The sequence below is a fragment of the Triturus cristatus genome, chromosome 2_2 (genome assembly GCF_964204655.1).
Source record: "Triturus cristatus chromosome 2_2, aTriCri1.1, whole genome shotgun sequence".
Classification (NCBI taxonomy): Eukaryota; Metazoa; Chordata; class Amphibia; order Caudata; family Salamandridae; genus Triturus; species Triturus cristatus.
In genome coordinates this window covers 1200445751-1200517839 of record NC_140582.1, presented here as the reverse complement: position 1 = coordinate 1200517839, position 72089 = coordinate 1200445751, and the positions used below count along the sequence as shown (strand labels likewise).

At 47.0% G+C, this 72089-nt stretch overlaps 1 non-coding gene and 1 pseudogene across 1 annotated transcript; both read right to left on the bottom strand.

The window, feature by feature from the left end:
• Positions 1–18554: 18554 nt before the first annotated feature.
• Positions 18555–18672, bottom strand: LOC146863391 (U4atac minor spliceosomal RNA; annotated as a pseudogene).
• A 9048-nt stretch (positions 18673–27720) lies between these two features.
• On the bottom strand, positions 27721–27841 carry LOC146863390 (U4atac minor spliceosomal RNA). Its single transcript, XR_014978706.1, has one exon. It is a non-coding gene; the product is annotated as a U4atac minor spliceosomal RNA (small nuclear RNA).
• Positions 27842–72089: the final 44248 nt, after the last annotated feature.

Below are 72089 nucleotides of genomic sequence, written 5' to 3'. Positions count from 1 at the left end.
ATAGTTTGTGCCGGTCAAGACGGATTTGGGTACACAAATCCGGTCTGCACTGTTTAGCAGTGTATATGTACTGTTTAGCAGTATATCAAGTATTCCGAAGTATTCAGTTATTGTCAAGAATTCAGCGTGGTGATTAGTTAGGCAGACTGTCATCATTGTCGATCATTGTTATAATGTTTAATGTTTAATGTTTAAAGTATTCAGAAATGTCTTGCATATTGTGGTATGAATGATCGTTCATTGTTCACTGTTCATTATTGTGTTTCTCGTATCAAGCAAGTTCAAGAGTAAGTATCAGGTCAGTTGTCAGTATGCCGCTCTTCTCGAAGTTAAGACAGATTACTACCAGAAAAGGGGTGCTTGAAGAAGCAGTTCCTATTCCTCCTAGAGACACTCCAGGACATTTCATGTACCATAAACATGGCTTAGATGCCATATTGTTTCTTGATCTATGGGTAGATTATACCAAAGGATTACCGGAAAGTCAAAGGTGGCCCATAGCGGGAACCTGGGATGCAGAGTGCATCATGAAAGTGGAGGAAGAGTTATGGAAAAGAAAGGTCAGACAGTCGCAGAAAGACGCTGTTGAGTTATGGCGTAAAGAATCTCATAGACGAACAGAAAAAGCACGTAGACAAGAAGAGAGGAGTAAAGAAAGTTCAAATAAAGTTCAAGAAAATCTATTAATTGAGGAAGGTATCCGAGTGAAATCAGAACAAGTAAATAGGCAAAGAAATGCTCTTATGAATGGTATGTATCCCCTTCTAGCCGAAGGACTACCTAAGGCTGTTACGGAGGTGCCAAAAGACTTGCCACCCCCATTATTTCCAATTAAGGTACATCCAAAGGGGCATCCCAGAACCGCAGAAGATGTTTTTCTTTCCTCATATCTAGATGACGCAGCCCCCGAGTATGCTAACGCCACACCACATAGACCGTCTGGCGGAGGGGTTCGACGTCAGGATCAGGTATCTGTCCCCGTGCAACAGCAAGTTCCGACACAAGCATCGGCAAGCACATCTGTTTCCGCATCTGTCTCCGCAGTCGACTCTACAGAGGTATCGACACCCATAGTTGCGGTGTCACGTTCGACGAACCCTTTCACACCCGACGCCCCAGATGGGGCCACGGGAGGTGCTAGCAGTACTTTTACACCACCTAGAATAAATAAACTTGTTTTTCAAGAGTCAGCACATTCACGTACACCAAAATTCGTAAATGAACGTACGCTTAAGGAACTCCTTGTAAATTGTAGATATGACCCAGTGGTTGGTAAAGAGGACGAAATGGTCCTGGCATCATTACGTATCAGACGAGCCGCAGAGTATTTAGCAAGGTTACCAGGAATGACTACGCACCTGGATAACATATATCATTTTGTTCAAACAGGACGAGATCCAGGATGTATTAACAGAGCTATGGAATTCCAGAAAGTAGAGATACAGGGGGAACTGTTACGTTTCCTCATAAACTGTGTGATCAGAAATCAAGATCGTCCGGGGGTAGACCCGACTGCAATGCTTATTCTTACAAGATGGAGTCAGAATATATCAGAAGGGAGACACGATAAGCAAAATTGTATAATAGCCATGTGCCGAAAAATCCGTAAAGAAATAGAGCATAAACGCATGAAGGATACAAAAATGAAAATGCTAGTTTCTCAGACAGTACCAGTAGATGGTCACAAAAAGGGTGTGACACATTCTGGTGATTCTGCAGTTCCTGTAAAAGGAACCTGCAATTACTGTAAACAACTAGGCCATTATGTACATGATTGTCAAGTCCTGAAACGAAATATAGCTACAGGTATTGCAAAAGAGAGACCACGATTAGTTAGACAAGATCAGAATGAACAAGGAGCTATGCAGCATGGACAGTCCGTGCTAGTTCAGCAACAGTCTATGCCAGCCTCACAGCAACCCATACAGTTTGTGCCAGCTGCACCACCGTTGCCTGCTACTGCCACACAAACCACAACACAACAAATGTATCAGACTGCACAGTATGAATACCCTGAGTATCAGCGTTACGCATGAACCAGCCTAGAGAGGGAAGTTGACTTACCGCTTATCGAGATTCCGGTAGATCAAGAAGGACCTTATGTACATAGTGAATTATTAGGTCAAGATAGAAAATTCTTACTCGATACAGGGGCAAGTCGAACAACCATAAAACGTAGTGAAGTTCCAGGGGCACCCCTCTCAGGCTCTCAAAATGTTTCCCTTGGTTTTTCAGGAAAACCTATTGTTAATGAAGTATCACAGCCTCTACCACTTACGATAGGACCTTTGACACGAACTACAGATTTATTGCTTACTAAATCATGCCCAGAAAATTTGTTAGGAATTAAAACTCTGAAAGCACTAGGAGCCATAATATGTTGTTCTCCGGAAGGAGTAAGGTTGTTTTTGCGTGATTTTAAAGGTCACTATGTGTCTAGAGACATGGATCCCCGACTACAGACTTTACCAGTACATCTATGGGCACAAGGCCCTACGGATGTTGGCTGCATGAACATTACACCCTATCGAGTTACATTGAAAGCAGGAGTGGTACTACCACGAATGCGACAATACAAGTTACCGCATGATGCTGTAGTGGCTTTGTTGAAAATCATTGATGAGTTAATTGCCCAGGGAGTAGTTGTAGAAACAGACTCCAATGTATGTAATTCACCGATAATTCCGATTCTTAAACGAACTGATCCTACTGCTCCACCAGTGTACCGATTGGTTATTGATTTGCGTGAACTAAACAAGTGTATTGTACCACAATTCCCCGTGGTCCCTGATATATCATCATTGTTGACAGCAATTGATTCCGAAGCAACATTTTTTACTGTAATTGATCTCAAGAATGCCTTTTTCAGCGTCCCAATAGATCCGGAAAGCCAATACTTGTTCGGATTCAGTTTAAATGGGCGCAGCTTTAAATTCTCACGCGCTCCTCAAGGATTTACAGAAAGCCCCAGCATCTACAGCCAAGCACTGAAACGAGAACTTGACAGTATCCACATGCCAGTCAATACAGCACTGCTTCAATATGTCGATGATCTGCTGATCACCGCGAGAAGCGAGCCAGAATGTGAAAAAGCTTCTCTGACAGTTTTACATTTCCTAGCCGACAAGGGGCACAAGGTATCCCCTTCTAAGCTGCAATTCTGTGTCCAGCGAGTTATTTATCTTGGTCACTCGCTGTCCAAGGAGGGAAGGCAGCTTACACCAGATCGCATCCAGTTAATTGCTAACATGTCAATACCCCAGACACAAAAGGAGGTGCGGGCTTTCATAGGCCTCACTTCATATTGTAGGCAGTGGATCCCTCAGTACGCATTTCTAGCAAAACCACTCATTCAGTTAACCACACAGGAGGCAGCCACATCGACTGTTCTCCCTTGGACTCAGGAACATACACAAGCTTTTGAAAGCCTAAAGGAAGCTTTATGTCAAGCACCTGTTTTAGCAACACCATGTTATAGCAAACCTTTTACACTCTTTGTTACAGAACGCGAAGGTACTGCCTTGTCAGTACTCACTCAGGATCAAGCAGGATCACGCAAGCCATGCGCTTATTTTTCCAGTACATTAGATCCCGTAGCTCAGGCTTTGCCTGCATGCCTGAAATCAGTGGCAGCGACAGCCTTAGCAATCAGACAAAGCGATGCCATAGTATTAGGACACCCATTGACAGTTCAAGTACCACATGCAGTAGAGGTTCTTGTGAACCGAACACAAACACAGCACTTGACCATAGCAAGACTTACCGGTTATGAACTGACATTGTTTCAACCACACATAGAGATCCGACGGTGTAATACATTGAATCCTGCTACACTATTACCTGTAATTGGAACAGACCCACTAGCTCATGATTGTGTTGAAATCATTGAAATAAAGACGAAACCTAGACAAGACTTGACAGACGTTCCATTGTTAGATCCAGACCTGACGTTGTATGTAGACGGATCATGCATGAGAACAAGTAAAGGAGATTTAGTGGCCGCGTATGCAGTCACAACAGACACTGAAGTTATTGAGACACATTGTATAGATACTCTGTCAGCCCAAGCAGCAGAACTTATTGCTCTAACGCAAGCCTGTATTCAAGCCACAAATAAGAAAGTTAATGTATACACTGACTCACGTTATGCATTCGGAGTTGTACACGACTTCGGCGTGCTATGGCGAGAGAGAGGTTATTTAACGTCCCATGGTGCCCACATTCAGCACGGACCCCTCATTCATGCCTTGTTAGACGCAATACATCTACCCACTGCTATATCGATTATGAAATGTAAAGCACACACGAAGGTTACTGATACCATTTCTCAAGGAAATGATTTAGCTGACCGAACAGCTAAACAGACTGCTCAGAATCGCACATTAGACATGACAAAGCCAATAGTTCAGACACCAACACAGTGTATGACAATTAAGGATCCCACACTTGACGTAATTGACATACAGACACATGCCACAGCAGAAGAAATAAAGAAGTGGACTGAACTAGGAGGGATCCAGACAGATCAAGGATGGATGACGAAGGAGAAATCCGTATGGTTTCTCCCTGATTCCATGGTTCAAGCCATTATAGCTACAGTTCACAGTCCAGCACATTTAGGAGAGAAGGCTATGCTAGACAGCATTCTTCCCACGGTACGGTTTACCACGTGTTGTATATTCAGATAACGGTCAGCCTTTCTCATCCGAATTAATGAAACATGTCTCACTCTTGTTGGGATATCAGTGGAAGTTCCACTGTGTCCGACACCCCGAGGCAGCAGGTCTCGTAGAAAGACATAACCAGACACTGAAAATCAGACTGTCCAAAATATGTAGAGAGAAAGGTGTCGACTGGATAGTAGCATTACCAGTTGCACTCTTTTACATGAGAATGGTAGCACACTCTAGAACAGGGCTATCCCCGTATGAGGTGATCTTTGGTAGACCACCGAATATGTGGGGGACGCCTATACCACGTAAAATAACTGATGTTGACTGTAATATGCTGACAGATTACCTGGCTTCCTTGATGTCTGCACTACAATCTTCTCGTTCACAGGTAGCTGCAGCCTTTCCCGACAACACTGAGGCGAAACCCCATGACGTTGTTCCGGGTAATCTTGTCTTTGTGAGAAATTTTGACAGGAAAAGTCAATTGGAGCCCAGGTGGAAAGCACCCAAGTTGGTCCTGTTGACCACAAGAACAGCCGTGAAGATCGAGGGACGAAAAGGGTGGATTCATTCCAGTCACGTCAAAAAATTTCATGGACTACCTTCAGATATAGACACTGTGCCCTGCACTCCCTCACAGACTGATTCAAAACTTCCTTTTGTTGAACAGAATGACTCTCAGTGCTATAAACAGAAACTCAGGTCCAGATCTAAACTGTCGGACGATTTGATTGTTTAAGTCCTCTCCAAGGTGAAGCGGTTGAATCTGTCCCGACATGTACCCCTTAGGTCTGAATCATGTAGAGTCCAGAATCATAATGAAACGACATGCTTATTGTAAATTACTGCGTAACCACTGTATTGTGACTTTATTAATTTTGTCTTCCTTGAGTTTTTTAATAGTTACTGCAAGTATATTGTTGCATATGTATTATCCTGTTTCTAAACGTGTTTTCAATATAACTGATGAACATTCTTTTAGTGACCTACCGCCACATGAATTATCTTATAGACTTGCGCTGCGCAATAACACATTCATTAGTATGTTACATCATTCCCATCAGACTAGTAATGCGACCAATTGTTGGGTGTGTGGCCGACTCCCTCCCTATCAGAATAACAAAGGAGTTCTGCCTTTCTTTCCACATCCATTCACACACAATGGCTCCTGTGGAGCATGGTTTAGTTTATTAAATTCCATAGACCCAGACACAGCAGTTTATCAACAACATTGGATATGGGGAAATCTGAATCTAGTTTTATTCAAAGTCTGTCACCCTAATAAGGAGGGTCACCCCAGTAGAACAGGAACTGATTTAGAAAATGAAGTGTATAAATTAGGTAATTTTACGCCTAATCTTATGATTCTGAATGTCAAATCCGAAGTTGAACTAATTCTGCCCACTATGTCAGTATTTCCAGTTAAGGGTGAATTATGTGTAAGAAAAGTTGGTTCCATACACATGGGCCATAGCCAATGCGTTACTACAGTAGAATATAGTGATCAAGGTAAATCGTCATTTAGAGCTTCTCGCCATTCTTACTTTATATGTGGTCAGACGGCATATATGCGTCTGCCTCTAGATTGGGATGGTACCTGTTACATAGCATTTCTTTTGCCACCTGTTTTCCTAGCTCCTCCTGATTATTATCGAAATGTTCATTTAGTACACAATAGAGAGCAAAGAGATCTCCCAGTTGTCGATTATACTGAGACAGCATGGGACAAGTATGTAGATTTCAATAAAGGTATCTTTCCCTATATAGGTACTATATCAAATAGTAAGCTGATACGCAGACTCACCAAGACTCTTGAAGCTGTAGTGAATGAGACTATAGCCGCCCTAGGCAATCTGACAGAGGAACAATCAGTGATGAGAATTGTTGTTCTCCAGAATCGTCTTGTCCTTGACGTCATCCTGGCCGATAGGGGCGGAGCTTGTAGGGTCATCGGATCCAGCTGCTGTATATTCATACCAGAAAATTCGCCATCTGTATATAAAGCTATAACACGCCTTCATAAGATTGTAAGCCAGATACACGAGAATCCAGGCACTTGGACGTGGTCCGGGTGGTTTTGGAGTGTGATATCAGCCTGGGGATGGAGAGTTCTATCCTTCCTAGGTATTGGCCTTCTTATGCTCTTCAGTTGTTGTTTATGCCTACAATGTGGACCAGCGATTTGTGGTCTGTGTGCCACATCATGCATTCCACATCACAGTTCTCGTTCAAAATGCCGGAAGGAAGAAGAAATGATGCTCCATGAGCAAATCGAAGGAATGATGAAGATTGATGTCTCGTGAAGGGCAAGAAGGGGACAAGGAGGGAATGTGGAAATGTGGATTTTCCTGATCAGTTATGTCCCCTATCTTGGACCCCAACGGTTTTATATGCATGTTACAAGTACATGTATGTTCCCTCCAGTTCCAGTTTCTAAGACGCAAACATATGTGTGTCTACCGTCAACATGTTCTCTGTCAGATCCGCCATCAATGGGCTGGATATTCGATTCCTAAGTATGAAAGGCCACCGACTTTATATGGCTAAGTTACTTCATTTTTACAGTTCAGGCGAGTAGGCCCGATTCTGTCCTCAAAGCCTTTCCCTGCTCTCTGTCTCTGACAGCTTCAGCTTGAGCTCGCATCTGTATCCATGAACTTTGTCCTACTCCCTGTGCAGCTAACAGTGCCTGCCTCGGCCAGTTTTCGCCTGTCTGCCAAGAAGTTGTATTTCACCTTCGAATTATCTATTTTGCTCTCCAGCCGATGCATTCCTGTCCAGTGATTTAGGTAAACATTTCCTTTAGCTCACAAGCAGAGGACTCAGCCTTTCCGTCCTCCTGCAAGTGATTCATAGCCCTGTTGCCATGGAAAGTTTTCTGCCCCTCGCATCTCATATAGACATTTAGACGCTTGTACACGCACACAGTCAGTATAGAATAGATTCTGTCCGAGAGTCCTTCCTTGTGGATAACATAGTTCTTTAAACATAGGATGTTAGATATGATTTGGGATTAGGATGACTTGACCCCAGACTTCTCGTCTCCACATGTAGAGCTAAATGTCAAGTCCCCTTCACCCCCTAGTTGCACGTCAATTACACGTCATGCTGCCGCGCGCGCATCTATGCCAAGTATTATCTTATAGATCCACCTATGTCTGATAATGCAAACCAATCATGTTTCTTTTATTCCTTATTACGCCTAGTTTCGATTATGTCACTGTCACGTCATTTTTCTTATCAAATGTTACGCCTTCTACATTCGTTTCATTGTAATGAACTTATTATAAAAATACATGTCTGTTAATAAATTATTGTACTTCACTTCCTGAACCTTCGTGGTGACGGAACCTGAGGGCCGCGACTCGAGTCGGCCATTTTGAATGGAATAAAGCCCATTAGAAACCTCTTATACCACGGATTCTGCCTCTTGTTATTTTGAGCTATTTACTTTAATTTAAGATTCCGCATGAAATTCAGTCCGGTAATATTTATTTTATTTACCACAGAACTTGGAGCAACCGATTATAATCGATCATTGGAATAAAGCCTATTCCGAACCTCTAATACCACGGATTCTGCCTCTCATTTTACTGAGCTATTTAATTATGTTTCTGTATTAAATTACGTCCAGGTAAAGGAAAATTATTTACCACAGTCCCCTGTGCCCCTTTCTGCCTCAGGTACTCCGGCTAGCACAATTACATATAGAGTGGAGGCTGGGGGCAGATTGATGCATGCTAGTGCTAATGGGGTTTCCCTGGGTTTTATATGTGATGGGGTCCTCTTGCGGCCCTCATTTATGTGGCCAGCTTGTTGTGGATCTAGTGGGCCTAGTGGGGTCGGTGTTAACCTATTTGTGGGCTCGGGAAGAGGAGTGGGGGTGGTCCGCTAGTAAACATGCATCAGACATTTTCGACCTCATCATAGAGAATGATTTAGACATTATCTTCCTCACCGAAACATGGTTAAACAGTTCCTCCGCTCCCATCCTTGATCTATTGGTTCCTCCTAGTCACGACCTTATCTGCCTAGACAGAAACGTGACACCCGGAGGGGGGCTAGCCTGCATTTTTCGCAACACAATCTCAGTCAAGCAAGTAGACGCCATCACTCTAACTTCCTGCGAATATCTATGTATCAATATCTCCGATGATAAGCGCCTCGCCAGCAAGATTCATTTATTCTACCACCCCCCCAGGGATAACCTGACTCTCATCGACGAGTTAATAGAAATCATTTCCTCAAATGTCAATTCACCAGTACCACAAATTTTCCTGGGTGACTTTAATCTCCACTGGAACAATGCAAACGATCATGGTGCAGGATGTCTTAAAACATTTCTGGCAGAGCACGACTTATCCCAATTCTGTGACAGTCCGACACACAACAAGGGAGAGACATTGGACCTCATCATAGCTAAACCAAGCCTCATCTCATTAGAATCCATCTCCCCTTGTGACTGGACTGACCATCACAGCATTCTCTTCTTCATCAATATCGAAGTAATGCCAAAAAGGAGTCAACCTCCAAAAACAAAACAATGGAAAAGGAACATATAGAATATCAACCCCATCACCCTGGTAAACCGATGCAACCCCGCCTTGACCCCCACAACGAACATGGAGGACGTCCATGAACTCACAACTTTTTACAATTCCACGATGCTTGAAATCTTAGAAGCTACAGCACCCCTCCAAGAAAAAAATGTTTCCGCCAAAATTTCCAAACCGTGGTACAATGACTCCCTGAACTCGGAGCGTCGCAAACTAAGAGCTGCTGAACGACTATGGAAATCTACACCCTCAGACGCCCACCTACATCACCTTAGAACATTAAGAAACTCATACAACAGAAAGATTCTTAAGACCAAGGCAGACTTTTTCAGATCCCAGCTGAACCAAGCAATCAACCGTCCAAAAAAACTATTCGAAATCGTCAAGCAACAAGCTCGCAACACGGCTAACTCTACAGATCTTAACGAACTAGCTACACCTTCCTGCGATGAACTTGCCATCTTCTTCCGTGAAAAGATACTAAAGCATACTCAAAATTCAAGGCCCTTTCCAATACTCCAGGGGAAGTCACTAAAAACAATGCCACTTGGAACACCTTCGAGCCAATACCTGATGTAAAAATCTATAACATTCTTCTAGCAATCAATCCCTCCAATCACTTCTCTGACCCCCTTCCTCCAGCCCTATTCAAAATGATAAAAACATCCATCCTTCCTCTATGGGCAAAAATCGTAAACGCTTCTCTGAGGCAAGGCTCCATACCAGACTGGGTTAAAATTGGGCAGGTTACGCCTATACTAAAGAAATCGGATGCCATCCTATCAGATCTCAACAATTACCGCCCTATATCTAACATCCTCACCCTGGCCAAATTGTTGGAGAAATGTGTACAAATACAATTATGTAACCATATTGAGTGCTACAACCTCCTAGACAATCACCAATCTGGTTTCCGTCAAGGTCACAGTACAGAATCTGCACTCACACACATATTTGATGACATACTACTTATGCTTGACTGCAACGAATCTTGCCTATTGATACTGCTTGACCTATCCTCCGCCTTCGACACGGTTAAACGTAACAATCTATTGTCCCTATTGGAAGGAAGGATGGGCCTCTCGGGCACAGTACTTCAATGGTTCTCCTCCTTCCTTAATAACAGGACACTAAGAATCAAGTTGAAGAATACACTCTCTCAACCATCAGTGGTCGACATAGGCGTTCCTCAGGGCTCAGCCCTATCCCCTATTCTCTTTAACCTTCTAATGGAACCCCTAGCGAACGCACTGAAATCAGCGAATATCCTTTACCACCTATATGCGGATGACACCCAACTATATTTGAAAATCTCCACACCTGAAGACTTCATCTCCCTCAACTCCATTCTACAGAACACGCAAAGCTGGCTCAGGAACAACCACCTCATGCTCAATACTAAAAAAACTGAATTCATTCTCATCTCTCCACCTAATCACACCCCAAAGATAGAGCAGTGGATGAAACACCTATCCGTCTTTGAATGTGCTCCCCTCATCATCGATTCCGTGAAATCCCTGGGAGTCACCATAGACAAACACCTGGATATGAAGTCGCACATCAGCAAGGCCACCAAGGGAGCCAATCACCAGATGAGTTTGCTAAGGAAACTTAAACCCTTCCTCCCGCAGAGCGACTTAAAAATGGCAGTTCAAGCCTTAGTGTTATCAAGACTAGACTATGGAAGCACCACTCTCTGTGGCCTCCCCAGATACAAGCTGGCCCCGTTGAGGGCTTCACTTAACGCTGCTGCAAGATTGGTATCAGGAGCTAAAAGAAATAGACACATTTCCCCGACCCTGAAAACGCTGAACTGGCTGCCATATGAGTCAAGAATTCATCTAAAAGTTGCCTGCATGACCCATAAAGCACTACACAACAACACACCCAGCTACCTAGCTCAAAAACTAGAACGATCCGGAGGATGCAGACAATTACGAAGCGCGAGTTCTCTACTTCTGAAACCACAAACCTTTCATAAAAAGAGAATTGGTTGCAGAGCCTTCTCAGGGATCGCCCCAAAGATATGGAATTCCCTACCTCCATTGGTTCGGGGAATATCTTCCCTTACAGCCTTCAAAAAAGAGGTAAAAATCCTCCTAATGAACAAACTTACGTCCCAAGTCCTGACCCTATACTGGCTTCGAGCCACCGATACGATCCGCATATTACTGGATACCCTGTGTGGATGGAAAGAGAACACTATTGGTCTGTTTATATCCCAATGCAGGCCTAAGGCCAAATAACCTTATTGTCTGCAATATGACGTTGCCCTCTGGGATCATGTTCTCATCCACTGGTCTACTATGTCATCTTATACCTATGTTATCTTATACCTTTTGTCTCTACTGTAAGTAATGACGAATATCTAATGCGTGTATATTACTTTATCTTTTATGTCTCTTTAACTATATACATACTGTAAAGCGCTCTGATACCCTCGTGGGTCACATTCGCGCTATATAAAACCTTATAAATAAATAAATAAGTAGGTCTAGGAGTAAAAGAAGCATTCTCACGCATGTTTGTGTTGGGCCCAACAGGAACAGGTGTGGTGCTGGGACAGTTGTTGTTACCTTGATGGGGTGCGAGGCTGACTATATGGCACACTGGTACTCAGGTTAAGAGAAATTATTAGGAGCAAGCAGGTACATCCACTCGACAGCAAGACTTCTCCCTAACTGCTGTCCAGCTTAGTTCTAGAACACACAGAGGTATCCAGCATCAGTCACCATAGCAATGGTTACCCTGATAGCTGTGATACCACATACGGGACTTTTGCTGGGCCAGTATGTGGGTGTGTCGGAACCATCATGAGTGTAAATTGCTGGTCGCACCTCCGGGGCTGCTGTCACCGACCTGGAGGCAACGAGGTGTGGATTGACGTTCACTGCCGTTTCATGCAGTGAACACACACTCGGATCGTTACACCCCCTTGGCTTCGTGCTCCAGTGAGTCACGGTTGTCCGGTAAGTTCCTGTTGTCTCTGTTACCTCAGTGATGGCTCTGTGGTCGTATTGGGGGGGGGTGGGCGGTGAGGGGCACGAGGATTTACACAGATTAGTGATCCAGGTGTCCCAGAGCTCTGGCTCAGAGCTCCTTCCCTTCGGCCATCAAACCCAATTGTACCTTCTCCTCATTTCATCCTTGCGCTCTGTAGGGAACAGTGCGGCTTCTATCTTTAAGCAATTATTTTGACTTATGTCCCATGTGTAGTGAGCCACCCGGCCACCACACTACAATGTTGCACCATCAACTCCCTGGGCCGGGCTCGGGCCGGGGAGTATAAATAAAGGGCGACGTCAGCGCTCGTGGCGCAGACCAAGATACTGAGTGGTCGTGTGTCATTTACTGTGCCCAGCAAGTGTTAGGCCCTCCTTAGTCGTTACCCCCATTAGACGGTCCCTGTGCCCGATCATCTGTTACCGGCGGCCCTGGTGTGTCCCATCACACTGGCGACGAGGGTGGTGGTCGGCCCGCGCACGCGCACACCTATCGCAACGCAGGTCTGCATTGGTGGCGTGTGCGAATACAAACCGCATGCTGCGTGGCGGTGCCGGAGCATGACGGCAGGCGCGTGACCAGTGTGCAGCCCGGCGGCAGTAGCATCGGAGGACTGCGGTAAGGAGACCGCTTGATGTGAAGGGTCCTGGGAGGCTGCGGCAGGAGAGGATTGGGCACCACGTGAGGCATGAGAGGCCTGGGGCGTGTGCGCAGCCTATTAACTCAGGCGCGCATGCGCAATAGCACCTGGACTGGGCCGTCTGTGTGACGTAGGAAGGAGCGCACAGAAGTGCACATACCAGCAAAGGGCCTGTATAGGGCAGGGTGGCCCCACGTGCGAGGAGGACGCCGGCCTGCAGAGGCGTGCCTGCCCCATTTCCCCTGACGGTGCGATGTTAGCGGGAGAACGCTGCTGTGTGAGGTGCGGTGGTGGCAGTGTACCAGGTGGAGGCGCACCAGTACAGTGGCAGTGGTGAAACGTGGGCACAGACAAATGTAGAAGCACCACTGCAGAAGGCGTGGACGGTGGCAGAAGGGACCCCCGTCCACAATGAGAAATCCACCAGCGCAAGCGGACGCGCAGGATGCAGGAGCAGCAGGGGGCGGGACTGCGTCCCAGATGGCCGTGAAGGCGCTTACACCATTCAGCCAGTTGGCAGACCCAGCAACGGCGGCTCCTTGGTGGCGGTAATGGATCGGTCAACTAGAGAACTATTTAGTGGCTAACAGAGAAACGGACAATGCAGTAAAGAGCTCCGCAATGTTGTTGATGGGGGTGATGAACTATACGACTTATTCCAGGATCTCTTTCGGACACGGGAGACTGCAATGACTATGAAAAGGCTGTGAGGGTGCTTGATCGGCATCTTGACCCACAGTTCAATCCAGATTTCGAACATTTCAAACTATGCCAGGCGAAACAGAGGGAGGAGGAGTCAATAGACATGTTCTTCGCACGCCTGAGGTAGCTGGCAAGTTCCTGTGTGGGGATTGACCGGTTGTTTGAGACCAGGGAACTGCTCAAGATGATACTGCGACAGGCGGGAATATGCCTGGATGACATCCTAATCCTTGAGAGTTCACATGAGCTGGCTGATGTAAGGGCAGGAGAGATGGAGTCAGCACTAGCGAGACGACCTGCCAATCCACAACCGATCTATCCGAGCCCCATCAAGGAGGAATGAGTGGAGGCCATCAGGAAGACATACAGCCGGGGGGCCGGCAATGCTAGAGGCGCTGGTGATCACCAAGGAAAGCAAGGATGCAGGAACTGTGGGCTGGTGAACCATTTCCAGAGAGAGTGCCCCGCCCCAGGAAAGCAGTGTCTATGATGCAACAAATTTGGACATTTTGCAAAGATGTGTCAGAGTGCAGCCAGAAACAGGGGCTGGCCGCAATAGAGGAACGAAGCCACAGCAAAGCGCGAAGGTAGTGCAAGACGTGGAGGAACTAGACAGCACGTGCCAAAAGATGCACATCACCGAGGAAGAGGAGGACGATGAAGTCTTTATGGTATTGAACATTCAAGGAGTCAGCACGAAAAGAAGACCACCACCGTTGTGTCAGATATGGATTGGGGACAACAGTGTCCAAGTGCTCATTGACACGGGGGCGTCAATGAACATTCTAGACGCTGGACAGTATGAGAAACTTGTGCCCAAGCCCTGGCTCCTACCTACAACGGCCAAAATCTTCACCTACGGCGGCAATGTGCCCATTCCTCTCCAAGGAGTGATAGAGGTAGAAGTCCAACACAGGACCAGGTTGACACATACCCAGTTCTACCTCACCTGTGACCGAGCAGGATCGCTTTTGAGTTGCCACTCTTCCGAAGATTTGGGGCTCGTGATGTTTGCCAGGCATATCCATCAGTCGCAGGCGGAAATGGTACTGGCGGAATTTCCCGAGTTAATTTGTGGTCTGGGCTGTCTGAAGGGAGTAGAAGTACAACTCCACATCGACGACACTATCAAGCCGGTGGCCCTACGGCATCGCCGAGTGCCTTTTCATCTCTGTCCGCTGGTGGAGGCCGAGCTGGAGCACCTGGAAAAGGATGGAGTGATAGAGAAGGTGTCGGGCCCACTCCCTGGCTGTCGCCGTTGGTAATCGCACCAAAGCCCAAACAACCAGGAGCAATCCGTCTCTGTGTGGATATTAGGCTGCCTAACAAAGCAATCCGGATGGAGGGCACATCAAGCCCACCATTGATGAGATTGTGGCTGATATCAACAGGGCGCAGTGGTTCTCGAAGGTAGAACTGAATTCTGGCTATCATCAGCTGGTGCTGGCGGAGAAGAGTCGCTATATAACAACATTTTCAACACATGTGGGGCTCCGCCGGTTCAAACGCCTCAGTTTTGGGGTCTCCTCTGCAGCGGAGGTGTTTCAGGATGCCGTGAGGAAAGCACTGTCGGGACTGGTGGGCGTGCTAAATGTCAGTGATGACATTCTCATTTTCTCCAACTCCCTGGAGGAACACCACGTTCGGCTAAGAGCAACACTGAGGAGGTTGATCGAGCAGGGCTTGACCTTACATAGAGCCAAATGTGAATTCTATGCCAACGAAGTTGAATTATTCAGCTACAGGTTCTCAGCGAAGGGATTGCAAGTGGATCTGGCAAAAGTGGAAGCCATCCGAGAGGCCTCCATTCCCCAGACCCAATCAGAAGTCTGAAGTTTCTTAGGGATGGCGAACTACTGCGGCAGATTCCTACCCCACCTTGCCACACTCTCGAAGCCCCTCAGGAATCTTACAAAGAAAGACGTCCCATGGCAATGGTCCAGTGAGGAGGCCAGAGCCTTCAACGAGATCAAAAGAGTGCTTCTGCAAGGAGCTACAGTGGCATATTTCAAGCCAGGGCAGGCGACAGAACTCGTGGTGGACGCCAGTCCGGTGGGGCTGGGTGCTGTACTCCTCCAGAGGGACCAACGAGAGGAATGGGTGCCCATTGCCTATGCCAGTCGGGCACTGACTGCGGTAGAGACCAGAAACGCTCAGATTGAGCGAGAGGCGTTGGCAATTCGTTGGGCATGCCAACATTTTGACATTCATCTGTGTGGCCACACCTTCACCGTGGTCACAGATCACAAGCCATTGGTACCTTTGTTCATGGGCACTGCACGCAATGGTCCGCCCAGGATAGAGAGATGGGCGGTGAAAATCCAACACTACAAATTTGAAGTTGTGTATCGTCCAGGGGTCAACAACCCGGCGGATTATTTGTCATGACATACTTTGTCTATCGGTCCCGGGACAAAAGGTGAGGTCGACAAAGGCACGGAGTCATTTGTGAAGCAAATCGTGGAGGCAGCGTGCCCGCGAGCATTGTCGGTGGAGGAAATCCAAGGAGCTACAAAGGAAGATGGGTGCCTCCAAGCAGTCAGGCAGACGCTGCACAGCCATGAGTGGAAGCTGTTCCTTCAAGGGTCTAGTGGCCTGACGGACGAAGAGAAAGAGTACCGTGTGGGACTGTGGAGATGTCGCGAGGAACTGAGCGAAGGGTGCGAAGGAGTAATTCTAAGGGGCACCTGTCTGGATGATACCTGCCAAGCTCTGGAGAAGAACGGTGGACCTGGCCCACCAAGGTCACCAAGGGGTCAAGAAAACAAAAGCTCGTCTGAGATCAAAGGTGTGGTTCCAGGGCGTGGATCGCATGGTGGAAGAAAAGGTCCGTGGTTGCCATGCCTGCCTGATAACGGTGTCTCCTGTCATCACCGAGGGACGAAGCTACACGCCATGGGCCAATGTGAGCATGGATTTTGGAAGCTTTTGGGACGGGAATTATACTGTGGTCATGGTGGACAGTCATTCAAAATTCACAGTAGTAGAAGTGGTAACATCGACAGCGTTCGACAGCATCAAACCACTGATGGAAAAAAACATTTGCACTCCTCGGGATGCCGGAGGAGATCCGCACGGACAATGGACAGCCTTTTCAGGGACAGGAGTTCAAGGAATATCTGAATCAACACAGCATCCGACACCGCCGAGTGACACCCCAATGGCCTCAAGCCAACGGGGATGTTGAGAGATTCATGAGGACTCTGAACAAAGGATTAAGGATTGGAGTGGACCATGCAGAGGACCTGGAGGGATGCTTACATGGGTTCCTACGGGCCTATCGCCAGACTCCGCACTGCACCACCCGTTGTGCCCCCAGTGACCTACTCATGAAGCGTGCCATGAGAGACGTGCTCCCTACCAGTGACAGATGGTCCCCAGTAGTTTTGGATCCGGTGCGAACCCAGGCTCAGTGACAAAAGAACAATGACAAGGCCAGTCAGCGAAGGTGAGCCAGACCATCGGAAATATGCAGGGGTGACTACGTGGTTGTCAAAGATAGACATCCTGGGTCCAGGTTTCGGACACCTTACGAGCAATAACTGTGGGAGTTGGTCCAGGTAAAAGGATCCATGGTCACTGCGAGAAGAGGCACTCACCAAACAATGCGGAATGCTTCCTGGTTCAAGAAAGCAGGCGTACCAGCTGTGGTCACGGAGGAGCAGGAGGCCGGAATCTCGGATGGAGTTGGGCGTCAGCCTCTAGAAGCAACGGAGGTTCCAGAGACACCACCCATGGTGGAATTTGAGGAAAACCCCGATGACCCAGGCCTGTGCGTACCCGAAGAAGACAGCACCAGAGCAGAGGAAACCTGCACTCCCAGAGAAGGTAAGTGGTACCGGCTGAGAGATAACCCACAGCCCAGCACTCGACTCTGAGACTTTCTGTGTTAATCCTCCTCCCAAGAACTGTGAATGGCATCGTTAAGCTTACTGAACTTTCTTCAGAGTTATGTTAGTTCGTTTTTTTTATTTGTTATTTTAGTTTATTGTTTAAACATTCCTGGGTTAGATGGGCTGTAGTGAGCCACCTGACCACCACACTACAGTGTTGCACCGTCAACTCCCTGGGCTGGGCCGGGAAGTATAAATAAAGGGCGACGTCAGCGCTCATAGCTGATGGCGCTGACCAAGATACTAAGTGGTCGTGTGCCATTTACTGTGCCCAGCAAGTGTTAGGCCCTCTTTAGTCTCTACCCCCATTAGCTCGTGGCTGACGGTGCGTAGTGTGTCATTTACTGTGCCCAGCAAGTGTTAGGCCCTCCTTAGCGGCATATTATCAAGACACAGCGTTAAAATTATCGCCGCTTTAGTGGCAGAAAACTGCCATTAAAGCGTCGATAATGGGCTTGATAACATGCCCTTGAGAATTACCATAGAAACCCTTGTTCTGGTGTCAGCATGGGCTTCTATTGGAATTCTCTGCGGCATATTATCAAGCCCATTATCGCCGCTTTAGCGGCAGTTTTCTGCCGCTAAAGCGGCGATAATTTTAACGCCGTGCTTGATAACACGCTCCTTTGTCTTTACCCCCATTAGACGGTCCCCGTGCCCGATTACATGTTACCAGGGCCCCTGGTGTGCCTCATCACACCGTGAATTACAAGCATTCAAAATGCTATAGGTCTCCCCTTTCATTAAATTAAAGCCATTTGCGTTGCTATACAATACCATTAGCAAAGCAAATGGCTTTAACTTAATCAAAGGCGAGACCTATTGCATTTCCAATGCTTGTTTTTTATTCCTACAGAAATGGAAGGCTCTCAAACACTTCCTTAGATGTTCAAGGACAAGAGTTAAAATAGCACTTTCGTGGGCATAATATAATGGGTGAACTGCTGTTTCATTTACCTCAACTAACAGTTTAAATACTAAGGACTCAGTGACATTGAGTCAACGTTGCTGCCACCTATAGGTAATTATAAATATTTGAGCTTGACGATGTTAATAATTGATTTCTTGGACAATGAGTAAAACTAAGAGTTCCAAAAATTGCACCTTTCTAAAGCTGTTACAATAGCGGCACATACATGCTGTTAACAGTGCTACCCTCACTATACATTCATTAACCAGCAGCACATCCCCAAAATAAGAATAGTTGCTGAAGTAATGCTAGCGCACCGCTGATGACCAGTAAAGACTCTCATGTTGTTACGGTGATCTGGAATTTTAATACTCATTGGAACAAAAGACTCGCTTTCTGAACAGCAGTACAGCAGGAAGGTGAGCTTACTGAATCGACAGCCTTGTCCCCTGTCCATTGTAATGCAGCCCATCATGCATTGCGCCCCCTTCTTGTGTGGATTTGCATATTAACAGACAGAGAGAAAGGTTGAAACTCTGCCTGGGAAGGCTTGAGGTATGCAGACTCGGCATTTGGATAACGTTGTTTATTTAAAATGGTATTGAAATGCACTCGCTTCAAATCTTGAATTCAATCTTTCAATATGTAATTGTGCATCTTTCTTAGGGGCATATTATCAAGAAACGGCGTTAAAATTATCGCCGCTTTAGCGACTGCCACTAAAGTGGCAATAATGGGCTTGATAATATGCTGCAAAGAATTCCCATAGAAGCCCATGTTCTAATGTCAGCAAAATACACACAATTGATGGACGGAATGCAGAACAAATCAAAACATTCACCCCAAGTCAAGAGTTCTGGGTTAAATCCATCATTCTTTTGCTCACCATGCTACCCCAGTTTAGACCTGGCCATATGCAAATCAGTCTTGACCCTGTGCCTCATGGGAACAGTCCAGCCCGAACTGCCAAACCAGGTCCTCCCAGGACCGAAAACAAGCATTCTAGAAAAGGTTTCGGGGTTAACCTCTCTTCAGCCAGGATAGCTTGATTGCAGTGGCTCAGTGAGCCCAGGACTCACGTCTGAGCATACCGGCACACTTAGGGTGAAAAAGCAAAAGACACACAATTGATGGACGGAATGCAAAACAAATCAAAACATTCACCCCCAGTCAAGAGATCTGGGTTAAATCCATCATTCGTTTGCTCATCATGTCATCCCAGTTTAGACCTGGCCATATGCAAATCAGTCTTGACCCTGTGCCTCATGGGAACAGTCCAGCCCAAACGGCCAAGCCAGGTCCTCCCTGGACCAGAAACAAGCATCCTAGGACAGGTTTCATGGTTCCAATCCTTTTCAACCAAGATAACTTGATTCCAGTGGCACAGTGAGCCCAGGACTCACGTCTGAGCATACCTGGCACACTTAGGGCGAGATAGTAAAAGACACACAATTGATGGACGGAATGCAGAACAAATCAAAACATTCACCCCCAGTCAAGACATCTGGGTAAAATCCATCATTCTTTTGCTCACCATGCCACCCCAATTTAGACCAGGCCATATGCAAATCAATCTTGACCCTGTGCCTCATGGGAACAGTCCAGCCCGAACTGCCAAGCCAGGTCCTCCCTGGACCGGAAACAAGCATCCTAGGACCGGTTTCTAATGTCAACATGGGCTTCTATTGGAATTCTCAAGCCCATTATCGCCGTTTTAGCGGCAGTTTTCTGCCGCTAAAGCGGCGATAATTTTAACGCCGTTCTTGATAATATGCCCCTAAGCGGCAGATTTATAAGCCCCGTGCGCCACTTTTGCTCCGCCGTTGCGTCACTTTTGTGACGCAGCGGCGGCGCAAAGCCAGCGCCATGCTGCGGGCTATTTACAACGTGACGCATCTAGGGATATGCGTCACGTTGTAAAGCTTGCGCCACATGTGGGCGTACCTGCACAGGGGGGGGGCGTTCCGGCGCAGGAACGCCTCCGAAAAGTGGCAGTCACTTTTCCGGCCATGCTGCGTCAAAACCCTGCGCCTGCTTGAAGCAGGCGTAAGGATTGACGCAGCATGTTAGGGATAGGGGCACCTCGAGCCTTGCTGGAGCTGCGTCACGGTTGCGATGCAACTCCAGCAATGCGCCAACCTTACGCCGGCAGATGCGCCACGCATCTGCTTGTCCTTGCGCCATGATGCGCTGCATTGTAAATGCGGCGCATCTGCGGTGGCGCAAGGGCAAACTTGCGTGATGCATCTTCCCTGGCGCATCCATGCTGATTTGCAGGGTTGCGCCAGGGAACATAAATCTGCCCCTAAGTATTTAATGGTTCATTTTCCACGATGCATTTTTATCTCGTGTGTGTGTCCCAGATCAATTCATTCAAAAGGGTTACATGAAACAAGCGCGGTACCGCAAAGGCAGCCGCGTGTTTACTTTTGCATCCCGCTTTCACTTTAAGTGAAAGCGCGATGCGAAAATAAACACGCAGCTGACTTTGCCAAAACTGAGTTAGAAGAAAAAAGTGCGTGGGGACTAATGAAGGAGAGATTGCCACGCCGCCGGTAGAAGATCAAATCCCGGTGGGCGGTCTTCCAGTGCACATGCATTGTGTTCAATCCCTTGGCACTTTCAGTAGCTGTTGATTCAAGTTTCATACCTGAACGCTTTCCCTGAAAGGCCACCCTGGATTTACCTGCAGGTCAGTGCCTGTTGGACAGATAATGTAAGGCAATGATCTCACACAAGTAATACGCAGAGGGCAGAGCATCAAGTTGTTGGCTGATACCATTCACTTGGATCTGGGTTGAAAAGCGTCCTTTAAACCCACTGGTCCTTCTCACTTGTATTGATGGCAAACAGTTTGCATTTTACTGTATTTTTGGCGCTTTACTTACGGCCAACAGTGGGGTAAGAATCCAGGCTTTTGGGAGCAAGGTCAAATAGAGATATCATTGAATATGGTAATAGCAACTATTTATTGAATTCAAAGGCAGGACTTATTCTATCTATTTTTATCATGCTAAAAACAGAAGTAAATATTGAAGACATTTTTAGCAGTGCTTTAAATAGGTAGGTGCTGTCCGGTACTCGGTACCTGCACTTCCTTAATTTGAAAGGTACCTGCACGTCTCAGCGCTGCTGCAATACCTTTAATAGGAGCGACCTTGCACTCCACAAGAGCAAACAGGTACCCTAAATAGTGAGGGGCAGATTTACCACTTCTGGCACATCTCTGCTAATCAGCACGGATGCGCCAGAAGAGTTGCAACGCATCTGCCCATCCGTGCGCCACCACTGATGCACCGCATTTACAATGTGTCGCACCGTGGCGCACGGATGGGCAAATGCGTGTCGCATTCCCCCCGCGGAAAGGTGGTGCATTGGTGGAGTTGCGTCGCAAGCGCGATGCAGCTCCAGCAAGGCTCGGGGTGCCCCTATCCCTAACATGCTGTGTCAATCCTTACGCCTGCTTCAAGCAGGCGCAGGGCTTTGACGCAGCATGGCCGTAAAAGTGACTGAGTGAAATCTTGCAGATTTCACTCAGCCAGTTTTCGGGGGCATTCCTGTGCTGGAACGCCCCCCCTGTGCAGGAACGCCCATATGTGGCGCGGGGCTTTACAACGTGATGCATCTCCCTAGATGCGTCACGTTGTACAAAGCCCGCAGCATGGTGCTGTCTCTGCGCCGCCACTGCGTCAAAAAAGTGACGCAACGGCGGCGCAAATCTGGCGTAAGGGGCTTCTAAAATTCTATTTAAAGCGCTGGTTTATAACTTAAAAAGCTGAATGGTGGTACTCTTACTAAAGAGGGTAGATTAAAATTAAGAACAGATTGTATATGGCTCGACAAATATTTCCCGTCTATCACTAAAAAATGTTGTGATGTATTGTTCTGGCTCCCCCCCCCAACACATACAAAAAGTGCTGCAGAATACAGGAGGGCTGTTGCTATTTCTACTCCTCTCTGTCCCGATTACAACAGACATATCTCGCCATTATGTCTACGAACCTACGAAAAGCTGACCCACACGTTTGCACCCTCAGTGTACAGAGAATCAAGAAGCAGGTCTGATATCTGTGACTTCCACTGCAGTGCAGGAGCTTGTGGCTGAATCATTGGCAAGGTCTTAGTGTATGTGATTCGCTTCCTTTGTTTCCCCGGCCCTGTTGTGCGTCATGGGAGGAATCGGGGATTGGTCAACGAACATTAACAAGCATTTGCAATGCAATAGGTCTCGCATTTGTGAGAGTTTAAATTATTGGCATTGTAAATGACAATGCCTTTTATTTATCTGTTTTGATAAATAACACAAAACGGCATTGAGCCAGTAGCTCAAATTCTTGTAGATGCGAGACCTATTTCACTTCAAAGAAGCAGCGCCGTTGTCCCGGGTTGCTTGGAAAGTGAAAGTGCACAAGGTGTGCTGTATGTTGCAGGAAAGCATGTCATGCCTGCAGTAGGAGCAACTCATTAAAGAAAATAGTGCTTACAGACTAAATAAGACATACCATGTAACAATTGAAGTAAAAAGACCAGTCCTCATAGGAGGTTACAAATGAAGACAAGGCGGTACTAAGGAGGGACTAACAAGCCTATTCATGAATTAGAAGCCAGCGTTTATGAAATACAATTACACAAGCCAATGAAAAATATGGGGGGGATAGTAGGCGGGGCTTCAAGTCCATACTCTAAAACAGCATGTCTCGCAGAGCAGTGCATGCACTGCCTAGGTTCGACCTAAAAAATAGGACACGTGGAATTTGAGCCCTCTATGATAACACCCTGTGTGACTAACTACAGCACATTGAAGTGTGTGCTATATTGCACTTTTGTTCATACAACTTCTGACGTCACCCTGTCCCTCACTGCAAATCACAGACCCGCTAATGCCTACAACCCATGGCCCTGAACAACATCATCCAGTGCCTCGATGTACAGCAGCAGGTGCTGCCACGAGGCACGCCACTCAGTGTTCCTCAGAGGCGCATCATAAAGTGATCCCCTGAGGTACATTCAGTGGTTAATTTGTACCAGTGTGTGGCGGTGGGGCTTGCCAGCATGCGGACTAGGATTCACTTCACAATCCTTCCCCCTCCCACACACACACACAGATGCTTTTCTACAGCCCGTTATTTTTGTGTAAACGGTGCAAGACTGGCGCTGTTTACACAACATTAAGGGGCATATCGACAAGGGCTTTGGGGCATATCAACAAGGGCTTTATCTCTGCTGTTTTGGCTTTAAAAGCCAAAAAAGCAGAGATAAAACTAGCACCCTATCAACAACAGGGTGCTAACACGCAAATTGGCATGTTAGCACCCTTTTACTCTACGCTTCCCCTTGCATCTCTAATGAGATGCAAAGGGGGCGTTCCAGAGTAAAATAATAGGAGAAATGTCGCTAAGCGACATTTCTCCTATTATCAAGAATATCGCTAACCCTGTTAGAGACAAAAAAAGCAGCGCTAACTGGGGTTAACGCTGCTTTTTTACGCCTGCTTCAGGACTGACTTAGCCATGATATCCTATGGAAGGAGGATATCATGGCTAGCACCAGGATTTTTATCGCTATTGAGATAAGCGTTGCTAATAGCACGCTATCTCAGCGATACAAATCGGCGCTAGCCGGCGATAATTATCCGAGCGCTAAGTGCTCTGAGCGATAATTATCGCCGGTTGATGTTGATATGCCCCTAATTGTCTGTCTCTTATGGCAGCGTGTGACGCGAGAATGAGGAGTAACGAGAGAGAAAGAGAACAAATGTTAGTGTGACTGTGTGTGAGGCAGGGGTTGATATGCGGTGAGTAGTCTTTCAAGTGCTTAACTCTCAGGCAGTGACAATGATTTATTTGTAGACAATGTATGCGAGAATTATTTAGGTAATCCAAGTCAGTGATGCGTTCTCTGTTACATTTCGCACTTTCTCTTCAGGTTGTGTGGGATATGTTGCCTATCTCTTAACAGTGTTTCTTTTCCCAGGCGTTTTGTTTCTGCGGTTGAGTTTTTCATGCGAGCGCATACTGAGTGAGTTGCTTTAGGTATGGGGCTGCACTCGGGAAGTGGATTGGTGTTCAGTGCCACTGTCAGTCATTGTCATGAATTGAATGTGCTCTTACTACGGGCTCATCCTATCCTTGGCCTCTGCAGAACGGTGGCCAGGCATGCGCCAGTTGAAGTTCTAATTCGATGGGAAAATCTTTTGAGGAATTACCTAACTTTTAAAATATGGAAAGGGCCAATAGAAACATTTCTAGGTGGCTCGCTCGCTTTGGTTGTTGACAGCCTGGCGTGTGTTCTCAGTGCAGGCAGTGGCAGTAGTGAAAGTGAGCTGTGCCACTAAGGGAGGGGGAGGCGAGGGGGGTAGATGTCGGACTCCTTAGAAAAAGTCTAGGGGGCTCATTTATGAGTCCTTGCGTCACTTTTGCGCCGCCGGTGCGTCACTTTTTGTGACGCATCAGCTGCGTAAAAACTGGACCTTGTTGCACCATATTTACAAAGTGACGCATCTAGGTAGATGCTACCCCTTGGGCTCCAATGTGAGCACATTGCTAGTGCTCCAGTATTATACATCAACCTGGGCCTCTTGCTGGTGTGTGGTGTTTTGTTATGTTTTATTATCTACTCTCCTAGGGTTATGTACCACTGTGGGTCCATGTGCATGAAGGGCTGCATGTTTCTTGTTCTGTGTACATGGGTACATGCGTGTATGTCTGCTGAAGGTCGATAAAACGGCTGTAGGCATATAGGCGATCTGCTTGTGTGGACACGGGCCCGCCCTTCGTTGTGTTTTGTGCCTTGCTGGGCGTACACTATAGTAAAAGCCGAACTAATGGCCTAGTTAGTGCTTGCTCTTCATTATTTTTCCGAGTTTCACACTTGAAAATCTCAAAATTGTGGTCCTGCTTTAAATCTTTGTTCAAAAACAGCCCTGATTGTTTCTAGACTCCACTGCATTAGCAATGACAATGAATTCATAGAGAGCCGTGGTTAAAGCACACACAGAAGCTTTGCTTTCTTCGCAGCGCTTTTCTCACTCCCGTGTCCAATTTCCCAAAAAGCTGCACCGCGCCTACTGTTAACTTATGCTGTCTTGTTGCGGTCGCACCCAGGGAGAGGGCAGTGTACCACCAGAGGATGGGGTGTGGCACAGCTGCACCCGGTAAATACGAATTAAACACTGACTTGCCGTAGATTTGGGACAGGCTTTTCCGCCCGCTGCGTCTTTGCTTGGCCGTACCGTGTGCTGCGATGGCCAACCCCTTTGTCCCGTTCTGCATCGGAAGTGGCATGGAGATGATGAGGTTGGTGGATGGGCACATGGGAAACGTGTCCCGCTGGCTCTTGCCTGAAACCAAACTGTCCTTCTGAGATGCACCGAAAGGTTCAGGGCGTGATTAAGAACAGCTTTCATTTAGATACCCCGTGTCCTTGCTTACAACTTACGAGGCCGGTGGCGTTTACTGGGAGGTAAAGGAAGTCACAATTTCCGAGATGCGTTTATATTTTGGTCATGAAAAGTGGTTACACACGATTTTTATTTAACCGTGCTCACTACACTGACTTCCAAGTCCCTCACATGAGAGGCATACATGCTTAGTGTATGTTGTGGGGAACATCACTTTCTGAAAGGGTACCCTACATTATCTTGGCATTGAGTTTACAATGTTACATAAAAGACACTCTTGAAAGATAATCAAAGCATAGCCAGGGCTTTAATTAAGGTCCCAAAAACGAGTCCTATTGGCTATGCCAAGCAGCCATGAAAGTGATCGTGATTGCGACCAAACATCAAAGCGGCCCTGCCGCTGCGAAAGTGAAAGTAATCGCGGTAAAGCGCGGCGCCCGCGCACATGCACTGTAGCTCTAGGCTGGCCTGGTAGCACTTTTTGGAGCCCTCTCAATAAGTCTCGCCAGACCAGCACATGCGCTGGGTCAGGCGAGACCTAAAAATCACCCGGGGTTCCTGGACACGCGTTCCTTTGAATGTTGCTGTGCTTAGGTGACACCCAAGCAAAGACTCCCACTGCTCAATGATCAGGACGGACAGACGTCACTCTAGGCAGCCACAGGAGGAGGGAGGAGCCGAGTCCCAGTGTCGCGCTCTCAAGTACGCACCCTTTGTCACGCCTCTCCTGTTTGGGTGGGCGTGTGACAGCATTTCACGCATGCGCACCGAAGGCTCTCAAATACTTCCTAAGATGTTCGAGGAAAAGACTTAAAATAGTAATTCACCTTATTCTGTGAAAAGCAGCGAGCCTTCTAAGACCCTCAATGCTGCCCGGTGCAGGGTTCCACCTCTAATTCACTTTGGGTTCGCTATCAAAATAATGAGGCAAGCGCTGGAAACTGGAAGACAAGAAAAAGGTTTATTTCTCATGAGGAGATCACGTCAACTGCAGACACCGGGATGTCTGAGGGAGGTGTTCCAACTGCATCTCTTTTGGCTCTTCCTTTTATACAGGTTTTGACACAATGCATTGTTGTCACACAAGCCCAACATTGTTTCATCAACATGGTTACACAAGATTTGAGTCCCTGCCCTGGGCAAGTTGTCACACAAGCCCAACTGTTATTCTCCTCCCACCCAGGCCAAACAGACAATATTATCTGGCAGCTGGGCCTTGCTTCAGGGTCTAAAACATGTGAGACCGGCCAGATCTAAGAGTCTGTTCTGTTGATAAAAACAGGTCCCATTGTTGTCAAAAACAAGTCTTGCTGTTTGCAGTGCAATATGCAATAAACCCTGTTTGCAAGAGTCTGTTTGGTATTTGGAACCTGTTGGTGTCCAAGGGTTTGCCTGTAAACAGAGATGAGAGGAAAAACGAGTTTGTGGCAGCAAGTGGCACTGAGGTTTGTTGTGACAATAGGGTTTATAGCCCCCAGCACACACATCAAGTTTGGTCAGAGAGTCAGAAGGATGCTAGCAAGGATAGGGTGAGACAAAGGTGACCAAAAGAGTACAAAATGGCTGTGATGGCTAAAATGGCTGTAGCTTGTGCACAAAGAAATTCCCACTAAACAAGATGGCGCAGGCAATGTTCACGATCGTTATTTTACTTTTACCAATATGGTTGTGGTGAACATAAATGAACGCCGCTTATGTACACCTAAAGTTTATCGATTTTAACAATTCTCTTTTGTGGGCATAGTGTAATGGGTGAACTGCTGTTTCATTTACCTCAACTAACAGTTTAAATGCTTGGGTCTCAGTGGCATTCTTTAGCCGCTGGCGAGAAATAAGCAGACATGCTCATCTGAGTCAATGGTGCTGCCACCTAGGGGCACTTATAAATCTTTGAGCTTGACGATGATAATGGTTGAGATTTGGTGGACAATGAGTAGAACTAAGGGTTTGAAAAATTGCACCTTACTAAAGCAATAGTGGCATGTATGTGTTGTTAAGGTGTTAACAGAGCTGCCCTCACTATACATTCGTTGAACAGTAGCACAACCCCCAAGATAAAGATGGTTGTTGAAGTAATGCTAGCGCATCGCTGATGACCAGTAAAGCCCCCCATTTTTTTACGGTGATCTGGAATTTTAATATTGATTGTAACAAAAGTCTTGCTTTCTGATTAGTATTACAGGCGGAAGGTGAGCTTACTGAATCAACAGTCTTGTCCCCTCCCCATTGTAATGCAACCCATCATGCATTGCGCCCCCTTCTCGTGTTGATTTGCATATTAACAGACAGAGAGAAAGGTTGGGGCATATCAGCAAGGGCTTTATCTCCGCTTTTCTGGCTTTAAAAGCCAAAGAAACGGAGAAAAAGCTATCGCCCTATTAACAAGAGGGTGCTAACATGCATTTTCGCATTTTAGCACCCTTCTTCCCTACGCCTCCCTTTGCATCTCTAATGAGATGCAAAGTGGGCGTTCCTCCCCAGAATAACGGCAGAAATGTCACTAACCAACATTTCTCCTATTAACAAACCTTCCGCTAACTGGCATGGCGATAAGAAAAGTAGCGCTAACCGCGCTTATCGCTACTTTTCTTACGCCTGCTTTCAATCCGACTTAGTCATTATATCCAATGGAAGGTGGATATAATGGGTAAGTCTGCCCTGTCCTATCACCAACGTATCACCAATCGTTGTGCGATTATTGCTGGATTTCCAGCAATAATCGCACAATATGTAGCTATCGCTGGTATTTCTATTGCTTTTGAGAAAATCATTTGCACTCCTCTGGATGCCGGAGGAGATCCGCGCGGACAATGGACCGCCTTTTCAGGGACACCCCAATGGCCTCAAGCCTACGGGGATGTTGAGAGATTCATGAGGACTCTGAACAAAGCATTAAGGATTGGAGTGGACCAGGCAGAGGACCTGGAAGGATGCTTACATCGGTTCCTACCGGCCTATCGCCAGACTCCGCACTACACCACCCGTTGCGCCACCAATGACATACTCATGAAGCATGCCGTTAGAGACGTGCTCCCTACCAGTGACAGATGGTCCCCAGCGGTTTTGGATCCGGTGCGAACCCAGGCTCAGTGACAACAGAACAATGACATGGCCAGTCAACGAAAGAGAGCCAGACCATCGGAAATATGCAGGGGTGACTACGTGGTTGTCAAAGATAGACATCCCGGGTCCAAGTTTCGGACACCTTACGAGCGAAAACTGTAGAAAGTGATCCAGGTAAAAGGATCCATGGTCATTGCGAGAAGAGGCACTCACCAAATAGTGCAGAATGCTTCCTGGTTCAAGAAAGCCGGTGTACCAGCTGTGGTCACGGAGGAGCAGGAGGTCGGAATCTCGGATGGAGTTGGGCGTTAACCTCTAGAAGCAACGGAGGTTCCGGAGACACCACCCACGGTGAAATTTGAGGAAAACCCCAATGACCCAGGCCTGTGCGTACCCGATGAAGACAGCACCAGAGCTGAGGAAACCTGCACTCCCAGAGGAGGTCAGCGGTACCGGCTGAGAGATAACCCACAGCCCAGCACTCGACTCTGAGACTTTCTGTGTTAAACCTCCTCCCACGAACTGTGAGCAGCATCATTGAGCTTACTGAACTTTCTTCAGGGTTATTGTTATACCTGGCACCTTGGCGTGGGTCTCCCTTCCATTTTTCGCTGTTACCTCGTATGTTCTTGCTGGTGTTAGTTGCTCAGGGCACTGTGCCACTGCTGTCCAGTGCCACAGTGCAAGTGCTCCCTATTGTAAATTAATGTATGATTTGTGATTCCATGATTGGTTGGTTTGGTTTACTTGTCAGACCCTAGTACAGTACACCAGGAGTGCCCAGGGCTTGTAAATCCAAATGCTGCTGGTGGGCTTGCAGTACTGGTTGTGCCACCCACAGAAGCAGCCTGTAAAAATGTGTCTAAGGTCTGCCATTGCAGAGCCTGCATGCAGTCTGGTACTGTCATGCTGACTGGGCAAGTGCACCAACTTGCCAGTCCCTAAACCTTCCCTTTTCTTCATATCAGACACCCCTATGGTAGGCCCAAGGGCAGGGTGTATTGTAAGGATAAGGTAGGACATGCCCTGGTGTTTGTGGCATGTTCTAATAGTGAATTACAGCCAATTTCATTTTTCACTATTGCAAGGCTACCTGTACTCCATAGGCCAGAATGGGCAGTTTGGTTATTACATCTTATAATCTTAACTGACTCAGGGAACATGGTAGAAATTCGAATTTAGTATGCCTGAGCTCAGAATGATAAAATACATCTTTTAGTGAATTTGGTTTAAACATTCTGTGTTTGAAAATACCACTTTTAGAAAGTAGGTAGTTTGTTGTCTCACCATTAAAACCTGCCTCTGCTAGGCTGTGTATTCCCTGTCTGGAGTTTGAGTGACAGGGCTGGGGAATTCCAGGAGACAGGGTGAGGTGTCCCAGTGGTGAATAGAGAGATCTGCATCTAGATGGGTGGGAGGAGTTGCACTTGGGACCTGAATAGGGCTGTGCCTTCCCTCCACAATGCTGGCTCCATCTCCTGTGGTGCGTCTGATGTCTCTGCCCTGCACTCTGAAAGGAAAGAAGGAGTCAGGTAAATAAAGTGCTCCAGGACTGACCAGAAGCGGTTTGAATAAGGCACAGGCCCCCCTGCCCTCAGAGGACAAAGGATTTTTGAGTATAAATATTGGGACCCTGATCCCAAGAATTTAGATCACTTTGGGAAACAAGAAGAAACTCTGCTGAGGAGAGGAACCAAGAAGAAACTGAGGAATGACTATCCCTGAAACTGGGGGAGTGGCCTGCAGGGGTTGCCTACTGCCAAAGAGAGGAGAAAGGAACTTTGGGGCATATTATCAAGGCAGGCGATAAAATTATCCCCGCTTTAGCGGCAGAAAACTGCAGCTAAAACGGCGATAATGGGCTTGATAATATGCTCTATGGAATTCCAATTGAAGCCCATGTTAGATGTGAAGGACATCTAACATGGGATTCAATTGGAATTCCATAGAGCATATTATCAAGCCCATTATTGCCGTTTTAGCGGCAGTTTTCTGCCGCCAAAGCGGCGATAATTTTATCGCCTGACTTGATAATATGCCCCTTTGTGTGTACTTTTGCTCAACTTGTGAAGGATCTCCAAGGGCTTGGAAAAGAGCTTGCCTCCTGCTGAAGTCTCAGGAACAACAGACTTCACCCCCCAGCTCCCCAGAGTTCTTTGGAAGTGCCTGCTGCTGTTGTTGGGCATTCTGAGGGACTGCGTGTTGCAAGGAGCTGGAAGCGCGACTCAAGAAGGAGAAGCGCGCCGCCGTTGGAGCTGCTGTCGTCGCATCGCGTAAAGTGTGTCGCCGCTGCAGCTGTCGCATCGAGCTGAAGCGTCTTGCATCATCCAGGAAGTGTCTCGCAACGCCGAAGAAGCGTGTTGCCATTGCAACCATCGTAGTTGTCGCATTGCACCGCATCAAGAAAAGCGCCTCACATACACGGAGAAGCGTGCCGCCGTCGTCGCAGCGCATAAAGGGGTGTCGCCGCTGCAGCATCGCATCGAGCGGAAGCGTCTCGCAACGTCGGAGAAGAGTGCCTCTGCCAAGGCCGCTGTCGTCGCATCGCGTAAAGGGTGTCGCCGCTGCAGCTGACGCATCGAGTCGAGTCTTCTCGCAACATCGGAGAAGCGTATCGCATCTAGAAGATCTTCACGTCTTTATTTCTTTGCACCAATATCTTCAACGCATCAACATCGTTGCAACACTTTCGTTGCCCTGCGTGTTGCATCTAAAAGGTACATTGACTTAAAGTGTCGCATTTAAGAACTAAAGAGAAGTAAGGAAAATGTTACCATCTAAAGTAACAGTATTGTGTATTTTTGTCGTTTAATGGTCTTGTGGTAAATCTATATAAAGAATGCTTATTTTTTATATGAAACCTGTGTGGTGTCCATCTGTAGTGTCGTCACTTTGGTTACTGTATGTGTTCACAAATGTTTTACACACTGCCTCTGAGATAAGCCTGTCTGCTCATGTCAAGCTACCAAGGGGGTGAGCAGGGGTTATTTTAGGAGTGTACCCCCTTACCCTGACTAGAGACGAGGGTCCCTATTTGTCACAAGTGCATACCTGTGCCAACTAGAGACCCCCAAGTCTAACAGTTATTATGTTAGTTTGTTTTTTTGATTTGTTATTTTAGTTTATTGTTTAAACATTCCTGGGTTAGATGGGATATAGTGAGCCACCCAACCACCACACTACAATGTTGCACCGTCAACTCCCTGGGCTAGGCTCGGGCCGGGGAGTATAAATAAAGGGCGACGTCAGCGCTCATGGCTGATGGCGCGGACCAAGATACTGAGTGGTCATGTGTCATTTACTGTGCCCAGCAAGTGTTAGGCCCTCCTTAGTCGTCAACCCCATTAGCTTATGGCTGACGGTGCGTAGTGTGTCATTTACAGTGCACTGCAAGTGTTAGGCCCTCCTTAGTCTTTACCCCCATTAGACGGTCCCCGTGGCCTGTTACCGGGGCCCTTGGTGTGTCCCATCACACCGTGAATTACAAGCATTTACAATTCAATAGGTCTCGCCTTTCATTAAGTTAAAGCCATTTGTGTTGCTATACAATACAATTAGCATAGCAAATGGCTTTAACTTAATCAAAGGCGAGACCTATTGCATTTTCAATGCTTGTTTTTTATTCCTATAGAAATGGAAGGCTCTCAAACACTTCCTCACATGCTCGAGGACAAGATTTAAAATAGCAATTCACCTTATTTTCTTTCATGGGCATAGTATAATGGGTGAACTGTTGTTTCATTTACCACAAATAACAGTTTAAATGCTAGGGTCTGCGGGCGAGAAATAAGCAGACATGCTTATCTGAGTCATTGGTACTGCCACCTATAAACGATTATAAATCTTTGAGCTTGACAATAGTTGATTTCTTCTTTATTGGACGATGAGTAGAACTAAGAGTTCCAACAATTGCACATTCCTAATGCTGTCACAATAGTGGTGCATTCATGTTGTTAAGGTGCTACACTCACTATACCTTCATAGAACAGCAAGGCAATGGCAAAAACAAGAATGGTTCATTAAAAGAACCCTCATAATGTTACGGTGATCTGGAATTTTAATACTGATTGGAACGAAAGTCTCGCTTTCTGAGCAGTATCACAGCTGGAAGGTGAGCTTACTGAATCGACAGTCTTGTCCCCACCCTATTGTAATGCAACCCACCACGCATTGCGCCCCCCCTTCTCGTGTTGATTTGCATATTAACAGACAGAGAGAAAGGTTGAAACTCTGCCCGGGTAGGCTTGAGTTTTGCAGACTCGGCGTTTGGATAACTTATTTATTTAAAATGGTATTTAAATGCACTCGCTTCAAATCTTGAATTCAATCTTCCAATATGTAATTGTGCGTCTTTCTAAGTATTTAATGGTTCATTTTCCACGATGCATTGTTATCTCGTGTGGGTCCCAGATCGATTCGTTCGAAGGGTTACATGAAACAAGCGCGGTACCGCAAAGGCAGACGCGTGTTTACTTTTGCATCCCGCTTTCACTTTAAGTGAAAGCACGATGCGAAAATAAACACGAGGCTGACTTTTCCAAAGCTGAGTGAGAAGAAAAAAGTGCGTGGGGACTAATGAAGGAGAGAGCGTCACGCCGCCGGTAGAAGATCAAATCCCGGTGGGCGGTCTTCCTGTGCACATGCATTGTGTTCAATCCCTTGGCACTTTCAGTAGCTGTTGATTCAAGTTTCATACCTGAACGCTTTCCCTGAAAGGCCACCCTGGATTTACCTCGAGGTCAGTGCCTGTTGGACAGATAATGTAAGGCAATGATCTCACACAAGTAATACGCAGGGGGCAGAGCATCAAGTTGTTGGCTGATACCATTCACTTGGATCTGGGTTGAAAAGGCCCTTTAAACCCACTGGTCCTTCTCACTTGTATTGATGGCAAACAGATTGCATTTTACTGTCTTTTTGTCACTTTACTTATTGCCAACAGTGGGGTAAGAATCCAGGCTTGTGGGAGCAAGGTCAAATAGAGATATCATTGAATATGGTAATAGCAACTATTTATTGAATTCAAAGGTAGGACTTATTCTATCTATTTTTATCATGCTAAAAAGAGAAGTAAATATTGAAGACATTTTTAGCAGTGCTTTAAATAGGTAGGTGCTGTCCGGTGCTCGGTACCTGCACTTCCTTATTTGAAAGGTACCTGCACTTCTCAGCGCTGCTGCAATACCTTTAATGAGAGAGAACCGGCACTCCACAAGAGCAAACAGGTACTCTAAATAGTGAGGGGCAGATTTATGAGCCCCGTGCGCCACTTTAGCGCCGCCGTTGCGTCACTTTTGTGACGCAGTGGTGGCGCAAAGCCAGCGCCATGCTGCGGGCTATTTACAACGTGACGCATCTATGGAGATGCGTCACGTTGTAAAGCTTGCGCCACATGTGGGCGTACCTTCACAGGGGGCGGGGGCGTTCCGGCGCAGGAACGCCTCCGAAAAATGGCTGAGTGAAATCTACAAGATTTCACTCAGTCACTTTTCCGGCCATGCTGCGTCAAATCCCTGCGCCTGCTTGAAGCAGGCGTAAGGATTGACGCAGCATGTTAGGGATAGGGGCACCCCGAGCCTTGCTGGAGCTGCGTCGCGGTTGCGACGCAACTCCAGCAATGCGCCTCCTTTCCAACAGGAGATGCGTCACGCATCTGCCCATCCGAGTGCCACGGTGCACCGCATTGTAAATGCGGCGCATCAGTAGTGGCGCACGGGTGGGCAGATGCGTCGCAACTCTTCTGGCGCATCTCTGCTGATTAGCAGAGATGCGCCAGACGTCATAAATCTGCCCCTGAGTATCTCCGCTTCTATAAGGGAAAGTCAAAAGTAACAAGAAGCCGTCTGCCCCATGGTATAATGAGGAGTTGAGGTTGAGGAAGACTAACTGCAAACAAGCAGAAAGGAAATGGAGGAGGAAATATCAGGAGACAGACAAAGTAGCCTTGAAAAAACTATTACATATCTATAAAGAAATGATGGGTAAGGCCAAAGCTGAATACCTTGAGGAAACTATCCTACAATCGCCCAATAAGTCCAAAACCTTATTTAGCTTTGTAAGAGATATGTCCAACCCAGACTGGGCAAAGATTAAGATTCCAGCATCACAAGAACTTTGCGATGATCTGGCAGTTTTCCTTGAGGAAAAAATTAATAAAATTCTAACTGGGCTAAACTCTTCCAGGGACGTTGAGTTGGATAGAGAAGATGACATGCATTTATCACTGCATAGCAGAACTCCTTATGTAGCATCCTACAGGGAAACTATGTTGCCTCTGGAACTTTTCCAGGCCCCTTCACAAGAAGAGTTCAATATAATTGCAGCTGGCATCTCCTCAGGCTCTCCCTTGGACCCGCTCCCACATAAGATGTGGAAAGTCTGTGGTCTTAATACGCAATCCACCCCCCATGTTAAGTATGCCTTAGTCAGTAATTTAACAGACGTTAAATTCCTGCGTTAAGGCATACTTAACGTGATTTCAAAAATCGCTACCCTTCCTTGATAATATCGCGAAGCTGCCTTCGTGATATTTTCCCTGGTTGGTTTCACAGCCACGCCTACTTTGCATCTCATTAGCGATGCACAGTTGGGCATTCTGGCAACGGGGGCTAAGTCAGCAAAACTCGCGCTAGTATGTCATTGTTGATTAAGCGATAAAGTTATCGCCGCTTTATGCCCGAAAACGGACGCTAACGTGACGATAAGTTTATCACCCGGCCTTGATAATATACCCCCCCAAAAGAGCAAGCAGGTACTCTAAATAGTGAGTATCTCCGCTTCTATAAGGGAAAGTCAAAAGTAACAAGAAGCCGTCTGCCCCATGGTATAATGTAAGTAAGTAAGTAATCCACATTTGTAAAGCGCGAAAAATCACCCGTAAGGGTCTCGAGGCGCTGGGGGCCGTCGGGAAGATTAAGCAAGCTATTGCCCAGAGTCACATGGTGCTGGGCTAATCTACCTCCAGCACCGGGGATCGAACCATAATCCCCAAATAATGAGGAGTTGAGGTTGATGAAGACTAACTGCAAACAAGCAGAAAGGAAATGGAGGAGGAAATATCAGGAGAAGGACAAAGTAGCCTTGAAAAAACTATTACATATCTATAAAGAAATGATGGGTAAGGCCAAAGCTGAATACCTTGAGGAAACTATCCTACAATCGCCCAATAAGTCCAAAACCTTATTTAGCTTAGTAAGAGATATGTCCAACCCAGATAGCTCAAAGATTAAGATTGCAGCATCACAAGAACTTTGCGATGATCTGGCAGTTTTACTTGAGGAAAAAATTAATAAAATTCTAACTGGGCTAAACTCTTCCAGGGACGTTGAGTTGGATAGAGAAGATGACATGCATTTATCACTGTGTAGCAGAACTCCTTATGTAGCATTATACAGGGAACCTACGTTGCCTCTGGAACTTTTCCAGGCCCCTTCACAAGAAGAGTTCAATATAATTGCAGCTGGCATCTCCTCAGGCTCTCCCTTGGACCCGTTCCCACATAAGATGTGGAAAGTCTTTGGTTCTGAGCTTATTCCGTATCTTTACCAAATCTGCCTCCAGTCTCTAACTAATGGCACAGTGCCTAACTGCTGGAAAAAGGCAGTTGTTTCTCCCTTATTAAAGAAAGCCACGTTGGATCCCCAGTGCCCCTTTAACTATAGACCCATCTCCCTGTTACCCTACCCGATTAAGGGGCATATCAACAAGGGATTTATCTCTGCTTTTTTGGCTTTAAAAGCCAAAAAAGCAGAGATAAAACTAGCACCCTATCAACAACAGGGTGCTAACATGCAAATTCGCATGTTAGCACCCTTTTACTCTACGCTTCCCCTTGCATCTCTAATGAGATGCAAAGGGGGCGTTCCAGAGTAAAATAATAGGAGAAATGTCGCTAAGCGACATTTCTCCTATTATCAAGAATATCGCTAACCCTGTTAGAGACAAACTAAGCAGCGCTAACCGCGGTTAACGCTGCTTTTTTACGTCTGGTATTTTTCTGACTTAGCCATGATATCCTATGGAAGGAGGATATCATTGCTAAGTTTGTCTGTCCCTATCAACAAGCTAACGTGAGATTATCGCTGGGTTTCCAGCGATAATCACACGTTAGCCTGTTAGCGTGAGGATTTTTATCGCTTTTGAGATAAGCGTTGCTAATTGCACGCTATCTCAGCGATAAAAATCCACGCTAGCCGGCGATAATTATCCTAGCGCTAAGTGCGCTTAGCGATAATTATCGCCGGTTGTTGTTGATATGCCCCAAAGATTTTAGAAAGAGTAGTGAGTAAATCTCTTTCAAAATTTGCAGAAGAAAACAATCTTCTGGACGAAGTTGAATTTGGGTTTCGGCCGGGACATGGCACTGAAACTGCTCTGGTGACAGTCCTGGATGACCTAAGAATGCGGGCTGACAGTGGTCAAACAGCCATTCTAGTGCTGTTGGACACGGTCAACCATAAGATCCTGATCAGGAGACTTGAGGAGATTGGCATTGTGGGCAAGGCACTGGACTGGCTGCAGTCCTATCTTCTAAACAGACAGCAGGCAGTGACCTTAACGCCATTTCTCTCTCAGAATAGCCCGAAAAACAAGGGGTTCCACAGGGCTCGGCGATCAGTCCAATCCTTTTTAATGTCTACCTGTGCCCACTCATCTCTCTTATAAAATCTTTTGGCATTGATGTTATTGACTATGCAGACGACACACAACATGTTTTCTCCTTCGAGGGCAACAATGCAGTTACCCTGGAGAAAATCCATAGCTGTATGCGAGAAACAGCAGGCTGGCTCAGCGATAACTCATTACAATTTAATGGGGATAAGACGGAAGTACTCTGCTGTGCTGCAAGTAAAGTCCATCGCCCTCTACCAGCAGATTTCTGGCCAGTCTCTGCTAATAATCCTGCGTTGCCTGTTAAAACTGCTCGTAATCTAGGAGTACTACTAGACAATAATCTACAATTGGACTCTCAAGTAAACAAAACCATGAGCACTTGTTTATCTTTGCTCCGAGCACTTCGTAAAATACTTCCTTTTCTACCTGCTCCAGCTAGACCTCAAGTGGTAAGGAGTATTATTTTGAGCAGATTAGATTACTGCAATGCCCTACTCCTAGGAGCACCAGCCTCTTTGTTAAAAAGATTACAAAGGATACAGATTATTGCAGCGAAGCTTGCGTTAAACAGACAACGTAGAGCATCAGCCTCGCTTGCCCTAAAAGATCTTCATTGGCTGCCCATTGCGCAGAGAGTCGAGTTTAAGGTACTCTGTATCGTTTATAAGGCAGCACATAAAATGGGGCCTAAGCTTTTACAGAGGAAATTCCCATGGTATTCTCCAGCTAGAAGCCTGCGTTCCTCTTCAGCCAGCCTGATATGCAGTCCCCATGTTAATAAAGTCCGACTGGGTGGCAGATCGTTTAGTTTTGTAGCTTCCCGACTTTGGAATGCACTGCCCATTGAGCTTAGACAAATGAACACTCTGTCACGCTTCAGGAAGGAACTGAAAACTAGACTCTTTCCTAGAGAATAATTCTCCAGCCCTGTTTTTCAAGTTCAGCTACACACAGTGTTTTTTGGTAATCTCAGCGCCAGGATACCCGTTGGGTGGCAGCCGCGCTATATAAGTGTCCCTTACATTACATTACATAAAGCGCTGGTTTATAACATAAAAAGCTGAATGGTGGTACTCTTACTAAAGAGGGTAGATTAAAATTAAGAACAGATAGTATATGGCTCGACACACATTTCCCGTTTATCACAAAAAAATGTTGTCATGTATTGTTCGGTCCCGTTCCCCACCCCCCAACACATACAAAAAGCGCTGTCGAATACAGGAGGGCTGTTGTTATTTCTACTCCTCTCCGTCCTGATTACAACAGACATATCTCGCCATTATGTCTACGAACCTACGAAAAGCTGACCCACACGTTTGCCCCCTCAGTGTACAGAGAATCAAGAAGCAGGGCTGATATCTGTGACTTTCACTGCAGTGCAGGAGCTTGTGGCTGAATCATTGGCATGGTCTTAGTGTATGTGATTTGCTTCCTTTGTTTCCCCTGCCCTGTTGTGCGTCATGGGAGGAATCGGGGATTGGTCAACGAACATTAAAAATCACCCGGGGTTCCTGGACCTGCGTTCCTTTGAGTGTTGCTGCGCTTAGGTGACACCCAAGCAAAGACATAGGAGGGGTGGGTGCCTATCACTCCCAGCAGTGCCCAGACATAGGAGGGGTGGGTGCAGAGTCCTCCCAGCAGTGCCCAGACATAGGAGGGGTGGGTGCCTATCACTCCCAGCAGTGCCCAGATATAGGAGGGGTGGGTGCAGAGTCCTCCCAGCAGTGCCCAGACATAGGAGGGGTGGGTGCCTATCACTCCCAGCAGTGCCCAGACATAGGAGGGGTGGGTACAGAGTACTCCCAGCAGTGGACAGAGACATGGTGGTGTTTACACCATCCTACAATTAGCAAAACTACATGGGTGCATGAAGACATACACAAAATGCGACTATATTGAGAGTGGCATGCCAACACATCACTGACAGCAGTGTCCTACTCCCATGAGGGTGGATGTCCATCCCCCACTGCATGACACACCACATGTGGGTATGATGACAAATGACACATGCATACCCACCCCTGGCGCTGGCAGCACAATACACACACTGAGAGCATTCAACAAGACTGTATATTCATGTGCCACCCTACTAAACTAAGACACTCAAAGGGAACACACACTGTCACGCACATTCCAGTACTGATAGGAATGTACAGGTGCTGGGGCAGCCAACAAGTTGTTGCCTCCCATGGAAGGAAAAGGGTGGAGTACCCACAGATACAATGCCCACAATTGTCAGTCAGGTGCCCAAAGACCCTGCAGAACACGTAACACATGTGTGCGAGGCTGGGAGTACACACATGCATAGAGCGTAAAAGGGAACATGTCCACATGAAGTCATGTCAATATACTACATACACAAGTACAGTGACCACCAAGGATGCCACAAATGATGCAGGTGGAGACATTGCTGAGCATGCATGGCCAAAGTTGAAGGGATCTGTCACACACCCAGGAAATGTAGACACAGCTCAGCACAACAATTGGGAAACACCCTGCAGGGAAGATGTCAGGGTCTACAGAGGAAGGAACACGACCAAAGATTATTTGCAGATACCTTGTGATGGCACACAGATACCAGGGTCCACCCCATGAGCAGCACACTACAATATTTCCCAGAGACCTAACACATTATCACCACCCCAAATCATGGAGCAGCACCACCAACAGCAAGACCAGAAAAGCAGTAGCGTGCAAATGAAAAACAAAATGCTTTATTCAGCATAAAAAATTAGTGCAAAAGAAATGTCCACTATATACAGGGCCCATAGGCCAGGCCATGTGCGAAGTCCTGGTGGGGGACACTTTGGGACGCGTCTCCCCTAGCTTGCCTGCACAGTTCACTGTTCCATATCATCCACAGAAGGGGGGGCATCATGTGGGGGGGGAGGACCAGGCACCGCAGGGACAGGAGGGGCAAGGGTAGGTGTTGTAGGTGCAGGGACAGACGACTCCACCACAGGGGGTGGGGCAGCGCCAAAGGTGGTGGTTAGCAGGGCGCTGCACACGGTTGCAAGGTCTTCCAGCGTCTCCCCTGCACCCGAAGGAACCACAGGCCCCTAGGAGGGGGGGTCGGAGGGATGGGTTGCAGCGCTACTGGGGGAGGGTGTGGACAGGGGGGGGACCCAACTACCCTGGCCGGGTACTGCCTCCACCGCTTGCGGGTGGTGCCACACTGGGGCTGAGGGACACACTGGCCATGAAGGACTCTTTATCCGACAGTTGGCCAGGAGAGCTAAGGGGAGTGGTTTTGGAGGAAGTGGGTTGTGAGGACTGCGGACTCCCACTGTGGCTGCATGGCTGCTGTTTGCCCCCCGACCCAGTGGTTGTGCCTAATTCCCCCGTGTGTGCGTGACAGGAGGTGTGCACTTGGCCTTCCCTGGTGGTGTGCTGCCTGTGTCTGGTGGGGTGCGTGCATGGGGACGTCTGGGTGTGCGTGGGACAGGCATGGGAGTGGGAAGTGTGGATGGTGCAGGGGTAGGGGAGGGCGGAGCGCTGCAGGAGACCCACTGCTGCAGTCAGTGACGAGTCTATGGACCTCAGCAACATCCGTTGGTCAGACATTGCTGCTGACATGCCCTCCATGTACGACACCATCTGTGTCAGCAGTCTGGTGTGGCCATGGAGGACATTAAGCTGCGATGTCTGACCAACCTGCAACTGCCGCAGAATGTCCACAGACTCGGCATTGACGGCAGCAGGGGAGACAGGGGCAGGGGGTGCGGTGCCTGGCACGAAGGAGACATGTTGTCGCCTAGCACGGACGGAAGGGACCCGAGCAAGTGGGAGGCCGGTGATGGGAATGGAGGGGGCGGCGAGGGATGGAGTGCTGCTTTCAGCTCTTGGAGCAGCCTCCGCCCCCTCTGGGAGCTCAGCCACGGACCCGTCAGCGTCATAGTCGGTGGTGGGACTGGACAGGTCCTCCGCCTCACTCCCCTCGGCCTCCGTGCCACTCGCTGCGCCAGACTCGCCAGCACTGGTGGCACCGGTGCTGGATCCCTCCTCAAGGTCCGTGCCAGTGTCTCCCTCAGTTTCCCCCGACGATGCTGTGGGCAAGGTGAAGAGACAGGAAATAATCAGACACCTGTATACATATGACACATTAGTCAAAACTACATAGGTCACAGTGCATAGCATGAAAAGCAACATGAGTAACATCTACAATACAAGGTACTTATGTAGGCCCTGCACCACACAGTTGGTTGACCCACCATGCCACTGAGAAACAATGGAGAGCATGACACAACAGCAAATACCTTGATATCAAATTAGACAGAGGAGCCAGTGTCTGGGGACAGTCGAGCACAGCATCTGGACCACACACCGTTGCCAAAAAAGGGATGAGCAGGAACCATGTCTTTTAACTTTTGGCACATGCTGCTTAGCAAATACATAAAACCATGCCCAACATGACTGGGTAACTGCATGTTGAGTGTATGTTCAGACAATCATCACACACAGGCCAGACCTGGCAAGGAGACATATGGTTTGGACATGTAGGCCTTGCCCGCACAAACCCCCCCCCACCTGAGACAATGTGATTGAGACAGAGGAAATACTTACACCTCTTACTCGGGGATTTAAAAAATGCCCTACAATAAATCCTGATTGTACACGAACTACCCCTCGTGCGCCTGACCACACATATAATTGACAAACAACCATCATCAGATAGTTGTACCAAGACACACAGACAGTGGCCACTGTGAGTATGCACAAGCCAAATTGGGTCACCCTGTCAAGTGGACACATTTAGCACACTTAACGTAAATACAAATTAGGCCAGGGTACAATGCCACAGAGCCCAACCTATGCTGAAGACACAGAGAATGTCCACATTGTTCGGATGACACACATGATACCTAGGAAAAGGTGCCCCAGGGGACTGTAGTGGCCACACTCCTCCATGGTCCTGTATGGATATGACTGCAACAGAAGCAACCGTCCCTGCACTATGCATAACTCACACTCATGCACATCATGTCTGAGGGAACAACATTGGTCATGCATGCTGTAAGGCAGTACACTTTTAAGACACACTCCTATGTCCGGACTCAGCATCAGTGCCAACTAACATGGACCACAATGACTGAACTGGCCAGGGCACAGGCAAGGTCCCAACACATGTAACACACCACCCCCACACATGATGCTGCAAGCATTGGGCACTTGGATTAACTGCCAGCCTAGATAACCTTGTGCTAGAGTGACTACCCACAGACCAGGGAACACATGTCAAGGAGGGGAAGAGAGGAAGAACAGCACGGGTTGACTTTGGGGAACAGGATATGCACTGCACATATAAACCCTGGCAGTGTATCCATGCGACTGCGCACTTCCAAAAATTGGTGACACACAACAAACACACATGTACCTACCCCTTTCCTGCTGCTGCTTCTCCTGTAAGCGCCTATCCAAGTCAGGGAAGACCACCGCCAGCACACGCTTCATTATGTGGGTCAGGCGCCGGCGCCCACGGTTCTTCTTCCCTTCTGGTGAGTCCCCCAGCAGGACCCGGGCGATCCTCCTGGTCCAGCACCGGATGTCCTGCCAGCATTTCCTCACCTGGGCCAGGCGCCGCTTCCGACCCTCCACCGACCTCACGGCACTGACGGCTTGCTTCCAAATTTCCCCCTTGGCATAGGCGCCTACCTGTGAGGATGACAAAGTGAGACTACTTAAATACACATGCTACATGTCACAGAGACACACATTTGAACAATTTGGCTGGTTTGAACAGGGCATAGTATGCAGCAAACTCATTGCACCTTTGTCATAGGGACATTATCCTCTGGGGAAGGCCAAATGCACTACGTAGCATTGAAAGTACACAGGTGGAATGAGGGGTACGACACAATCAATTATCCTGGCTCACACTGTGCATCACAAGCTACACCAGGATTATGTACAGCACCTCAAAGCAGTCACATGCCCCAGGCCACTGACGCAACCTCAGCAGAGTACACAGACACACACAGGCACAGGACAATCACCTGCCATTGGCAACAGCGGGTACAAACCTCACTCAGCACATGTGCCACTTGACTGGGGGGTGTCACAGGTGTTGGGCTAGCCCAGCACGTCAGACACACAGCACTGCTCCCTGCTCACATCAGATGGGTAGGGTATATGCATCCCTCATGCATCTGGGCTGCAACACTCCACATAGACACTCACCCACATGACAGGGGACTTACACACACACTAATGTCCAGGGGACGAACACATCATTTGGACACTCTCACCACAGGTACACTCAACTCACACACATCTGTGGGTACAGTCACCTGTCACACTGGGGGGACAACAGAATCAAATCAGGGCTGTAGAAGCAACATTCCCAAGAGGATTAGCCAGGCTGAATGTGGCATGCACCATGCAGTGATTGTCACAGTAAGCACTATGCAAGTGAGGAGTGCAGACATGCACTACAGCATGCTCTGCATGGGAGACATGAGGCATTCCCCCCCTGGGACCCACTCTAAAGAACATTGCATGTCTGTCACACCTGGACACAATGCCAGAAGTGACAGTCACAAAAAAGGGGCACAGTCTAAGCTAGTGGAGTCAGCACTCACCTGCTCCCCTGGTCTCCCATACAGACTGGGGTACTGTGGGAGGATGACATCCAGCAATGCCACATTCTCCTCCAGGGTGAATGGCTGGGCCCTCTCCACAGACCTGGACATGGTGCCAGAGGAATCACAAGTAGCAGCAGTGTTTTGGAATGAAAGGTTGTGCAGGCAAGTGCTCTCTCATGGGACCTGGCTGCATTATATTTGCCTTGCTGGCCTGTTTCATTTACAGGAGTACAGAGTGATTGGTCAATCTCATTTGCATCCTATGTTTCCTCCAATCCCTTTAAACCTACCCCAGTCAGGGCCTTTGCATGGTTTAAAAATTGAGCATGATGTCAAGTCAACAACCACTTTGCAACATAGTATATTGTCTCCAACCGACTTTTGCTGGCCACCTGATGAAAAGATTTGAACTTGAAACTCGGTCTCCATGACAACCAGCATGCATTTAGGCACTTATACTTGTCCCTCATGTGTCCCCTATGTAATTTCACTATACACACACAGGTAAGGTGCGTTCCACGCCCCTAGGGCACCACTACTCCAGTGATACGGTCCGTACACGCGTGTGTAGGGTCCGTATCACTATGGTAGTATTGCCGTAGGCGTACGCCATAGGGATACGGTCCGTACACGCGTGTGTAGGGTCCGTATCACTATGGTAGTATTGCCGTAGGCGTACGCCATAGTGATACGGACCCTACACACGCGTGTACGGACCGTATCCCTATGATAGTATTGCCGTAGGCGTACGCCATAGTGATACGGACCCTACACACGCGTGTACGGACTGTATCCCTATGGCGTACACCTACGGCAACACAACCATAGTGATACGGACCCTACACACGCGTGTACGGACCGTATCCCTATGGCGTACGCCTACGGCAACACTACCATAGTGATACAGACCCTACACACGCGTGTACGGACCGTATCCCTATGGCGTATGCCTACGGCAATACTACCATAGTGATACAGACCCTACACACGCCCTCAGAGCGTGTGTACGGTGCGTTTCACACCTTACACCGTTGACAGGCGGCACACAGAAAGGAATTGAGCTGTCATACTTGGCCAAGGCTGGACATCAAGTCATTGTCAGTGCAGTCCTACATGTCTCGGGACTAGGTGTGTCAGGCTCTGATGTGGCACATATCTCCTCATGTTTGAACCCAATAGATGTGTGATGAGCTGTGTACACATGTCATGTGTGATGGTGCACTATGTGCCACACATCCCCTTCACACCTTTGACATGTGTGCATGTAGTGCAGACTTGTTGAGCAATGCGTCACTGGCATGGCACAGTCACCAACACCCGCAACTGTCCCCTGATGCCAGGTACACAGATAATTACACCTGACATGTGACTACCGGCGTGGCACGATGTGACTATGTCATGTGTGTGTCATGTGCTCCCATAAGCTTGCTGTTGGTGTTCCGTCAAATGCATCTGCAGTTGCTGCATCCAACATGTGCCTGTGTGTAGATGGGCATGGCACACTATTATGCACACCAGGACACATGTGGAATCAGATGTAACGTGTGTATGTATGCATCGAACATGGACTTGCGAGACAAGGACATATCTGCATGGTAATGTATGTGTGATCAGTCTTGACATGTACCCCTTCATGGCAAGGTGTGTGGTCTGTCCTTTTTTCAAGGACATGTGACCTGTGCCTCTAGTGTTCCGCAACCTGTCTGTATGATAAACATCCTTCTTCTGCACATATGTGGATGTCTGTCACTCCTGTAATGATTCTGCCTGTTCACTTACACTGGCCCACAGCTAGTTTCATGCCATGTCATGTTGACCTTGAGAATCCACGTTTGTAGCTGGCTCTTGGTAGGAGTGTCACCTGTCTGGCATACGTGTCCAGGATATATTGCACAGACCTGACTCTGTATGTAGCATATGTTTATTGGCTGTTGAACATGTGCTCAGTACATTGACATTATTGTTGTACTGTACTCACTCTTCGTTATCCCTTCCAAATTACTGCAGGGCTCCGCCTCTCCCCCGACCAATGCCAGACTTGGCTGCCCTGAGGGAAAGTGACTGTATATGCTGCTACCGCTTCTCCCAAACGTTGATTGAGAACTTGACCGCAAGGCTGGCACCACACCTCCAACCGCTACACAGGTATCCTACTGCACTGACACCCAAGATGAAGGTGATGGCAGCCCTACATTTCTTTGCCACGGGTACGTTTCAATATACCATAGCTCATGTTGGAGGCATGTCCCAGACCATGTTCAGCCGTGTCCTGCATGATTTTATAGAGACCATGTTGGTTCACCTGGATGAGTTTATTTATTTCCCAACTCGTGAGCAGTTGACAGGTGTCAAGGGTGAGTTCTATGCCCTGGGAGGGATGCCCCATGTCATTGGGTCTATTGATGGGACACATGTGGCTTTGGTATCACCACAGGCACAGGAGGTAGCCTATCGCAACCATAAACATTACCACTGCATTAATGCCCTTGTGGTTTGTCTTGCTAACATGGTGATTTCCCATGTCTGTGCTCGTTTTCCAGGATCGGCACACGATACCTACATCATGAGGCGTAGCAGGGTGCCTGAAATGATGCTGCAGCTGCGCAACGAACGAGCATGTCTTGTTGGTGGGTATACTCTGTTAGTCCTGTATTTAGCGTCATCTTTATGTCTTACTGCTTCTCATGACCCACTTCTGTCCATGATGTTTCCATGTAGGGGACTCTGGCTATCCCAACATGCCATGGCTGATCACGCCTCTCCGCAACCCCAGAACGGCTGCCGATCACCGGTACAACAACGCCCATGGGCAGACCAGGCGAGTGATAGAGAGGACTTTTGGACTCCTGAAGAGCCGATTCCAGTGCCTCCACAAGACCAGCGGGTCCCTCCCATATGCACCGGTGAAGGTCTGCAAAATCTTCCTCGTGTGCTGCATGCTGCACACCATGGCAGTGGAGAAAGTTGTGCCACTCATCCTGGATCCGGATGAGCAGGAACATCAACCCGTGGAGGATGAAGGGCTTGGTGATGAGGCAAGTGGAGGAGGAAGAGGACATCCGGAGTCGGCTCATACGCAACTTCTTTGCTTAGTGGTGAGTTCCAGTGTCTGAGTGTGCACGCATTGAGCCTTGTGTGGCATGTGTTGCAATGTGTGGGTCCATCTGCATGTATACCAAGTGAGTCAGAGGTGTGTTTGGATGTGTCACTCGAGTGATGGTGTAATAAAAGAATGTTTTTCCTGAGACACTATTTTGACCTAGCATGTTGACAACCTTATACGTGTCGAGTACATGCCCATGCATGCGGATGTGCTTCTTTTGGCTAACTTCTTGTGTGTCTCTCATCCCCAGGTATTTGCGCATGCTGTCTGCTGGTGGCATCGTTGTGCTCCTGCTATTCCTCATGAATACAGCAACGTGTGCTGAATCAGCGTTACATGCGCGGACATGTTGAAAAATCTCCTTAGGGTAAGGGATGCAGCACGGCTTTTTGGGTGTGGTATTTGTTTGGAATGTGTGTGCACTGCTCCTGTTCATGTTTGGTTACTTTGCATACATGTAGAAACACCATGGGGCACATGACATGGAGCTGGATTCACATGAATTGATAGTCACACTTGGTGACAGTCATCTGTAATGGGATTGTGGATTGTGATGAAGGCATCAATGTGTGTAACATTGCCCTCGGAAACATACGGGATGCACCGGGTTGACATAGTGTGGGACAACCCCATTAGAGGCTCAATGGTGAATAGCAGCCTCTCCGTGAGCAGCAGGGGGTGTTTAGCTCAAACCCGTCACTTGTGTGCCAGTTCTATGGATTTCCAGCATCTGTGGTGCAAAGGGGGGTGCCAGTGTAGGTCCCACATGTTCATCCACATGACCTGTGCATCTGTTAATATAGATGCATTTGCCTACCGGCGAACATGACTAATAAAGGTGTCCCTCAGCCTCCAAGGTGCCTCATCTCTGTCAATGCAGGTCTCTTGCCACTGTGCATGTTGCATGTCTGGCATAGTTATCACATATTGTGCATATGAGCCTATGTGTAGAGTAGCAAGATGCAAGCTGTTTGTCAGGGATTAGAATCTGCATTGTGCATGATGTCCATGGCTGTGTAGGCATTTTGCCATCTCAGTCCCCACAACGGCCACTTTGCTGATTGTGCATCCATTGTCTGTGTGTGTGCCATGTTGAACCAGACACTCCTTCCTTAACATACACCTTTTGCAGTAGTCCTTTCTTACATCCTTGTCTTTGTGTGCAACTTGTGGCATGGTTTTCAAAACATGGCGCCTGCTGCTGCAGGCCCTGCAGCAAGGGCACACAGAGTTTAGAGAATTGGCCTCACACACACGCCTCTAAGATGCACCCCCCTTCCTCCCTCCACCCATTCATTTGGGTGTAATCAGCTTGCGTGTGACACAGTTGCGGTGGCAAAGGCTGGACCGTCTGCACATGCTACGTGCACATTGCACATGCCTCATGTCCTTGCATGTGCCACATCACGCTACACCATGATGTTGAGGCCACCCACCAAGCAATGTCCATCCAATACATCTGTTGCATGCACTCAGGCATGCACTAATCGCCCACACAACACCTTTGCATAATGAGTGTGCAACTACAACTGCCTACACAGCGCTGGCACGCCTTCCAGGGCCTGTCACAACAACCAGGTCATGTCCCTCATACTCCCCACCGGCTCTGTACCCCAACAAGGCCATGGGAGTGGTACTCCAGGCCTCTGCATGTAGTATGGTGTCGTTGTGGGACACATGGCACAGGTATCATGTCTCAGCGTGTCAGTCTACAATGTGTCCAGGATCCCCCTCTACACCATGATATGCGCACTGCATCTCATCATCATCTGGTGTCCCATTGACAGCCAGGTGCTCCTCACCCTCCCCAAAGACGCAGTCCTTGCCAGTTCTCATATTGAATAATGCATGGTATCCATTGGCAGATAGCTGAACATCAGCCACCTGATGCTGGACTTGTACAGGACTGAGGTGTTCATCTGCGGATTGTCCCCTTACAGGTGGCTCAACTGCTTGTGTCCCACCCGCAAGGGCCATGCACAGGCACACAGTGTCCACGCACACGAGCTGGTGTGCATCATGGATTGCTTGCTCACATGTGCTATGCTGATCACCAGCATCTGTACCTCAGGCTGCAGCACACTCTGCATTATGCACAAGATCCACAGTTCGATCCACCTCAAGGCAAGACAGACCATCCCCCAGGTCAACTACAACATCCGTGTCAAATCCTACCCTGCCCTCTACGGACAAGTACGTTACAACTCCCATGATACTTGTCCACATCCAGGGTGCATCTGCACAGCTCTGCTTCAACATCCGGCTACCTAGCCACATCACCGTCCAACAGAGATAGCTGCAATGGATCACTGTCAGCTGCAGGATGACTTTCACAATCCACGCCCACACTCAGGATGCAGCCCACGACCCCAACACAACCTTGTGGCACTGTCATCCAAGACCCCATTGTGCCGTCTCCATGCATCCAACCTTGGCCTGGCCACCATTCTTCATATCCACCTGACTCCAGCATGCAGGACATAGTTCTCCCACCTGGCTACACATACCTGGGACTCCCACCCCAGGACACTCACCATGATCCCTGACCTCTGCGCATGACTGTTGCTCTTCGAAATAGGTCTGTCTGCACAGTTGTGCAGGCACCCCCTCAGCTGGTTGAGCCCATCATGGGTGAGTATGGTGCTCCATGTCTGTATTGGATGATACATTGTGACCCATGTGTGTCCTGTGCCAGACTCAGACCCCAGGGTATGGATGGTTGGAGTTACTTCAAAACGCAGGCATGGTTTGACATTACAACACACACATGTCATGGAATAATGCTAAATGACAGCATCATCTGGTGATTTTGATGATTTTTAGTTGTGGTGGGGTATGTGTTTGGGGGGATGAAAAGAGGTGCTCGCCGGGTGTCTAGAATCCAAATTTCACAGGGGGAGTTGTCCTTGGCATTGGAAGTCATCAGAGTCCATGCCACAGTCTTTGTCAACATTGGTCAGACTGTGACCAACAAGTCCATGTGGCAGAGAATGTCATTGGATGAGGTGCTGCTGTTGCGCCAGAGGGCCAGGTGCCAGGCCAGGTGACCTGGGAGATGGTGATGTTCCGCTGACTCTCACGGTCTTTTGCGTGGACGACCCACCTTCCTCCGGGGACCCTCAGAAGCAGGCCGTGACGATGTCTGTGATGCTCCGTCGGACGAATCCTCCTCCTCCTGATCCCTCCCTGTGGCTGGTGGTGATCTTCGCCTGGTGGCACAGGGAGGGTTGCCCATGTTTTCTGCAATCCGACGGAGTGAACCGCTCATGTCCGTTTGCACCGCCACGAGCTCAGCCAGTCTTGCCTCCATCCGTCCTTGGTGTTGTCGTTGACTGGCATGTTGCTCGGCCTGCAGGGTCTTCATCTCCTCGAGGGTCCCCTTGATGTCTGTGAGGGTGGACACAACCTGGCTGATGCCCCTGGTGTCACGCCGGTATGTGTCCAGGATGTTGCGTACGTGTGACATACCGGTTTCCTCAGCTGGCTGGTCAGGTTCGCGCCTCCGCCGTCCTCCACTCCCACCACCCCTGGCCACTTGAGCCTGGCCTACCGTTGTGGGCACATCGGGTCTCCGGGACCCCTGAGGGATGGCATTTGCGAGGTCGCCTGCCTCCTCCTGGGTGCCCGGAGTACCTTGTCCCTCCTGGTCAGACTGGCTGCGTTGTTGGGTGCGAGCAGGGCTCCTGGGTGTATCCTGGGATTTGGCAGGAATGGGGGTGGTGGTTGGCACAGTTGTACCTGACGCAGGTGCTGCAGGTGCTTGGGCACCAGAGGGGCCAGGTTAGTCGGGGTCATCCACAGAGTGGTGAGAGTCGTCGCTGCCGGTGGGATCATCGTCACGCCGAGCCTGGTCCTGTGATTCTTCCCCCCAGTGTTGGGGGGAGATCGACGACGTTGTCATGTGTGTGAGAGAGAGACAATGTTAATGGTGTTTCATACGACATCTATGTTTCATACATATTCAAGTTGGCACAGTTCCTCTGGGTAGTTGGATATGTCTAGCATTCCTCTCACAGTGCACTTGTAGATGGGTATGTTGCGGGGGACAGATTGATATGTACTCCTGGTTATTTGGCCTGTCTTATTATTGTTGGGATGCTTATTTGGCTATGGATTGGTCTTGTTGTGTCACATGTCCATTGTGGGAGTGGCAATTTTCGTTGGCTGCCCCGGGGGTGTGTGCTTGTGTAAGGGGGGGGTATATGACCGGGCATGCTGTTGGGTGTGGTGTGATTTGTCATTGGGTCTACCAGGTGATGTGTCTATCCCCTCATGGTGCATGCTGGCATGACAGTGAATGTGAGTTCCAGTGGTAGGTAGGTGGCATGTGGAGTTGGGGTTTGAGTATACAGTGGTCACAGAAGTGCCTTGTGCTGTCTACAGCAGGGCCAAGTGTCATCTACCTTGTCTGTACTTGGCAAGTCCCTGTGCATTCAGCATGGTGCATGGGTATGTCCCTTGGCCACAGGTTTCAACACTTTTCCTATGTGTGAAACACTCTTTGTTGATGCTTCATTTTGGAACGCAGTAAGCAGTGTAGAGAGCGGGCGTAGCGAGCGATGCAGAACCGCCTTACGTGTTGCACTGTACGGGGGCAAATGGTGCTTTTTCATATCTATTGGAGAATGCAGTTAGGTAACTTATGCATTTGTAACTGGGTTCTAACAAACACAGTGAGTGGGTATACTGGGTGTAAGGTTAGGTTTGTGCCTGCAGCAAGGATCTGCTTGTGCACAGATTGACACATGGCCCAGTGATTTCCAACCGAAGAAGGGGTGGTTCACGCACTGCCAAACCTTGCTAACATGCACACAGTCCACTTGCTGACGAGCGGGCATGCCCACACCACCCAAGGGTGTTTGGTCTCCCTCTGTCTCCCTCTCTCCCTCCCTCTGTCACCCTCCTCCCTCTGTCTGTCTCCCTCTGTCTCCCTCCCTCTCTCTTCTTCTCCCTCCCTCTGTCTGTCACCCTCTGTCACCTCAGCCCAGCTTCCTGGGCACACACACTTTGCAGGTCTTTCAAAGGCCATTGGCTTGTTCATGTGGCTTTGTTTAGGATCTCCCGGCCCCCATTGGGCAGAGTGTCTCTGAGTCTGCGCTGCTGCGGTGGTGTGTGCTGACACTCTTTCAAAGTGATGCCTCTTCATTAGCTGCTGTTATGTGCAAATTGGGCCTTCATACCCATGTCATCCTGCGACGCGGCCACCATTTGCAGGCGACACAGTACTGTGTCGGGACACACTGTTTGTATAGCTCTGCCCTAGGCCATATGGGCTGAAGGCATTGGTGTCTGCTTCTGAGTTGCACAATGTGTTTTGTGAGGCCCACCCTCCCGGCATCACGGACATCCTGTCTTGTGTTGGTGTTTTGTGTGGCCTGTGACTTGGCATGGCCTTGCTTGGAGCATGGGGCATGGAGCCGTTAGTGGCATGTGCGTGTTTTTTGAGTGTGGTTGTGTCCGGTGATGGCTTTGGGGTAGTTGCGTGCATTATTGGGAGTTGGGTTGTGGATGCGGTTCCCCCCATGTGAGGTGAGTTGTTTGTGAACTCACCAGGCTCGGCGACTCCTTCTACTCCGTGTACTCCCACCGGCGGCAGGGTGCGCATCACCTTTTCCTCCCAGGGATGGTAGTGTACCGGTCTGCGGGGCGGCCCACCTCCAGTGATGTTCCCCTGGGCATATTCGTCTGTCATTTTGCGCCGGACCGTCCTCCACAGATCGTACCACCTGGCTTGGCATTGATGCCTGGTCCTTTGGATGGGCGCAACAGCATTGACCCATTGACGATCCTCTGCCACATGGTTGATTTCTCCGCTATGCTGATCTGTCTGACCAATGTTCCAAAGAGCTGTGGCTCGACTCTGATGATTTCGTCGACAAGGATGTCCAGCTCCTCCCTTGTGAACTTTGGATTCTTGTTTGTGGCCATGGTGTGGGGTGTGGGTGTGGTTGTGAAGGTGTGTGTGTGAATGTGATGAGGGGGTGTTTGTGAAGGTGGCTGTGTGAAGGTGTGAAAGTGTAAGGTGTAGTCAAGGTTCAAGTATGGTGCAGTGGGTTGTCTGTGGGGTCTGGCAGCAGTGGGTCTGTTGCAAAGGCTCATGGTTTGTGTGTGTGGGCCCTTTTTATTGGTCCATTTGTGGGTGTGGCTCTGTTTGAACTTTGGGTGGGTGTGTTATAAGACGTGGTTGTGGTTTGGGCCTCTGTTTACCTGTTTGGCTGTTGCAGGTCAGTGTATTGGATGTATTTGGGCTTGTTGGACGTGTTTTGTGGTGTTGTGCGATTCGAATTGACTCTCCTTGTGGTGTTTTGCAGTGTCCTGGTTCAGTACAAGTGTTTTTCGCGTCTGTAAGGTGCGTACATCGGCCATGTTGTTGTACAGTGCTCACATTTGCTATGGCTTGGTACGACTCGTACATGCGCGATGCTGGGTGAGGGTGCTGGTGTAGGGGCCTGGGGTAGGGTGCGTACAGGCACGGGCAGGGTGTAGGGGCCTGGGGGTACATGCCGTACATACGGGAACCGGGGGTACGGCATGTACATAGGGGGGGCTGGGGGTACGGCGTGTACATACGGGGGGCTGGGGGTACGGCGCATACATACAGGGGGCTAGGGGTACGGTGCGTACATACGGGGGGCTGGGGGTATGGCGCGTACATACAGGGGGCTGGGGGTACGGCGCGTACATACGGGGGGCTGGGTGTACGGCGCGTACATGCGGGGGCTGGGGGTATGGCGCATACATACGGGGGGCTGGGGGTACGGTGCGTACATACAGGGGGGCTGGGGGTACGGCGCGTACATACGGGGTTGGGCTGGGGGTACGGCGCGTACATACAGGGGTTTTGGGGATATGTCACGTACATACGGGGGCTGGGGGTACGGTGCGTACTTCGGGGGATGGGGATACAGTGCGTACATACGGGGGCTGGGGGTACACCGCGTACATACGGGGGGGGGTGTTTGGCGCGTATGCGGGCACATGTTTGTACGTCTCCATGGTTGCTATTGATGTTCGCTCCGTACGGTGTTTTTTCCATACGGTTGTACATTCGGACGGACGGGACGGATCGTACTTGCGCGGTCGGACTTAATTTTTACGATTTGTACGTAAAAATGTACGGGGACGTGTCGGGGACTTTTCCCGACCCAAGGACGTGTCGGGGAATTTTCCCAATACGTTTCGTAAGTGGTTTTTCACATACGAATCGTACTTGCCAGTTTGTACGGGACTTGTACGATTCGTACGTTAATAAACTACGGATACGAATCGTACGGGGAATATTTTTCACGGATCGGAATCGGCACCCAAGTTGTTGGCTGATACCATTCACTTGGATCTGGGTTGAAAAGGGTCCTTTAAACCCACTGGACCTTCTCACTTTTATTGATGGCAAACAGATTGCATTTTACGGTTTTTAGTCACTTTACTTATTGCCAACAGTGGGGTAAGAATCCAGGCATATGGGAGCAAGGTCAAATAGAGATATCATTGAATATGGTAATAGCAACTATTTATTGAATTCAAAGGCAGGACTTATTTTATCTATTTTTATCATGCTAAAAAGAGAAGTAAATATTGAAGACATTTTTAGCAGTGCTTTAAATAGGTAAGTGCTGTCCGGTGCTCGGTACCTGCACTTCCTTAATTTGAAAGGTACCTGCACTTCTCAGCGCTGCTGCAATACCTTTAATGGGAGAGAACCGGCACTCCAAGGAGCATATTATCAAGAAACGGCGTTAAAATTATTGCTGCTTTAGTGGCAGAAAACTGCCGCTAAAGTGGCGATAATGGGCTTGATAATATGCCCTTGAGAATTCCAATAGAAGCCCATGTTCAGCTTCACTCCTGCTTCTGCTGACCCCTCTTTTGCAAAATGTATCGGCAAACTTTTCTAACGCTCTTCTTACATTTAAATGTGTGAGTTTCTACATAAAACACATTTCCATTGCCTATTTCGCTAATCCAAAGGAGATAGTTTATTCAAATACACAAGTATTCTGTATTGCCAGTAGGCAGCGCTTACCTCTTCCCTACCACAGAATTTTAGTTTCGCCGATAAAGTAGCACTTCCCTCTACATTACCCTTCTAACAACTTAGATAAAACCTGCTACTTTCATCAGGGGTAAGTTTTAGTCAGAGTACATATGACCCCTTTGCTTACTGCTGATATTTTACAGGTAACCTTCACTATACATTCACCTCTTACATACAGAAATGTCCCTATCGGTAACATACGACGATGTAGCCACTTTGAAATCAGACAATGCACTGTGCGACTTCACTTGCCACACGTTTCCTCTGTCTACCTACAGAGTGTTCCACTTCCTACTTCCCGGAAGCGTTCAATTCCAGACTACATTTAACGTAAACAGAACTCAACATATAGGGGCCGATTTCGATCCGGGAAAAACCGGGTACGAATGGTCGTACGGAGCGTTTTCTCCGTACGACTCGTACCCGGTAAATAAACCGTACAAACTAGCAAGTACGATTTGTAGGCGTAATCCTATTTCCGTACGAATCGTACAAAAGACCGTACGGCTAAAAGACACGTACGAGTCTGATCCGGGACAGCGCGAAAGCGACGTCCGTACGCATTTAGGCAGCGTTGTACGGACCAGCACGTACGATTCGTACCTACAGCACTCCGTACAGCTCATTTTTTACGTGAGCCAAAAACTGCCGGAAAAGCTAAGAACGCTGCGATGCACGACGAAAAGGGGGCCCGTAACGCGACGTACATGCCATCAACCCAATCCTACGTGTCATCATGTACGGTGCGTACCCCAACATTGCATATGTACGGTGCGTACATACGTGCTGTTGGGGTACGCACCGTACAGAGGCCAAGAGTGCATATGTACGGTGCGTATGTCTGGAGCCCCCCGCGTATGTCCGCACCGTCCCCCCGCATATGTCAGCACCGTACCCCCGTGTATATTCGCACCGCCCCCCCCGCGTATGTCCGCACCGTACCCCCCCCCGCGTATGTCCGCACCGTACCCCAAGCGTACCCCAATCCTCGCGTATGTACAGACATCGTGTATGGACGGTCCGGACAGACATCGCGTATGTACGGTCCGTACATACGCGAGGATTGGGGTACGCTTGGGGTACGGTGCGGACATACGCGGGGGGCACGGGGGGCTGTACGACTCGTACCCCAGGCACAAGTTTACCCGAGATACGAGTCATACAATGTTTGATCCATACGGGGCGTTTTCCATTCGCTTCTGTATTTGGAACGCCGGTACGGATCGGACTTCAGTTTTACGAATCGTACGTAAAACTGTCCGGGTACGTCTCGTAGACATTTTCCCGATACGGTTCATATGTATTTTTTACGGATACGAGTCGTACGGGAATTTTTTTTCCCGGATCGGAATCGGCACCATAGTGTTAAAACATAAAACATCAATATCCCCAAACTAACCTATAGCAACCTATAACTTCAATAATCTCAAAACTGACCCACAGCAACCGTCACTCTGCTACCAGAAAATCTGATGTAGCGGAGCTTTCCAACAATCCTCAAAGCACTAAACCCAGGAGCAATGTATTTCTACTCGTCCGTGGGGCCCATGACACCGCGAGTCTCACACACACGCCAATCTACTCCCGAATCAGTGGTAACCAGAAGTGGGGTGCTGGAAAGGTTTACTGAGCGGTTTCTAAACACTATACTTTATACATTATATATACATTAAATTTTACTGTATCATTTAAGCTGTTTATAGGAAACCACATCAATATACTCCGCTGTTTTGGTCAATAGACCAGCTAGTAGAAGTTAGTTGATGAAGATTAAGACCAGCTCAATCATAGTAATCCTATAACCTTTAAATTTTAATTATGTCATGACATTTATTTACATTAAAAATGAATCAGACTCAAGTTTAAATTTAAAGAATTCATTTATCAAGCAACAGTTCAAGTAAAGAGTTTAGCAAGTTATTCAGTCATAGAAATTTAGCATTTATTTTAGAACAAATTAAAAGTGATGAAAATTAAGGAAAGACATATTACTCATCTGTCATAAGCGAATGACAGAGTTGCATAGGTTCCCAAAACCTCTCTCTTTACTCTCGATAATGACTCCCTTCCAGGACAAAAATCTCAACAATCATTAGTCTCTTCTGCTCCATCAAAAATGAAAGTCTGAAAATGTTATAAGTCCTAGCACCTTGATCAGTCCGACAGCGTGCCGTGGTACAAAACAAAATGTGGAGCAAGCTTTTTTCTCTCCTCAAAAACAGGGGTTCTTATACCCTTTTTCTCTAACTATCTAATTTAAAATTGTAACTTTAGGGCCCACAGTCCTTCCCTATTGGTTCGTGAGAGGGGCGGTGAACATCACCTCATAATTTTTCCTGCTCGTACCAGTTTGTAACTTTGCAAGCTGATGTCCAAATTTCTCATTCGATTTAATTTACAAATTTTTAACTTTTAGACTTGGTGTCCTCTTTTCGATACAATGGTTAATTTTCTTCCGTTTCCCATGTATTTGGATGTAGAAGTTTTACATAATTTTTTGTTTGAGGCCAACTGTCCTTGACATCCTCTGTCTCATGAGTAGTCAATTATTAATTTTTTTTTTTTTTATTCATCACTTTCAGAGCAGATGCACTGGGTGAGCAGTCAAAATATCGAAAATTAAATATTGACCTACACTAATATCGAGTTGACAATATCGAAGGGACAGAATATCGATGTTAAGAATATCTATGGACAGAATATCGACCCTAAGGTAAGTAATATCGATTTTTTTATATCGATGTTAGTAATATCGAAGTTAGTAATATCGAAATCAAATATATCGATATTACTAATATTGATGTTACTAATATCGATATTTATATTATTGTTATGTATTTTAATATGTATTTAATATGTATGTGTTATATGTTTTTGTTAAATGTTCTACTGGTTTTAAAATAAATGTATACAATTTTTATATGTTAATAATGGTTTTTTAAGTCAATTTTGTGTTTTAGTACCGTAGCAGGTTGTGGGTTTATAGGGGAATAGGGTGGGAAGTAATTTAATTATATGAAATTAATTATACATTTTTAGGAATTATTGATTAATTGTAATTAATTTGTGCGTTTAAGTTCTGTAGCGGGTTGTGGTTTATAGGGGAATAGGGTGGGAAGTAATTTAATTGTAATTAAGTAATCATTTATTTTCATTTATTGGTATTGATAATTATGTTATTGTTAATTAATTATTAATTGGTAATTAATTTGTATTATTTGGTAATTCGTTTTTATTAATTGATTAATTGATAATTATGTTAAGTGTATTAATTTATTATTGGAGTGTGTTGTGCGTTTATAGGGGAATAGTGTTGGAAGTAATTTAAATATAATTAAGTAATTATTAAATTTGTTGTTGGTATTGATAATTAATTTATTGGACATTAATTATTAATTGGTAAATATTTTAAATCATAATATGTTGGTTATGAAAAATAATTTATTGCTTATTAATCATTAATTGGTAATTAAATATAAGTAAATATTATTTATTGAAATTTCTAATTAGTATATTAATAAGTAATTAGTAATTGGTAATTAATGTTTAATAATTAATATTTTTGGTATTAAAATATTTATTTGTTCAATATTTTTTAATTGGTTATTAATGTTTAGTAATTAATATTTCTGGGTATAACAAATATTTAATTGCTCAATATATTTTAATTGGTAATTACTTTTTAATAATTAATATGTATTTTGTTATGAAAAGTATTTTATTGTTTAATATTTATGTTGTAATTAATGTTTATTAATTATTATTATTTATTGGTATTTATTATTAATTTATTGCTAATTAATTATTCATTGGTAGTTGTGTTTGTAATAATTATTTATTGGTATTTGTATATAATTTAGAGTTATTTAATAATTAAATCATTAATTATTTAAATAATTATATTATTTATAAGTATGTTATTTTTAACTTCTACGCTATCCAACACTTTCCCTACTGTTGCACTCTCTGGAGTTGGAATAGTAATTTTTACCCCTACGCTATCCAACACTTTCCCTACTGTTGCACTCTCTGGAGTTGGAATAGCAATTTTGACCCTTACGCTATCCAACACTTTCCCTACTGTTGCACTCTCTGGAGTTGGAATAGTAATTTTTACCCCTACGCTATCCAACACTCTCCCTACTGTTTCACTCTCTTGAGTGGGAATAGTAATTTGTATCCCTACGCTATCCAACACTTTCCCTACTGTTGCACTCTCTGGAGTTGGAATAGTAATTTTTACCCCTACGCTATCCAACACTTTCCCTACTGTTGCACTCTCTGGAGTTGGAATAGTAATTTTTACCCCTACGCTATCCAACACTTTCCCTACTGTTGCACTCTCTTGAGTGGGAATAGTAAGTTGTATCCCTACGCTATCCAACACTTTCCCTACTGTTGCACTCTCTGGAGTTGGAATAGTAATTTGTATCCCTACGCTATCCAACACTTTCCCTACTGTTGCACTCTCTGGAGTTGGAATAGTAATTTTTACCCCTACGCTATCCAACACTTTCCCTACTGTTGCACTCTCTAGAGTTGGAATAGTAATTTTTACCCCTACGCTATCCAACACTTTCCCTACTGTTGCACTCTCTTGAGTGGGAATAGTAAGTTGTATCCCACGCTATCCAACACTTTCCCTACTGTTGCACTCTCTGGAGTTGGAATAGTAATTTTTTACCCCTACGCTATCCAACACTTTCCCTACTGTTGCACTCTCTGGAGTGGGAATACTAATTTTTACCCCTATGCTATCCAACACTTTCTCTACTGTTGCACTCTCTGGAGTTGGAATAGTAATTTTTACCCCTACGCTATCCAACACTTTCCCTACTGTTGCACTGTCTGGAGTGGGAATAGTAATTTTTACCCCTACGCTATCCAACACTTTCTCTACTGTTGCACTCTCTGGAGTGGGAATAGTAATTTTTACCCCTACGCTATCCAACACTTTCCCTACTGTTGCACTCTTTGGAGTTGGAATAGTAATTTTTACCCCTACGCTATCCAACACTTTCCCTACTGTTGCACTCTCTGGAGTTGGAATAGTCATTGTTACCCCTACGCTATCCAACACTTTCCCTACTGTTGCACTCTTTGGAGTTGGAATAGTCATTTTTACCCCTACGCTATCCAACAATTTTCCTACTGTTACACTCCATGGAGTGGAAAAAGTAATTTTTAGCCCTACGCTATCCAACATTTTCCTTACTGTTGTTTTTGTTGGAGTTGGAGTAGTAGTTTTATTCTCTCTGATATTTAATATTTTTTGTATTATTTTAGCTAATGTAATATATAATTAATAATTAAAAATATTCAAATTAAGGTGCCGATTCCGATCCGTTAAAAATATTCCCCGTACGAATCGTATCCGTATTTTTTTACGGACGAATTGTACAAGTCCCGTACAAACGGGCAAGTACGATTTGTAAGTGAAAAACTACATACGAATCGCATTGGGAAAATTCCCCGACACGTCCTCGGATCGGAAAAAGTCCCCGACACGTCCCCGTACATTTTTACGTACAATTCGTAAAAATGAAGTCCAAGCGTGCAAGTACGATCCGTCCCGTCCGTCCGGTTGTACAACCGTATGGAAAAAACACCGTACGGAGCGAACACTATAGCACTCATGTACACGTCTAAACATGTGCCCGCATACGAGTCGCACAGCCCCCCCAGCCCCCGTATGTACGCGCCATACCCGCAGCCCCCCGTATGTACGCGCCGTACCCCCAGCCCCCCGTATGTACGCGACGTACTCCCAGCACATACCCCCAGCCCCCCGTATGTACGCGCCGTGTCCCCAGCCCCCGTATGTAAGCGCCATACCCCCAGCCCCCCGTATGTACGCAACGTACCCCCAGCACATACCCCCAGCCCCCGTATGTACGCGCCGTACCCCCAGCCCCCCGTATGTATGCGACATACCCCCAGCACATACCCCCAGCCCCCCGTATGTACGTGCCGTACCCCCAGCCCCCGTATGTACGCGATGTACCCCCAGCACATACCCCTAGCCCCCCGTATGTACGCGCCGTACCCCCAGCCCCCCCGTATGTACGCGACGACCCCAGCACATACCCCCAGCCTCCCGTATGTACGCGCCGTACCCCCAGCCCCCTGTACGTACGCGCCGTACCCCCAGCCCCCCAGATGAACGCGACGTACCCCCAGCACATACCCCCATCCCCCCATATGTACACGCCATACCCCCGTATGTACGCGCCATACCCCCAGCCCCCCGTATGTACGCGACGTACCCCCAGCGCTATGTGCTGGGGGTACGTCGCGTACAGACGGGGGGCTGGGGATACGGCACGTACATACGGGGGGCTGGGGGTACGTCGCGTACATACGGGGGCTGGGGGTACGTCGCGTACATATGGGGGGCTGGGGGTACGTCGTGTACATACGGGGGATGGGGGTACGTCGCGTACATACGGGGGGCTGGAGGTACGGCGCGTACATATGGGGGGCTGGGGGTACGGCGCGTACATACGGGAGGTGTTCGGCATGTACCGGGCCCCTTTTCCTCGTGCATCACGGCGTACTTAGCTTTTCCGGCACTTTTTGGCTCCTGTAGAAATATTGCTGTCCGTAGTGCTGTGGTACGAATCGTACTTGCTGGTCCGTAAAAATCTGCCTGACTCCGTGCGGACGTCGCGTACGCGCTGTCCCGAATTGGAATTGTATGTATATTTTTGCCGCACGGTGTTTTTTATGATTCGTACGGAAATGGTATTTCTTTACGAATCGTACTTGCATGTTTGTAAGGTGGTTTTCCCGGGTACGAGTCGTACGGAGAAAACGCTCTGTCGGATGATTCGTACCCGGGTTTTACAGGATCGGAATCGGCACCTAAATGTAATTATTTTAATTTGTTATACGCAATTATTTAATTTTTCTTCACGTTATTGTTTTATTTGTATAGATGTATTGGTAATTTATAATATGTTTTAATAATGTATAAGTTATTAAAATAAATATTACAACTAATTATTAAGTAAGTATATATATTATATATTATATGTATATGTTTAATTAATGTTTTGTTAAATTATATATATTAATTATTAATTTTAAACATCATAAAATATATTTAATTATGTTTATTTTATTTATAAGTATTATTTGGTTAATTTTACATATTTTATTAAACTAAAGAAAAAACGATATTTGTTAATAACGATATTTTTGACATTGATATTTTATTTTCGATATTTTTGTACTTACCATGTTGTAGATAGGATGTCGATATTCTTGACATCGATATTTTTGAAGGTCGATTTTTTGACCTTCGATATTTTGTCAGTGATCCGATGCACTGTGACCATCTTTCTTGAAACGCTGCCAATGGTCTTAGCAGTCATCTTTCCTGAAACGCTGCCAATGGTCTTGCAGCCTTTTTTTCTGAAACACTGCCAATGGTTTCTCCGGCAGCCATTGTTTCAATAGGCCGCATAGGCCTCAATGGGAACTAATGCAAAAATAAACACGAGAAAATTAGTTTAAGAAATATAGCCCTTCTGTTTACCTCCCTCCATTCTAATTTTTCCCAGTTAGTTATTACCTAGCATAAGCACATAGATTGCATGATTACACTTACCCACTTGCTTTTTATTCACTTGGATCTGCCACAAAAGACATTTTGCTATATAAGCACAATTACGTGCATTTTATCTTAAACTTGTATTAAAGCTCTACGTTAGTTAGACTCAATTTACACACATTAATATATTATTTCTTTGCATTTTAGCAATTAGTTTCCCACGTGTAGTGTCAGATTTTGATGCATACTATTGTTGATTAATTTTTCATGCTTCACTCCATTAATATTTTTACAGTTATGAGAGTCTAACTTCACGAGGGGTACATACAAATTTTTACCTCTCCCTCGCTCCATCAGTGGGAAGCTGTGACACACGGCCAGGCTGACGATCTCAGCTGAAAGGCCAAGTTGTAATATGATGCATTGTAACTTTCTCCCTCTTCATTGTAAAGGAGGGAGATGTTGTAATATGACGCTCAGCCAGGTGGAGGGCCAAGCTGGACAGGCGGGATGGCCAAAAGGTTAAGCTTGGTTAGTACACCCTGCCGTTCTGCTGGGAAAGAAGGCCGGGATGGAAGGCTGGGCTGGCTGGTGTGGCAGGCTGAGGGCTTGACGGGTAGACCCAAAAAAAAAATGGAGGAATGTTCCCTTTAAACGGCTGACAGAGTGTAGAAACAAAATTGTCATCTCCTCATTTCGGGCGTATTATCAAGGAGAATTCCGCCGCTTTAGCTGCCCTTTTCGGCTGAAAAGCGGCGATTTTCTTAACGCTCAATCATCAAGGACACACTAACGCGTGTTTCCTTAAGTAAGCAGCCCTTTAAATGCCACTTTGCATGTCAGCGATGAATATCGTTAATGACATGCAAAGTAGGAGTTCCCTTCCATTACTCCATGGAAATCCACGCTGACACGGCAGCGCACTATTAAGAAGCCTCGAGCAAACCCGGGATGCAATAGGATAAACCGCGCTAACCGCGGTTATCGCTGGTTTGTTACGCCTGGTTAGAAACTGAGGGGCATATTAGCAAGGGCAGTATCGCCGCTTTAGCTGCACTTTTTGCAGATAAAGCGGTGATATTTTTATCACCCTATTAGCAAGCTGTCGCTGTTAGCGACAGCTCAATGTCGATAGCGGACATTTTTTTTACCGCTTTGCATGTCAGCGATATTTACCACTAATGACTTGCAAAGTAGGCGTTCCTCACTAAAAGTAATAGGAAGAAGTCGCTGACACAACTTCTCCCTATTAGCAATGCCCGCGAAGCGATAAAAAAACTCACGCTAACCGCGATTATCGCTGGATTTTAACACCTGCTAAAATCCATTAGCCATTGTTTTCTATGGGAGGTGGATTCTATGGCTGAATCCTCACCTACCTATTAGCGACTTTATCCTTAGCGATGGGAATTCATTGCCGGAATTCCCGCGTTATTGCTGGAGGATCGCCGCTATCACTGGTTTATTATTGCCTTGGAGATAAACGTTGATAATAACGCGTTATCTCCGCGATGTAAACCAGCGATAGCCGGCGATAAAAAATACAGCGCTAAGCACGCTTAATGATAATTATCGCTTAGCATAGCTAATATGCCCCTGACTTTGCCATACTTATAATGGCAGGTGGATTGTACGGCTGAGGCAACGGGGCATATCATCAATGAAACGCGATAAATATCGCATTTCCCGCTTTGCGCAATTCAGTTTGACGCAGCTATCGCAGGATTTTTTCTCCGTGGAGATATGCGTTGATAATAACGCGATATCTCAGCGATTAAATCCTGCAATACGCTGCGTTAAACAGAATCGTGCAAAGCGGGAAATGCGATGTTTATCGCGTTTCATTGATAATACGCCCCCACGTTCTCTGTACACTGTAGCTGCAGTCTGTGGAGACACTCTCCCTGCAGACAACTGCTGCTTAGACTGTGGACAGTGCTGTGATGTGCTGGAGACAGTTGCTAGAAGAGGGCAGGCTAGCACAGGGAACTAGATGATTCTGACGCTGCTCTCTGTATACCATAAAGTACTGCGTTGCATCTATTCTGCAGCAGTAGACTGTGAATTTGTAAATCTAGCTCAGATGGAACAGCATGCATTTTTCAGACAAGAGTCAGAATTTTCAACATCTGTTTCAAGGTGTAGATCATTCACGGTTAAGCAGTATTCTGCCTCTTCGGACCGGATTAACTAGGGAGAATGCAACACTGCCTAGCAACTTATTTTGCCCCATGCTGTGTCTCTTCTACTAATCAACATTTTTTTTTTACATCTCCGTAACGGAAAGAACCAAGGGGCATATTATCAAGAAACAGAGTTAAAATTATCTCCGCTTTAGCAGTAGAAAACTGCAGCTAAATCGGCGATAATGGGCTTGATAATATGCCCTTGAGAATTCCCATAGAAGGCCATATTTTGGTGACAATATGGTCTTCTATTGGAATTCTCTGCCGTTAGGGGCATATTATCAAGGACGACATTAAAATTATCGCCGCAGAGAATTCCAATAGAAGCCCATGTTCACACCAGAACATGGACTTCTATTGGAATTCTCAAGGGCATATTATCAAGTCCATTATCGCCGCTTTAGCGGCAGAAACTGCCGCTAAACCGGCGATAATTTTTAACGCCGTTCTTGATAATATGGGGGCATATCAGCAACAACCGGCGATAATTATCGCTCAGCGCTCTTAGCGTGAGGATAATTATCGCCGGGTAACGTGGATTTTTATTGCTGAGATAGCGTGCTATTAGCAAAGCTTATCTCCTCAGCGATAAAAATCCTCACACTAACTGCCTAATGTGAGATTATCGCTGGAAACCCAGCGATAATCTCACGATGGGGCATATTATCAAGGACGGCGTTAAAAATTATAGCCGTTTAGCAGCAGAAAACTGACCCTAAACCGGCAATAATGGGCTTGATAATATGCTCTATGGAATTCCCATAGCAGCCCATGTTCACACCAGAACATGGGCTGCTATGGGAATTCCATAGAGCATATTATCAAGCCCATTATCGCCGTTTTAGCTGCAGTTTTCTGCCGCTAAATCGGCGATCATTTTATCGCCTGGCTTGATAATATGTCCCGTAGTGTGGGGTTAGCTTGCTTATAGGGACTCACAAACTTAGCCATGATATCCACCTTCCATAGGATATCATGGCTAAGTCAGTCCTGAAGCAGGCGTAAGGAAAGTAGCGATAACAGGGGTTATCGCTACTTTTCCTGACGCTATGCTTCAGAGCGTGGGGCTTAATGATAGGAGAAATGTCGCTTAGCGACATTTCTCCTGTCATGTTAGGTCAGGAACGCCCACTTTGCATCTCATTAGAGATGTAAAGCTGGGCGTTAGGAATCCCGACGCTAAAGCAAGGTTTCACGCGTTAGCGTGGCCTTGCTAATTAGGCGATAAAATTATCGCCGCTTTTCGGCTGAAAACGGCCGCAAAATCGTCAATAATTTACTATCGCCGCCTTGTAAATATGCCCCCTAGAATCTCAGTCAACTTTATCTCATTTTCAAATAACCAGTAGCTGATTACAGCTCCTTTGGCCTCTGTAACAGTGGAAGCGAAGGTGCAAACTGGGAATATATGTTCTGAACCTTTATGAGAATGAACCTCTGCTATTAATTGGTCTTTGTTTAAACCAGAATCTCATGTTAGCACAAATTGTAATAAATCAACACAGGACCGATAATTTCAAACTTGAATGTCTCTTTAGTTTGACAAAAATTCACAAATGATGGAAGCACTGCATTATAGCGCTAAATGTTGACAGTTTTATCTAAAAAACTGATCATTAATCAAATGTGAAATACTTGCCACATTTGAAGAGTGCATGGCGTGGCACGCTGTCTGCACCTCCTCTTACTGTGACCGCACACAGCCTCCGGAGAACACTCCTGCCGCACCCCCAGCATGGGAAGCCAGCACGTGGTGGAGACTCCCCCCTCCTTCATTTTCGCAAACTATGGTAAACGTTTTTGTACCATACCCTCTATTGTTGATCGTGACAAGTTGCAGCCTCACACTAACATTATTAGGCGATCATATTTTTCGGTTTGAAGCAACACCCACTGTTTCTAATACTCTAAACTATTCAAGGGTGATTTTTCCGTATCACTCAGGTATGGATGAATATTCCTTTTCAACGGCTGACAGAGTGTAGCCGTCGCAGCACTGGAGGAAGTGACGTAGACCCAGAAGTGGGCGTGTCGGCGGTGCAACCGGAAGAGGGATGAAGGAAAGATTAAAGCAAGAGCCTCAAGCAAAAGCAGTGATTACAGACGGGTATCCGACCACTTCTTTGTGTGATATATGCATACCCACAATCCTATACTCTATACGCTATACTTGTCTTATCTTTATTTCATTACATAGTTCCAGTTTTTAATGATAGAGAAATACACACCGGTCTGCATACTCTTCCACATTGCGTCCTTTTAACATAACTAAACCTAATGGGGTAGATTTATGTTTCCTGGCGCATCCCTGCAAATCAGCAAGGATGCGCCAGGAAAGATGCGTCACGCAAGTTTACCCTTGCGCCACCCATGATGCGCCGCATTGTAAATGCGGCGCATCATGGCGCAGGAATAAACAGATGTGTGACGCATCCGATGGCGTAAGGGCGGCGCATTGCTGGAGTCGTGTCGCAAGCACGACGCAACTCCAGCAATGCTCAGGGGCTGCCCATACCTTACATGCTGCGTCATGCCTTACGCCTGCTTCAAGCAGGCGCAGGGTTTTGACGCAGCAGCGTCGGAAAAGTGACTCCGTGAAATCTTATAGATTTCACTGCGTCACTTTTCCCAGGCTTTTTCCGAGGGAACGCCCACCCTGCATACATTAAACCTGACGCAGGTTTAATGTAGCGCAGGGCTTTACAGCGTGACGCATCTCCATAGATGCGTCACGATGTAAATAGGGCGCAAAGTGGCGCAGGGTTTACGCCGCCGCTGCGTCACAAAAGTGACGCAACGGCGGCGTAAAAGGGGCGCAAGTCCCTCATAAATCTGCCCCAATATTCGTAAAAAAACATTAAAGATGAAGCCTTGTGAAGAAAAAAAAAAAACACAGACACACGAATATTTGTCTAATATCCATCGTGATCTTGCATGGTCGGTGGTACAAGGTTGTTTACCTTTACGGCTGTTTTTACATCAGAGGAGAATGTCTAGCTCCCCTATTTGTGTTAGAAAAGGGTGTTTCCTAGATGAGTCCATAGAACACTTATTCTGGAACTGTATGATGGCGCAGGCCGTTTGGAAGTTGTCTAAGGAATGGCTTTCCCGCCTTAATAAAGATGTATTCTCACTAAGGAGATTGTTCTTTTTGGCATAATGAGATCAAGCTTTCCTTGCCATAAACTTTGGATTGTTGTTAATTGCATTAAAGAGGCGCTTTGGAAGGCTCGTAACCTCCTCCTATTTAACCCCTTGGCTGCGGCAGGAATTCCGCCGCAGCGCTGGGGGGGGTTTGGGGGCAGCGCGGTGGCGCTGTGCTCATGACGGAGCCACTCCGTCATGAGTCACGGTTGAGCTGTGCTCATGACGGAGTGGTTCCGTCACGACTCCGCCCACTGCGCTAATCGCCCGCACAGGCGGGGAATTAGCGCTGTGTGGGCGGAGCGGCCGCCAACGGCCGCAGCATGACGGAACCACTCCGTCATGAGCACACGGCACCCGTGGCTCATGACGGAGTGGTTCCGTAATAAGCGGGGAAGGGGTTAAAGAAGTAGATCTACCGCCACCTGTTGTTTATGCTCTTGGTCGCTCTTTGGTTCAAGACTATTTATGTAAATTAGTATTATTATTTTTTTGTACATTTTTTATGTAAATTGGTATTTTTTCTGATTGGGTATGGGATGACAAATAAGATTCATGTAATATTTTCTGAATCTTGTCATTTTGATCTCTGTTATATTAACCACACTGAATAGGACTATTCTCTGGGTATTGTTTTAAGAATCTGCTTTTATAAGCCTTAATTGCCTTTAATAGCATATAAGTTTACTTCTTAACTGAACTCTGATGACAACATAAAAAAATGTAAAAAAGGAGTTATTACCTTTAGAAACATTAACATGTTTTGCAGTCAGCTGACGGTCAACCTAAACAACTCTCCAGGCCCAAAAACCTTATGCAACAGCCACGTCCCTCACAATCCTTTGCGAAATATCTGCATACAAACTCTCCTCGCATTTCTCTTTTTATCTCTACAGGCATTAATATCTATTTTAATGAATTCTGTTTTCTCAAATTATGGTAAACGCTTCTCGGCCTTTTGGCTCCTTTCAGGTGTAGTTCACTTGTTCTGTCCCTAGAGGGAGCGCAGTCAGCTGGGATGCAATCATTTCACTTTGCATGTCAGTGAAACTCTCGAGCACGATGACGGTAACGTCGTACCTTTATAGTAGTTGGACTGCCGGGCGGCTCGCTGCGAAGTGGGCTGACTGTCAGACAGGCTGGATGGTGATTCTTTACATAAGGTCAGCCAGGCTGACGACCTCGGTGAAACGGCGGTCCCAACGGCATGGCTGGAAGGCTAAGTCGACCCCCTGTCTGGCGAAACCCTCCTGGGTCCAACCAGCGCAAGACTGACCGGCTGACTGCCGATTGGTTCCCCGGCTAATGGCTGACTGCGGATTGGTTCTCCGCAGTTCGGCTGGGCTGGTTGGCTGCTGGAGGGAAATCCGAGGAAAAAAACAAAAAAGACTTCTACGGGCACCACATGCAACAGCCACGTCCCCCACAATCCTTTGCGAAATATCTGCATACAAACTCTCCTCTCATTTCTCTTATCTCTACAGGCATAAAAATATCTATTTTAATAAATTCTTTTTTCTCTAATTATGGTAGACCTTTTTATACCATACTCTCTATTGTTCATTGTAACAAGTTGCAGTCTCGCACTAACATAATTAGGCGATTGTATTTTATGACTTCACGCAACGGCTTCATCATAGGCATTCATTCAATACTTGTGGTGTGTGATGAGTCACTTGCACTTTGTGTGGCAGTGATAAATACACACTCAATTTTTGAAAGACGTTGTCCAGGTGGAAACGTCTATACGCAGTAATATCAGAAAGCTCTATCCAAAATCCAAGGGGGAGATTTAAATCAGACTCGCGCAACTTTTACAAACTTGCGTGGCGCATCCCTGCTGATTTGCAGGGATGCGCCAGGGAACGCAAATCTGCCCCCAAATACATAAATCTGGTTGTTGTGTTTTTAAGATTACTTACTGTTTTTTTTGTATAACGAAAATTTTAGCAATAGCTGCATTTTGGGAGGTTTTATCACTGATAATATAGTGATAAAACCGCAAAGAAAGGGATATCCTTGTTGATAACCCACAGTGGATTTAGCCAAGTAATCCGCTTACCATTTGATTACATGACTAAATCTGAAAAATAGCAGATGTAACGGTTGGAATTCCATAGAGCATATTAACAAGCCCATCTTCGCCGTTTTAGCGGCAGTTTTCTGCCGCTAAAGCGGCGATAATTTTATCGCCTGGCTTGATAATATGCCCCTAAGTGACAGTGAGGCTTTTTCATCCTCTCCACCCCTTGCAGGGGCTTGAACCCATAGCCAAAAGCAGGAGCCTGTTTCTGTACCAGGTGGTGGCAGCGCAAGCGCTGAACCCACCGTGCTGCCTGTTTGTACTGAAGGAGCCTGACCTCTAGCGGCGGCACAGAGCATTGCACCCTCCCAGCCCCTTACCTGAGATGAGCACTGCGCCCCCTCCTCTCCTTGAGATGAGCCCTGCACCCCCTCCTCTCCCTGAGATGAGACCTGCACCCCCTCCTCTCCCTGAGATAAGCCCTGCACCCCCTCCCCTGAGATAAGCCCTGCGCCTAGGGTGACCAGCCGTCCCGGTTTTCCCCAAACAGTCCCAGTTTTCGGTGGACTGTCTCGACACATTTCTTCATTTTGCATAAATGTCCCGGTGTTTTGGACAAAAGTCAGGTAATTGCAATTTTAAGGAGGATTGGATGGCATGCTATCCTTACCTGGGCTCTTCAGAACAAAGGGAAAATTAAGAAATGTATTCATTTTCCGTCAGGCAGCCAGTTCAGGAGGAATTCGGGGTGGGGAGAAGGGCTGGAGACAAAGATAATGTTCAGTGAATGTGGCACTGTAAATGTATGCGTGTGTATGTGTGTGTGTGTATATGTGTGCATATATACACACACACGTTTAAAAGTCACGTGTGTATATATATATATATATCTATTATCTACTGGCGGTCGCCAGTAGATAGTTATAGTTAGGACCGTGTTTCCATAGGAAATCCGCAACATTCTATTTGGAATAACTTTGGCGCCGATTGACGAATCCTCGCGAAATTTTCAAAATAGGTGGGGCGCTCCGCTCCTTCCCTGAAAGTCTCGGGGGGAATTCGTCAAGCTCGGGCTGAGAAAAAGGGGGGGTCCCAAAACGCGTTTTCCCCATGCATTTTTCCATAGGACCTTTAGTCCAAGCTACAGCCCGAACGGCTGAACAGAATTACTTGAAATTTGGCAGAGAGGTAGTCCTCAGGTCAGGGATGTGCCTTTTGCAGGTCTGGTGTAAATCTGTTCAGTATTTCCTGAGAAAATAGCATTTAAATCAATATATATATCTATAGGCGCGCACCGTGCACGTACGGTAATCCTTACCGTACGCGCACGCTGACGTGCGCGATTCTGATTGGTTGTTAGATCTTAGTAAACATTCGAATCGGTCGAAACCAGGAAGTGTCGGCCGCCATTTTGTCTCTCGCAGTCTGAGGGGGTGAAAAACAGAGGTGGAGAACGTGAAAAGGGGGCAGGGTGGACAGTTCCTGACCCCCTAGCCTTTGTCAGGGGGTCCCAGAAGGACCCCCAAGGGCCAACATTTGTTTTATTTTTTTTACGAAAAATCGCGGGGTGCGCGCAGCGTGCGCGTACGGTAGAAACAGAAAAATTCCGCGAACTGCTTAACGTGGGCGCTTGGTGCGCCAAGCGCACCACGCGCCCACAGCGCACGCACGGTGCACGCACCGTGAAAAACCTTAAAAAAATAAATAAATAATAAATACATAACTTAGCATTTAAAAAAACGTACAAATTTACTGAAAAAACCATAGGTTTCACACACGTTATAGTTAGGAATTAGCATTTAAAAAACCTTGCAAATTCACTTAAAAGACCATAGGTTTCACACATGTTATAGTTAGCTGGACATTTCACTCATGAAAAACCATTGAAATTCCCCCGTTATAGTTAGTGCAGGCAACTATAACTCACGCGACCGCAATCCTCTGCTGATGACGTCAGATATTACATCACTGATGACATATGTGTCTTTCTGAAAAAAAAATATTTGTAAT